This window comes from Heteronotia binoei, chromosome 9 (genome assembly GCF_032191835.1).
Source record: "Heteronotia binoei isolate CCM8104 ecotype False Entrance Well chromosome 9, APGP_CSIRO_Hbin_v1, whole genome shotgun sequence".
NCBI classification, from domain to species: Eukaryota; Metazoa; Chordata; class Lepidosauria; order Squamata; family Gekkonidae; genus Heteronotia; species Heteronotia binoei.
Window position 1 is genome coordinate 108,007,111 of NC_083231.1, and position 71,456 is coordinate 108,078,566.

A 71,456-nucleotide genomic window follows, 5' to 3' on the forward strand; every position below is an offset into this window, starting at 1 on the left:
ACTCTACGGTAAAACCAGCTTCAAACCATAGAGTTCTGTCTTCAACTAGAGCGTCACCATGCACTGCCCCTGACGTGATGACATCACTTCTGGTGATATCATTGCGTCAGAGGCATCACACAGTGATGTCACTGTTTGGGAACAGGCCCCCACTGGCCAGTGGCTGGGAGAAGCCCCCAAAACCAGGGGAACCCTTGCTGGGACCGGAGGACTTGCAACCTTTATTTGGACTTTGTGGCGCTGTACCGTGCTCAGGTCCCTCCCCATCCTCTCTAGGCTCCACCCCCAAAATCCAAGTATTCCCCAGCTCAGAGTCCCCAAGAGGTGCTATTGGAACCTGCTGGGAAAATGGATGTGCACACCAGGGAATACTTTGGTGTCCCCAGATGACAGCCGCAGGAGTGTTTTAGGCAAGGGAAATGATGCAGGGTGGAGGCTGAAGCTCCTTTTCCACATGTACCACGGACCTGACCCTAATCAGGCATTAGTCCTACCAAGCTCCCATTGGGGGTGGGGGATCCCCCAGTCTGGAGGGCTCCAACCCACTGGCAGGGAGAAGGCCACAAGGGGGATCCCCGCCCCCGAAGAGCCCCGTTGCTGTGCGCCATCCCCAGCGTGATGACATCACCTTGAAGTGACATCATCATGCCGGGGATGCTCTAGGACTTGTTGTAAAACTCTATGGTACCATATAGTTTATCTGTAGTCCTAGATCGTCCCCAGCACAACAGCCTGATGACGTCACCAAGAAGTGACATCACACGCACACAAGAGAACAGTTCCCCCCCACACACACAATAGCAGCAGAGGGACTTGGCAACCTTACCAGGACCCACAATTCATGTGTGATTGTGTAACATCTGGCCCAGGGTGAGGACTCAGTCCCAACTTGTGTATTCTGTAATGTGCGATCAGGTTTCCCATGTTACACCCAAGCAATTGCATGACAGCCAAGCAAGGCCCCCCCCCCCCCCGCCACCGCCATGGCATCAGTTTTGCAAAGACTGAGGTATATTTACCCAACTTCTGGATAAGAAATTGCTGACAGTGTGCACCCTCTGGCCCGTTGTTTCTGCCTGAGCAGCATTTGGCTCCAATGATCCCCATAAATCACTCAGATCAAATAGTTTTCTTTACAATTACCGAGTAAGTTCGGAGCAAAGGCTGTTGCTTCCCACTCTGTTCTGCCTGGAAACTCTGTAAAATAACAATTTGTGCAAAACGGATTGCCAGCCAGCCCACTGGGATTCCAAAGGGTACTAAAGGTCCATAGAGCTCAGAACCTCCACGTGGCACCTGGAGATCTCCCAGGTAATTGCAACCAGTTTCCAGACGACGAAGATCGGTCCCCCTGGAGAAAATGGCTGCTTCAGAAGGTGGATTCTGTGGCATTGTACTGTTCCCCAAACCCCACCTCAGACTCTACCCCCCGAATCCCCAGGCATTTCCCAACCCAGAACTGGTAGCCCCGGGTGCCAGAGATTGTTTGGTTTTCTCCAGGGGTGGAATTCTAGCAGGAGCTCCTCTGCATATTAGGCCACACCCCCTGATGTAGCCAATCCTCCAAGAGCTTACAAAGCTCTTTTTTGTAAGCTCTTGGAGGACTGGCTACATCAGAAGGGTGTGGCCTAATATGCAAAGGAGAGCCTGCTAGAATTCCACGCCTTATTTTTCTCCTGAGCTAGGTCTGATGCCATGGCATGAGTATAACCAGGGCTGTTTTTGATAAAGAAAGCACAGGAATGCAGTTCCAGCTGGCATAAGGGGGTATGACCTAATACGCAAATGAGTCTCTGTTGGGCTTTTTCTACAAAAAAGCCCTGTGCAAAACTGTAGTGGGATGCCAGTGGGTGTGGCCAAATATGCAAATGAGTTCCTGCTGGGCTTTGTCTACAAAGAAAGCCCTGAGTGTAAGTGCCGCATGCCAACAGAGTCTCAGTTAAAAATCTTAACTACCCACAATTAGGAAGGATACTATTGCTCATTTGTCTCCTATTTTGACATATTTATTGCTTCACTGTTTCCCCCCCACACCCCTTAATTAAATCCAAACAAATGTTGACCATGTAAACGTAACTTGTTATTCTTGTTTTGTCTTTGCATATCTTAAAACATGTTCATGATGTTGCATGCTAATTTGCTGGCCAGCCTTTGCATATGTTTGAATTGCGACCTTCCATTCCAATGCAGCTGAGGAAGTGTGCGTGCACATGAAAGCCCATACCTTGAATAAAACTTATTTTTTGCTTCTTATTTTTTTGGATTTTATGTACATGTGTGAGTGTGTGTGTGTGTGTGTGTGTGTGCACACCTGGAAGTCATGGCTGACCCCTGCTGGGGGCCTGGGGGATATTGGTGGCTGAATAAACATAATTCTGGTTTTGCTAAAAGCAAAAGATACCTTGCAATTTCTGGTCACACAAGACATTCTGGAGACTGGCCAGGCGATGTGTTTTTAAAAGAAAGTTGGAGCCCCGCGGCGCAGAGCGGTAAGACTGCAGTACTGCAGCCCGAGCTCTCTGCTCACGACCTGAGTTCGATCCCGATGGAAGCTGGGTTCACGTAGCCGGCTCAAGGTTGACTCAGCCTTCCATCATTTCCAGGTCGGTAAAAGGAGTCTCCAGCTTGCTGCGGGGAAAGTGTAGACGACTGGGGAAGGCAATGGCAAACCACCCCATTAAAAAGTCTGCCGTGAAAACGTCGTGATGCGACGTCATCCTAGAGTCGGAAACGACTGGTGCTCGTGCAGGGAACTACCTTTTTTTTTTTAACTGGCAACCAAAGTCTTCCTTTTCCGTCCACCAGTAACATTTAGCATTCATAATATGCGATATAAACAGGGCCGGCCCTGCCAGTAAGCGAAATAGACAATCGCCTAGGGTGCCAGCCTTTGGGGGGTGCCAAATTGGATGCACATTTCCCCCCACAATTCATCTGTTTTTGAAAACTGGTTATCAGTGCAGAGGGAGAGGAGCACCAGAAGTTAGCCTTGCCCTGGATGCCAGATAGTCTAGGACCGACCCTGGATATAAAACTGGTTGGTTGTGAGAGGCCACATGCTGATTACATGTGCTGGGATTGCTCCTCTGGAGAGCCAGTTTGGTGCAGTGGTTAAGTGTGGGGACTCTTATGTGGGAGAACCGGGTTTGATTCCCCACTCCTCCACTTGCACCTGCTGGAATGGCCTTGGGTCAGCCATAGATCTTGCAGAGTTGTCCTTGAAAGGGCAGCTGCTGTGAGAGCCCTCTCAGCCCCACCCACCTCACTGGGTGTCTGTTGTGGGGGAGGAAGGGAAAGGAGATTGTGAGCCGCTCTGAGACTCTTCGGAGTGAAGGGCGGGATATAAATCCAATATCTTCATCTACCTCACAGGGTGTCTGTTGTGGGGGAGGAAGGTAAAGGAGATTGTGAGCCGCTCTGAGACTCTTTGGAGTGAAGGGCGGGATATAAATCCAATATCTTCATCTACCTCACAGGGTGTCTGTTGTGGGGGAGGAAGGTAAAGGAGATTGTGAGCCACTCTGAGACTCTTTGGAGTGAAGGGCGGGATATAAATCCAATATCTTCATCTACCTCACAGGGTGCCTTTGGGGGGGGGGAAGGTAAAGGAGATTGTGAGCCGCTCTGAGACTCTTCGGAGTGGAGAGCGGGATATAAATCCAATATCATCATCTTCTTCTCCTGTGCTTCTGAAAGGCACGTACCCTGAAGGAGGGGTTTCCTGTCTTTCTCTTCTAGCTGGTGCCACCCGTCGAGAATTCTGCTCCTGAGCGCTGGGTGAAAAAAACTGCTGGGTTCTGGCCTTCAGGTTGTGATGCTAGAGGAATGCCGCCTACCTAGATTAATGCTGAGGGAGGCCCTGGTCTCAGAGCAAACATTCTATCCTGGGAATGGAGCAATAAAATGCCTCTAATTTCAGACTGAAAGATCAGTTTTCCTTTATGGAGACAAACAGGTGGGATAGCGATGTTGCCCATAGGCCCAGCTGTCAGAAAGTGGCAAGACTGATGGCTGTTTGGGTATCCTGAGTTGGGCCATAAAGGTTTTGAGACATTTGCCTTCACTGACTGGGTAAAAGATGCAAGGAAACACATGTGGGGACTCAAACCAGCTGGGATGGGAGGCACGCAAGCCAAGAACGGAGGGGAGAAATGGAGCGGGGCTTGCCTTTTTCTTTTCTAAAAGGAATTTTATGGTAATTTTTTTCTGTTGCATGTCATTAAAGAACACTTATTCAAACTACTGCAAATATTATAGTATAAATAATGAGATAACCAGAATATACACAAGGAAGTACAGCACCGATAACTAGTGAGATACATGGGCTCAGGGCTTTTTTGGTAGAAAAAGCCAAGCATGAACTTATTTGCATATTAGGCCACACCCCCTGGTGTCACCATTGTTCCGCATAGGGCTTTTTATAGAAAAGGCCAAGCAGGAATTCATTTGCATACTAGGCCACACCCCCTGACACCAAGCCAGCCGGAACTGCGTTCCTGTGCGTTCCTGCTCAAAACAAAACAAAACAAAACACCACCCTGCGTGGGCTGCACCTTAATGTAAGAGCCACATAGAATAAGCATCAGATGTTTAAAGCTGCAGGATGGATGGATGGATGGATGGATGGATGGATGGATGGATGGATGGATGGATGGATGCAGGGGGGTTTTTTAAAGAAAAAGCCCAGCAGGAATTCATTTGCATATTAGGTCACACCCCCTGATGGCACCATTGTTTGCACTGGGCTTTTTTGTAGGAAAAGCCCAGCAGGAGCTTATTTACATATTAGGCCACACCCCCTGACACCAAGCCAGCTGGAACTGTGTTCCTGTGCGTTCCTGCTCAAAAAAAGCCCTGGAAGGAAGATGAGGTGGAGAGGTGGAAAGAAAGCAACTTTAAATGCATTCTCCAAGCTGCCGGATGGCTTGGGTTGGAGGAGTGATTTCAAGAGACAAATGCCTTCTCCAAGCCAGCTTGGTGGGCAGTGGGGGCTTCAAGAGCCACACAATACGGGTGAAAGAGCCACACGCAGCTCCTAAGCTGCAGTTTGGCCACTCCTGGGCTATAGATAATGTAGCTGGATAAGTGTGACCAAAACAGGGTGGGATATCCAGAAAGATCAGCCTCTGCTTTCCAAGTTCCAGTAAACTTTTGTTCATTCCTCAGAGAGGGGAATGCCAAGGGAACACTGGTGACTGTACAAGTTAGACAGCCTCATTTTTTTGTTTCTTTTCTTAGTTCTCTAATGCCCTGTACTGTTTTGACATTGCGTTTGCAGTGGCCCTGTGCTCTAGTGAGCTGAGACTTTGGGTTGGGCAAAGAAAGTTCTTTTCCTTCGAAAGATCTCAGGCTGCAGTTAAAGATCTCGTTCAGGGTGCCTGATTGCTTATCCATGCACGGACTGTAAACTCTTGATGGGGCTACAGACGCTGAGTTGGCCAAGGAGGGAGGAGCGTGTGAAGTAGTTCCTATATGGACACAACACAGAGGGATTATCTCTGCAGAGAATGAAAGAGAGGACAGGGCCAAAGTGATGGTGGCTAAGAACATCAGAGAAGCCATGTTGGATCAGGCCAATGGCCCATCCAGTCCAGCACTCTGTGTCACAGAAGAACATAAGAGAAGCCATGTTGTATCAGGCCAATGGCCCATCCAGTCCAGCACTCTGTGTCACATAAGAACATAACAGAAGCCATGTTGGATCAGGCCAGTGGCCCATCCAGTCCATTACTCTGTGTCACATAAGAACATAACAGAAGCCATGTTGGAGCAGGCCAATGGCCCATCCAGTCCAACACTCTGTGTCACATAAGAACATAACAGAAGCCATGTTGGGTCAGGCCAATGGCCCCTCCAGTCAACACTCTGCGTCACGTAAGAACATAAGAGAAGCCATGTTGGGTCAGGCCAGTGGCCCATCCAGTCAACACTCTGCGTCACATAAGAACATAAGAGAAGCCATGTTGGAGCAGGCCAATGGCCCATCCAGTCCAACACTCTGTGTCACATAAGAACATAACAGAAGCCATGTTGGGTCAGGCCAATGGCCCCTCCAGTCAACACTCTGCGTCACGTAAGAACATAAGAGAAGCCATGTTGGGTCAGGCCAGTGGCCCATCCAGTCAACACTCTGCGTCACATAAGAACATAAGAGAAGCCATGTTGGGTCAGGCCAGTGGCCCATCCAGTCAACACTCTGCGTCACATAAGAACATAAGAGAAGCCATGTTGGATCAGGCCAATGGCCCATCCAGTCCAACACTCTGTGTCACATAAGAACATAAGAGAAGCCATGTTGGATCAGGCCAATGGCCCATCCAGTCCAACACTCTGTGTCACATAAGAACATAAGAGAAGCCATGTTGGGTCAGGCCAATGGCCCATCCAGTCCAACACCCTGTGTCACAGAAGAACATAAGAGAAGCCATGTTGGATCAGGCCAATGGCCCATCCAGTCCAACACTCTGTGTCACATAAGAACATAAGAGAAGCCCTGTTGGATCAGGCCAATGGCCCATCCAGTCCAACACTCTGTGTCACACAGTGGCCAAAGAAACCAGGCGCCATCAGGAGGTTCACCAAGGGGGCCAGGACTACTAGAAGCCCTCCCGCTGTTGCCCCTCCCAAACACCAAGAATACAGAGCATCACTTGCCCCAGACAGAGAGTTCCAACAATACCTTGTGGCTAACAGGTGGGGATGAGAAAGATCTGAAAGAACTGGTCTTGAGAGAACAACTCTGTGAGAACTGTGGCTGAGTCAAGGTCACACCAGCAGCTGCATGTGGAGAAGTGGGGAATCACTCAGTTCTCCCAGATCAGCAACCGCACTCTTAATGACTACACCAAACTGTTTAGCACAGGGATGTCAAATATGCAGCCCAAGGGCCAGAGCAGAGGGCTCCTATCAGGCCTGTGAGCAACTCAATCCCATCTGCTTCCTTCTCTCTCTCTCTCTTGCTTCCTTCTGCACCGCAGCTTGCTTTGCCAGGCTTGTTCAATCGCACAGGAGCTACAGAGCAAAGCCTCTACTTTCTCATTGGCTGACCAGCACATGAAGCAGCTTGTGTACAACAGCTCACCTGAACAGCCTACTCAAGATTGCTACAGCACAGACATTGTCTCCAGATTTTGATGCAATAATTCAGAGCAAGAGGTGTCCGTTATCAGAAACTGTTAAAAAAATATTGCAAGAGCGCTAATCTTTGAAGCATATTTTATTTTGATTTTTTTTTAAATCTTCAATTGTCTTTGTCTGCGTCCTTTATAAAGATTATATCTCTGCTACCTGGCATTACAGTTTATGATACGTATGGTCCGGCCATGTTGGAGCCACTCAATTATGTCATATCTGATCCTCATAACAAATGAGTTTGACATCCCTGTTTAGCATCTTAATACAACTAATATTTTCCCCATATTAGGCTTTCTTTGGAAGCAGTGCAATAGCCCACCCACCCTGTTCTGGCACACGTGCAGAAAGAAGCACCCCACACCAGTTTGGCATAGTGGTTAACTGCACAGACTCTTATCTGGGAGAACCAGTTTGATTCCCCGCTCAGCCACATGCAGCTGCTGGAATGGCCTTGGGTTAGCCATAGCTCTCGCAGAGTTGTCCTTGAAAAGGCAGCTTCTGTCAGAGCTCTCTCGCCCCCCCCCCCCCACCTCACAAGGTATCTGTTGTGGGGGTGGAAGATAAAGGAGATTGTGAGCCACTCTGACATTCAGAGTGGAGGGAGGAATATAAATCCAATGTCGTCGTCTTGTTCTAATTTGGAACCGTTAAAACGCAACGCATTCCAAACAAGCAAAAGCTCCCTTCGACACACACACTGAGCTGAGTAACATCTGCTTCCACACAGCTCAACGGTGCACAGGTGCGGTGTGTGCGAGTCCCGCTTGGGCGGCCTGACTTCCTTTGCATGCTGCAACACTGCTCTGCCTTCACAGCTCTGGGCCAGCTCTCCATCTGTTTTGGCTGGCAGAGATGCAGAGGATTTCATGCTGAGCTGTGTCACGGCAAAGGGATATAAGAGACGGTTCCAGCGCCAATACAAGCCCATAATCACAACCATGGAGCTGCCTTATGCTGAAGCCGATTGGATTTATATCCCACCCTATACTCTGCATCTCAGAGCGGTCACAATCTCCTTTACCTCCTCCCCCCCCCCAAACAACAGACTCCCTGTAAGATGGGTGGGGCGGAGAGAGCCCTCACAGGACCTGGCAGTAGGTGGTGTCCAAGACCTTTGCCAGAAACCCTGGAGAGCCACTGCCGCCCTCCTTACTCTCCTCCCCCACAAACTCAAGAGTTGTCCAAGAACCTTGTTCTTGGGTTAGAATGGATAAGAGGAAGTTCTTCTTCACCCAAAGGGTGATTATCTTGTGGAACTCACTGCCACAAGAGGTGGTGGTGGCTACAAGCATAGCCAGCTTCAAGAGGGTAATGGATAAGCAAATAATAATAATAATAATATGGAGCAGAGGTCCATCAGTGGCTATTAGCCACAGCTTATCGTTGGAACTCTCTGGGGCAGTGATACTCTGTATTTTGGTGCTTTGGGGGGGGGACACAGTGGAAGGGCTTCTAGCCCCACTGGTGGACCTCTTGATGGCACTTGGGTTTGGGGATTTTTGGCCACTGTGTGACACACAGTGTTGGACTGGATGGGCCACTGGCCTGATCCAACATGGCTTCTCTTATGTTCTTATGTTGTACTCTAGAGAAGAAAGATTGAGTCTGGGGGGCAAAATGACTACTCCGACACCAAAATATAGCCCTCTCCCTGCTCATAAGAGGCTGCCATAAATTAAAGCAGACCACAGAAGATGATGATGATATTGGATTTATATCCCACCCTATACTCTGAATCTCAGAGTCTCAGAGCGGTCACAATCTCCTTTACCTTCCCCCAACACACACACACAACAGGCAACCTGTGAAGTAGGTGGGGCTGAGAGAGCTCTTACAGCAGCTGCCCTTTCAAGGACAACTCCCGCGAGAGCTATGGCTAACCCAAGGACATTCCAGCAGCTGCAAGTGGAGGAGTGGAGAATCAAACCCGGTTCTCCCAGATAAGAGTCCCTGCACTTAACCACTACACCAAACTGGCTACTTGAAGAATCTTCTCCCAATACCACACCCTTAAACGTGTAGGGAAAAAAGCAAGATTTCAGATTTGTCCAGTGCAATACTCCATTTACTGGGACTCTCAGAACTGCCAGGGATTTCACGCAAGTGTAAGCCAGAGTCTTACAGCAAATGTATCTAATTGAGGGATTTCCGCCCCCCCCCCTCCAGTAGCAATGAGTGGGTGGAATTGCAAGCACAAAAGCAGAGTCTTCATCCAAGGCATGAAAAAGATTCTTTGTATGTTGCTCGCATCGGCTCGGGGGCTTTACCAGAGGAGGGTGGGGCGGATAGAAGAGGGTGTCATGATTCTAATCCTGTCCCCGCTTCCTATCCACCGTGAAAACCCTTTTGTTGCCTGAAGTGCCGGATTTCGTTTACCATAAGGGACCATCGGCTTTAAGGCCTACACACCACACGGTGGGTTCGGCGCTTGTCCTGTAAATGCCGGGATGGTCTATAGTAGCCCATTATGCGTTTCGCTGTGTAGCCCCTTTCTCTGCAGTGCTGGCAGGAGCCGGTTTTCAGATGGCCCTCGATGGCGGACGCCAGCGACAGGCTCACACGACACCAGGCGAGTCACAAAGAGGTTTGCTTTCCTTGGCAGGCCTCCGGATTCCAAGGCATTCAGGCCCTGCCAGAAGCTTTTGTCCTTGACAAGTGACTCTGTGCTGGCAACAGAGAAGTCTCTGTGGAAGCTTCGTTAGGAGCAGGCATCTTTGGGAGAATCTAGGGTTGCCAAGTCTGACTCAAGAAATATCTGGGGACTTTGGGGGCTTTGGGGGTGGAGCCAGGAGCAAGGCTGTGACCAGCAAGATGGAACTCCAAAAGGAGTTCTGGCCATCACATTTAAAGGGACCGTGCTCCTTTTAAATGCCTTCCTGCCATAGGAAATAATGGATAGGGGCACCTTCTTTGGGGGCTCATAGAATTGGACCCCCTGGTCCAATTTTTTTGAAACTTGGGGAGTGTTTTGAGGGGTGGCACTGGATGCTATGCTGAAATGTTGGTGTTTCTACCTCAAGATACAGACCCTATGGAGCCTACGGCTGCCAAGCCCGTGGGCTGGATGGGGGTTCTCCCACCCTGGAGGTTCACATTGGGCCTTTGGGGGGAACCTCCCTCGCCATCGCCAGCATGATGACATCACTTGCGGGTGATGTCATTGCGCTGGCGACATCAAGCGCCGGCTGCTGTAGGCGTTTCTGGGAAAATTCTATGGTACGTATTGTACCATAAAGTTTCCCCTCCCAAATTGCTACAGCGTCCGGAAAATCTATAGAGTTTTCCTGGAAATGCCTAGAGTGGCCGGCGAGCGACATTGCCGGCTTGATGACATCACTCACTGGAGACATCATCGTGTCACGTGTGGAAAAATGTCCTCCGCCAGAGGGCGCAGGGGACTTGGCAACCCGAACAGAGCCCCAGATACGCATGGATCAATTCTCTATTATACCCTATGAAAATTGGTTTCCATAGGGTATAGTGGAGTGCCCAGCAGACATTTCCCTCCTCCCCCCACTTTCTGATAACCCTAAAGCAGGGGGAGGGCCTCCAAACCGGGGGATCCCCTGCCCCGAACTGGGGATTGAAAAACTAGAGAAGTCACTCAAGATTGCAACCAATAAATAACCCAAAAGGGTTATAGTGACACAATTACTATGATGTAATTAGGGTTGCCAAGTCCAATTAAAGAAAAATCTGGGGACTTTGGGGGTGGAGCCAGGAGACACTGGGGGTGGAGCCAAGAACAAGGATGTGACAAGCATAATTGAACTCCAAGGGAGTTCTGGCCATCACATTTAAAGAGACAGCACACCTTTTAAAATGCCTTTCTTCCATAGGAAATAATGAAGGATAGGGGCACCATATTTTGGGGCTCATAGAATTGGACCCTCTGGTCCAATCGTTTTGAAACTTGGGGGGTATTTTGGGTAGAGGCACTAGATGCTATACTAAAAAATTGGTGCCTCTACCTCAAAAAATAGCCCCCCCCCAGAGCCTCCAATATCCACGGATCAATTTCCTATTATTCCCTATGGGAATCGTTCTCCATGGGGAATAATAGAGTGCCTAGTAGACATTTCCCTCCCCCCCACGCTTTCTAAAGGGGGGGAGGGCCTCCAAACTAGGGAATCCCCTGCCCCCTGCCCCCTCCCTCTCACACACACACACTTACCAGATCTTCCTCCGGACAACTCTACTTCCTGTGAAAACGAAAGCAAAAGAAAGGGAGGGGCCGTTCTCAGAAGCCCTTTCTGTTTCCTGCTTCCTGCCCAGCCTTAAAGGGGCAGACATTTTGCAAACGGCTCAGGAGCTCTACAACATGAAGCCTAAAGGTATGTTCTCCCCCCCTCCACCCCCCACCCCCGCTTCCAGAGTTTTGAAGAGCGGGAGATGAGGCTGCGAACCCAGAAGTCTCCCGCCAGAGTGGGAGGTTTGGGAAGCCTAGATGTAATGCACTACAGTAACAATTTTATAGGTAAAAACAATAATGTACATCTAAATAAGGAACACTCTCAGTACAGTATTAAGTCCATTCACATTATAAATACAATTCCAGTGGTAGAGTTCCAATGTACAGGAGGGTGACTTCATATCATAGTAATTGTGTCACTATAACCCTTTTGGGTTGTTTATTGGTTCCCAACTGGGGATTGACAACCCTGGGAGAATCTGGCACAGCTAGCAAAGCTATCCTAATATTGGTTGACATCTCCAACACCAGCGAGGAGGTCTTGAGACATTTTGGAAGCAGAGAGGAGGAAATCCAAACGCTTCCCCTTCCCACCCGGCACGATGAATGCCAAATAGTAAAACATTTTGCGGTCCACTTTCATAGCGACCCAAGAGCTTCCACAAGATTTCCATAAGTCAATTTACTTGGTGGAATGCAGTGGTCCTGCGTCTCTAGACCGCCGTCTTCAGAGATGACCTTGGTGACTGAAAGAGACAGGGCCTTCTTAGGAGTGGCACCTTTTTGTATCTGACCAAGAGAGCTTGGACCCTCAAAAGTTTATATCCTGGAACTCTTGTTGATTGTGAAGGTTCTACCAGATTCTAATCTTGCTCTCCTGCTGCACATCAGGCCTCTGGAACCTAAGATTGTCAAGTCCCCCGCAGTCTCGGGCAGTACCATAGAGTTTTCCTGGAAGCTTCTAGAGTGGCCGGCGCGTGACGTTGACGGCACAATGAAGTCACAGCGAGTGATGTCATCGCACTGGCAATGTCGGGGGAGGATCCCCCACTGGCCCAATGCAGGCCGGTGGGTTGGGAACCTCCCGGGCAGGGGAACTTGGCAGCCCTACTGGAACCTCTAAATTTTATCCTGCTCTTTCTGTCTTACCCCTCCATCCCCAAATCCTTGCTTCAGGGCTCCGTTGTTCAAACCACCTGTGAGAATTTTGCTGAACTCTTAAGATTTGACAAACTTTCTAATATTTTCCCCCACAAAAAATGGGGAAACCACCAAAACAGAACCAAAACGTATAAAGCAGACAAGTGGAAATCTTCCTCATGCCACTGTGGCCACGGAGAAGAAAGTAATTTCAAAAGTATGATGGGAGTAAGGTTTTATGATGACAATTCTAATTCAAGAAGCCTTTGAAGGTAGATGCTGAGCTGATATAATTTAGTACCCCTTTTAGTGATGTCATGGGTGTGTGGCATATGCAAATGAGTTGTGCTAATGAGCTCCCACACCTCTTTTTCTGTTAAAAGACTCCTGTGCATGCCTACACAGTTTCCCACCTGAAACTACCGTATCTTTGGAATCCCCTCTCCAGAGCTAGAGCCCAGCCTGGCTAGTTTTAGAGGCCAGGCGAAGACTTCTTTGAGCTCCCAGACCTTGCGCTGAGCTTGTTGTGTCTTCTGTTTTGCCTTGTGTGGGGTGTGTGACATTCCTTGCTGACGACTGACTTTTATTGGCTCGGGTATTTTTAGCCATTTTTAGCTGTCGGCTATTGTTCCTGCTTAACTGGCTGTTTTATTATCGATGACCTACAGATTGTTCTTAGTGACTCACTTAAGCCGCCTCAGAAGTTCTGAGGGGAGAGCGAGCGAGATACAGCTCGTCATTTCCAGGTCAGCAGTGTTTACTCTGACGGGCGGCAGCTCTCCGATATCTCAAGCAGCTGTCTTTCCCATCTCCTACTGCCTGGTCCTTTCAACTGGAGATGCTGGGGGTTGAGAGCCAGTGTGGCAGAGTGGTTAAGTGTGTGGACTCTTCTCTGAGAGAACCAGGTTTGATTCCCCACTTCTCCACAGGCACCTGCTGGAATGGCCTTGAGTCAGTCACAAGGTCTCACAGAATAATCAAACTGAGTAGGATGGGTTTATCGGCTTAGGGAAGAAATGAAGTTATTGGCAGGTTCTTTTTTTAAGTCTATCCTTTATTTTATACTAAATTTAGATGTTTTAAATGGCATTTTCTTTTATAATATAATTGTATTGCCCCCTACTTCCTATTATCTGGATTCCTATCAACAAATGCCTAATAAAGGTAGGACCAGATCTACATGTTTTTTGCAAGGGGGCAAAATTAAAAAATGACACTCCCTCATAGGCCATTCTATTATGGTCCCATAGAATACAATGGGCTCCATACCCAATTTGGGGGCTCCCATCTTCGTCAAGCACCCCCCTAGATCCAGCCCTGAATAAAGGTTCTCACGGAGCTGTTCCTCTTGAGAGCAGTTTCTGTCACTCTCTCAGGCTGTAAGCTGCTCTGTCTGAAGCTCCTTTGGGTAGTGAAGGGCGGGGTAATCATCATCTTCTTCCCTTCTGCATACCAAGATGCTTTTTTTTGTCTTTTGAGAGCCAGCTCGGTGCAGTGGTTAAGAGCAGTGGAGTCTAATCTGGAGAACCAGGTTTGATTTACCACTCCTCCACATGAAGCCAGCCAGGTGACCTTGGGTCAGTCACAGAGCTCTCTCAGGCCCACCTACCTTACAGGGTGTCTTTTGTGGAGAGACGATTATAAGGCACACCAAGACTCCTTCAGGTAGTGAGGGGCAGGTTATAAAATCAACTCCTCCTCTTCTACTGAGCCACAGCTCCTTCCTAAATTTTGATGAGATGGGTGGCTACCGGGGCAGGCAAATCCATAAGGCAAGATTGCATATTGTCAGAGCTCCGGCATCATTACAGCCTGCTAACATTAAATGCAGATTCCATACACACAAGATTCCATTTGGAATATCGTATGCATATCGTATTCAGGTGTGTACACCATGGCTTAGCCGCAGAGCATCTGCTTGGCACACTGAAAGTCCCAGGTTCAGTCCCCAGCATCTCCCAGTTAAAAGGAGCAGGTAGTAGGTGACGGGAAAGACCTCTGCCTGAGAACCTGGAGAGCCACTGCCAGTCTGAACAGAAAATAACCAAGCCAATGGACTAATTCAGTAAAAGGTAGCTTCATGTTTGAGGGGCTGGGGAGAGGAGATACTCTCCAAGGGATCATAAATTAGTGAATCGCTCACTGCAGAAACATTTCAGGGAAATTTCTTAGGGGAAGCGCTTTCCTGGAATGGGGGGGAATTTCTCTAAAAGGGAAATTCCAAATGGAGGGCAACAGCTAAGGATGTGGAAGATTTTTCCTTCACACAAGATCAGACCGACGATCCATGGCTTGAGTCCTATCAATGGGGCATGATGGCAAAGGAGCACTTCCATCATTGGGGGGTGGGGGAGAGGGGATTTCAACTTATTTCCCTCTCCCCCTATACTGTTCCTCCAAATCAGCTGCCCCCCACCCCAGAACAAAATTTCAGGGGGCTGCAATGTGAGAGGGCAAGTGAAGTCTGGTTCTGTGAATGGATATCACCCTGGTGTGGAAAGAGGGGGGTCAGCTAGGGTGGCCAATCTTCAGGTGATGGCTGGAGATCTCCTGGGATTATAATTTATCTCCGGGTGACAGAGATTGGTTCACCTGGAGAAAATGACCCCTTTGAAGAAGACTGCAGATTTATACCCCACCATTTTCTCTGAATCATAGAGGCTTACAATCTCCTATATCTTCTCCCCCACAATAGACACCCTGTGAGATGGGTGGGGCTGAGAGAGCTCTCACAGCAGCTGCCCTTTCAAGGACAACTCCTGCGATAGCTCTGGCTAACCCAAGGCCATTCCAGCAGGTGCAGGTGGAGGAGTGGGGAATCAAACCCAGTTCTCCCAGATAAGAGTCCGCACACTTAACCACTAGACCAAACTGGCTCTTTGGAAGGTGGACTGTACAGCATTATATATATTGAAGTCCTTCACCTCCCCAAACCCTTCCCCTCCTCAGCCTCCATCTCCAAACTCGCCAGGCTATTTTGCAACCCTAGGTTTCCCCCCTACATTTGGTTCACAATCAGTTCCCTCACTTCCAATTGCTATTTGCTCTGCGCTTAGATATTCTCCCAGGTGGAGCAAATAGCAATGGGGCATACAACCTTCCAGCTACCAAGATGCATCTTTCCACCCCTCCCCACAACTAAAATTTAGAACAGCAGGAAATCGTGTTTATGAATTTACCTCAGTAACGTCCAGTTCAGCCCTAAGGTTCAGTTAATGGAGTGAGGAGGATCAAATAGTAACGTTTAGGTTTAGTTCATGAAATGAGTAGCATTGAATAAAAAGGTTTTTCCCTCATCTTTTCCCACTTCAGGTAAGGTTGCTTGGTAAAATAGCTGCAAACTTGGTTTTCACATTCTGTATGGGGGGGTGGGGAACCAGAGACACATTCCTGGCAAACAGGGACATAATATCAGGAACCAAATGAGGACCAGCTCTTCTCCTTGACATACAGTATTTCTGAAGTGAGCGGTGACTCACGAAAGCTCTGCTACAAATTTAGTGAAGTCTTTCAGAAGCTACTGGACTCTTGTTACAGACATGGCTACCCATCTTGAAACACTTCTAAAGGCCAGGTGTTTTCAGTACCCATAAAAATACAGAATATTCCCCCTTCACTGCCAGTCTGGAGTAGTTCAAAAAGGTAAAGGTAGTTCCTCCATTCAAGCACCAAGTCATTACCGACCCATGGGGTGACGTCACATCATGACATTTTCTTGGCAGACTTTTTTACAGGGTAGTTTGCCATTGCCTTCCTCAGTCCTCTACACCAGTGGTCCCCAACGTTTTTGGCACCACGGACCGGTTTTGTGGAAGGCAATTTTTCCACGGGTGGTGGTGGTGGTGGGGGTGGCGCAATGGTTTCAGATACAATTGTGCACTTTATTTTGGTGTGGTAGCTAAGTGTGCAGACTCTTATCTGGGAGAACTGGATTTGATTCCCCACTCCTCCACTTGCACCTGCCGGAATGGCCTTGGGTCAGCCATAGATCAGAGCTGTCCTTGAAAGGGCAATTTCTGGGAGAGTTCTCTTAGCCCCACCTACCTCACAGGATGCCAGTTGTGGGGGAAGAAGATAAAGGAGACACTGTGCTGCTCTGAGATTCAGAGTGGAGGGCAGGGAATATATCCAGTGTTTTCTTCTTATAATTATTACTACATCATATATTACAATGAAATAATTATACAACTCATGGCCTGGTTGCTAACAGGCCACGGACCGGTACCAGTCCACGACCCAGAGGTTGGGGACCCCTGCTCTACACTTTAACCCCAAGCAAGATGGGTACTCAGTTTACTGACATCGGAAGGATGGAAGGCTGAGTCAACCTTGAGCCAGCTGTGTCAGGGACAAACTTTCCCCCTCAGTTCTGCTAAACTAGGCCTGCAAGCACACTGCCACCTGGTGACTGCTTGTGGACAAAGCATCTCTTCACATGAACCCAGAAGCCAGATGCCAACAGTAAAGGAGAAAGGGGTTTGTGGTTCCTCAGATCTGCTTGACTTCATTCAGCACGGAAGGGTGACTTTGGAGTGGGGGCAAGGGAAACGAGGCCAGGACTTCAGAACAAAAAAGGTGTGGAGGTTTTTAAAGAAATTGAGCTTTCAGGAACAGTGAGAAATCCCCCGCTGTAGTTCTCAACGTTGACAATTTGGATCTAACTAAACGTTCACACTGCCACAGCTGCATAGCGAGGAAGCAGGAAATGAAAAAAGAAACTTAACAGCTGCAAGTTCTGTTTCTCCCAGTTCCCACAGAGAAAAGGGAAGAGGAGAACTTGACCATGGGGCCTTTTCAACAACATATTAAATGTGTTTTCACATTTAGCCAGGGCCCAATCCTGCAAGGAAAACTATCCCACTATGCTCTTGTGTGGCCCCGGCTGGTTTCAGCGTAGCCACTGTTAGATCATGCCCACTGTTAGGTAATCTCTGGCCGCTCTGTTTTCATCAGAAAGATTTCTCCTCCAACTATGCCATGCTCAAAGAAGGGATTGTAGGATTCCCACCTGAGAATCACTGGCCTAGAGTCCGGGATTTTTCTTCTCAGGGGCTGCAAAAAAGCACTCTGTGCAAGCCCAGGAGGTTATTAGTGTCTGTGTTCTAGATCTGAGCCTTGGCATTGAAAACAAGTGGGGATGGAGATGTTAAACTCCATCTTATATTAAACCCACCCTCATTTTCATAGAATCAGAGTTGGAAGGGACACCCAGGGTCATCTAGTCCAACCCCCTGCACAACATAGAAAATTCACAAACACCTCCCCCCTAGATTCACTGGATCAGCATTGCTGTCAGATGGCCATCTAGTCCTTTTAGAAACCTCCAAGGAAGGAGAACCTACCACCTGAGGAAGCCTGTTCCACTGAGGAACTGTCAGGAAGTTCTTCCTAATGTTGAGCCGGAAACTCTTCTGTTTTAATTTCAACCCATTGGTTTGGTCCTACCTTCTGGGGCCACAGAGAACAATTCCGCACCATCCTAATATAGCTTTCTGTTTTCTGAAATAGGAGTCCAGTAGCACCTTTATGACCAACAAAGTTTTATTCAGAATGTAAGATTCCGTAAGCATGCATACTTCAGACAAAAAGCTGACACTGAATAAAACTTTGCCGGTCTTAAAGGTGTAACTGGACTCCTACTTCGTTCTACTGCTTCAGATAAACACGGATTTGTTTTCTGAAATGTCTGATACCAAGGTCAGGGAGGGGGGGCTGTGGCTCAGTGGAAGAGCCACGGTCCCCGGTTCAATCCCCGATGTCTTCAGTTAAAAAGGACCTGGCAGTAGGTGATGTCAAAGACCTTTGCTAGAGATCCTGGAGAGCCGCTGCCAATCTGAGTAGATTTTAAGACCCTCCTTACTCCCCTCCCCGCAAACTCCAGAGTTGTCCAAGAACCTTGTACTCCAGAGAAGACAGACTGAGTCTGGGGTGCAAAATATCTTCTCCAGCACCAAAATATAGCCCTCTCCCTGCTCAAAAGAGGCTGCCATAAATTAAAGCAGATCATAGAAAAAGAAATTGGATTTATATCTCGCCCTATGCTCTGAATCTCAGAGCGGTCACAATCGCCTTTACCTTCCCCCCAACACACACACCAGACACCCTGTGAAGTAGGTGGGCCTGAGAGGGCTCTTACAGCAGCTGCCCTTTCAAGGACAACTCTTGTGAGAGAGCTATGGCTGACCCAAGGCCATTCCAGCAGCTGCACATGGAGGAGTGGGGAATCAAACCCGGTTCTCCCAGGTAAGAGTCCGCGCACTTAACCACTACACCAAACTGGCTCTACTTTACCAACATGGCTTGGAAAACGTCAATGGCCCTGCACCAGTCAGAAAAACAGCATAGGCAGGAATACCGCAGAACGAACAAAAAACCAGAACAAGGATAGATTTTTTTTTTTTTACAAGCTTCATTCATTGAGAGATCCAGGATTCCATTTCTTTCTATTTTCTCACCCCTCCCAAACAGATGGCAACCTTGCAAACAACAGCAATCTCAGGCAGATTTTGGCCTCCAGCTCCTGGTGTGCGAAGAAATAAGCGTCATTGATTGCTGGGAGGTACGTGCCACAAGGAGAAGCATCTGCTGGTTATGAGCCAAATGAAGAAAGGAGTCCAAAGAGAGTGACAATTTTACACTTGCTTAGACGTTTTGGAGGACCATGACAACAGTGGTGAAGGGCAGGGTTGCGGCGGGCTTGGCCTTTCTCCTGAGGTTCGTCTGCCTTCAGTCATTTCCTCCACAAATCTTGAGCAATGCGGTCCTGTAATCCCCAGAGGTGTCAGACTACAAGGAAGAGAGAGGACAAAGATTTCACATTTTGCATTAGGAGAAGCCCTGTTGGATCAGGCCAGTGGCCCATCCACTCAAACACTCTGTCACACAGTGGCCTTAAAACCCAGGTGCCATCAGGAGGTCCACCAGCAGGGCCAGAACTCCAGAAGCCCTCCCACCATGGCCCCCCCAAGCACCAAGAATACAGAGCATCACTGCCCCAGACAGAGTGTTCCATCTATATACCTTGTGGCTAATAGCCGCTGCTGGATCTCTGCTCCGTATGTTTATATGCTTCGTGCATGAAGCTGTCCCGTGCAAAGTTACACCAAAGGTCTCTGTCTAGAGCGGTTCCTGGCTTCCGAAGGTTGAGCTCCCAAGCACAGAAGGGCCTTTCCCATCACTTGACCACCCTTTAACTGGAGATACCAGGGACTGAACCCCGGACCTTCTGCATGCCAAGCAGATGCTCCACCCCTGAGCTGCAGCCCCTTTCCCCTGAGAGAGATGCTTCTTCCAGGGGCTTCCTCCTTCTGCCAAACTCACTGGCTGCAACCCAAATGAACAGACAAGGTGGCTTCACCTTCTGTCTGCTCACTGGTCCCATCTAGCTCAATATCACAGCCTGGGTCTTCAAAAGAGATCTTCCCAAGGCCTGCGACTGAAGAGCCAGCATGGTGGGCAGAATATCAGACCAACCTATCAGAAATCCAGGTTTGAATCCCACTGTTCCAGGGAAACTCACTGGGAGATGCAGGCCAATGACTCAGTGTAATCTGGGAATCCCCAATGTGGTGTCCATGGGTACCAGATGGTCCACCCTGACACCTTTCCTAGCACCCACCAAGTGTTTTTAGAACATCAGTAGGGGCCAGGTGAAGCTCCCATCCAGCAGGAGCTCTACAGACCTGATGAGCTGGAGCAGACTGAAAAATGCTTTCAGTGGCTGCTGCCACCAGTCTTGGGCTGTGATCATGCGCGCACTTGTACACGCACAATATAATGCACTTTCCAACTGGATTTTACTGTGTGGACTGGTAAAATCCAGTTGGAACGTGCACCATAAAGTGGATTGAAAGTGCACTTCTTTAGTGTATGACTGATCACCCACGGTGGCCATTCTGCGGTTGCAACAAAAGGTGCCCAAAAGGCTCAAAAGTTTGGCAGCCCCTGATCTGACCTCTCTCACAGGGTAGTTTGGCCAGGGATCCTGGAGGGCTTTGCTATCTTCTGGGCATGGAGCAGGAGTCACTAGGGGTGTGGGGGGAGAGATACTTGTGAATTGCGTGCATTGTGCGGGGAGGTTGGACTAGATGATACTGGAGATCCCTTCCAACTCTAAGAATGGTAAAACCTGTGAATAGCACCAAATTAGCATACAGATAATAAAAGTTAAAAGATGCAAGAACTGAGTGAATTAGCATATATAGTGAGTTATGAACCTGTTATCTCTGTTAAGCCCTGGGACTCCATTGTCCTAACTTGTTGCTATTCATAGGTTTTACCAACTGCTTCAATTCAAGCTTAGCTGTACTTATCATTCATTTATGCATATTCATTGCAATTAACTCTTTGTGGTAACTTACCGCCCCCCCCCCCCCCCCACACACACACACACAGATATATATATGTAATGGTTGGTAAAATATTTTTCAATGTATCTGAAGAAACGTGCATGGACACAAAAAGCTTACACCCAGAATTAAACTTTAGTCTTAAAGATGCCACTGGACTCAAAACTTTCGTTCTTTTGCTTCAGACCAACACGGCTATACACCTGAAACTATTAACTTTCCCTTCACCCACAATATTCTAACACAGGGGTAGCCAAACTGCAGCTTGGGAACCAAAGGTGGCACTTTCACTCATATTGTGTGCCTCTTGGAAGTCCCCACCACCCTGTCGGATGGCTTGGAGAAGGTAGTTATATCTTTAAATCACTTCTTCCAAGCTTAGCAAGCTGGCAGCTTGGAGAATGCATTTAAAGTTGCTTTCTTTCCACCTCTCCCTCCCCCCACCGACTCTATTTGCCTTCCTTCGTGTCTTATGTGGCTCTCAAACATCTGACTTCATGTCTTGCAGCTCTCAAACATCCTACGCTTATTCTATGTGGCTCTTACATTAAGCAAGTTTGGCCACCCTAGTTTTAACAAGTATCCTTCCTGTCCAGATCTAGAGATAGACATTAGAGTTCATTAAAGCACTCACTTGAATAGCAGAATACAAGGAATGTCCGTACAGTTTCTTATATTCAGCTCGGATGTCCAAAAGGTCAAGTTCTGATCTGGACACCAAGATTCTGTTCAGTGTACGTTCGTCTGTCCCAGCCCCCTGTGAACATGGGAAGGGGGGGTAAATCATTTTCTGTATTTATAAACCATCTTTTCTGCTTTGAAAAACATGCAAGGTTCAAAGAATTTCAAAAAACAATCACTGTGTTAAACGCCAAACACAAAACCTCAAGTTTGAAAACAGCACAGAAGCAGACGACTTACCTTCAAAGCCCCACGTAGTTTTTCAGCAAAGAACGCAGGAATGCTTTTCACACATTTGACTTGCAAAGGAAGAGGGAAAAAAGAATTAGAGTAGGTTCCCTCGAGCCTTGTTATCTCTGCTGAAGAACCCCTTAAGCTCACCAGTTTTGCATGTGGGGAACTGGCAAAGATTCGACAGGTATTCCCCATTGCAAGCTACCAGTACCCACCAGCTTATGCAATACTTCAGTACTCAGTATGTTTTTCTTCCTACTGCCCTCTTGTGGGCAATCATATTAATTGTATTTGCGCTGCACAGTCCGTTAGAGGGAAGCAGCACACAGCAAAATGGTGTGCAAATACAATTAACCATTTTAAGACATTAAACAAAAACGTAGGTCTGCTCCCTTCCGAGACAGCAACACAATTCTATATAGCGAGATCAATACTTAAAAAAGAAAAAGACTATCAGCAGGAGGTTTTGAAATCCTCATTGCTCCATGTGTTAAAATCTGAGCAGGGAAGGTTCATTTCACTCAAAGCAAAAGGCACCCAAAAAAGTCACCCAAAAGGTCAAATTCCACTGCAGGCCTTACATCAGGGGGGTTTTTTTGAGCAGGAACACACAGGAATGTAGGTCCGGCTGCCTTGGGATCAGGGCGTGTGGCCTAATATGCAAATGAGTTCCTGCTGGGCTTTCTTCTACAGAAAAACCGCGCGAACAATGGCGCTGCCAGGGTGTGGCCTAATATGCAAATGAGTTCATGCTGGGTCTGTGTGAACCAGTGGTGCTCCCAGGGGTGTGGCCTAATATGCAAATGAGTTCCTGCTGGGCTTTTTCTACCAAAACCCCCTGCCTGACATATATTGTGAAACAGAAATCAAGGCACTGTTTCGAGTAAAACAGTTCATTATTCAGCAACATCAATAATCCTCCAAAAATAAACATCAAACATATTGCATCACATTTCCCATCTCCCTCCCCCCTTTTTATGAGTTCCCCGGTGCATTCAACTTAAAATACAAAGAATAAAAGGTAATATTAACCTATTAAGAACCTTCTAAAAACTTATAATAAAATAAAATACAAATAAGAACAGAATTACTTATTACTGTTATTTCCTATCTTAATTAATAGTCTTATAATATTACTATACTTAATTTTGTTGTTATCCATCTTAATTATTATCGATTAATCCCAATCCTCATATGCAAAAAACCACTGTATATTTCCCTAATTTTACTTGTAGTTGACATTTTACACTAAAAAAAGAAAGAAAAAAGTTAACTATTATTAAAAATCACCAAATGTTCTTTCACCTTCCACTACTTTTCAACATACTTTTGAAATTTCTCCCATTCCCTGCTATACTTATCTATATCATGTTCTTTTAAAGTTCTAGTAAGTTTATCCATTTCACTCCAATGCATAACTTTCATAATCCAGTCCCATTTTTCTGGTAATTTATTTTGCTTCCTAAGAGAGAAGCTGTGGGGGAGAGGCAGAGAGGTGCAGGCGTGGGGGAGAGGCAGAGAGGTGCAGGCGTGGGGGAGAGGCAGAGAGGTGCAGGCGTGGGGGAGAGGCAGAGAGAAGCTTTGGGGGAGAGGCAGAGAGCTGTAGACATGGGGGAGAGGCAAACGTGGGGGAGAGGCAGAGAGACACCAGCAGCAGCCGCCCCAGGCAAGTCAGGCAAAGAGCAGCTGAGTTGCTGGCTGCACCTGAAAGCTGGGAGGGCTGCAAGCAGGGGGGAAACCAGGAGGAGAACTCTGCCTGGGGCCCCTAAAGGAGTGGGGGCCCATAGGCCAGTGCCTACTTGGCCTATTTGTTAATCTGGCCCTGGCTGCAGCAGATCCATGACAGATTTTCTCCCCGCCTTCCTTACCAACAGCCAACCACCTCCTGTTCCTCCTTACCAATGGCCAAGAGCAGGTCTTCATAGTCCCCGGACATCTCCCTCCTTATGCTGTCCTCTATGGACTTCCCGGAGAGCTTTTGGTATTCAGTGAAGGCTGAGGAAGAACAAGAGGGAAAAAAAGAAAAGACCACCAAGACAGTCAGCGGAACATGCTGGAAAATATATGAGAATATTAATAGCGTTTGTTCATTCTACACTCTGGGCTATATGGAATTTGGTAAAAGAGAAAGCCAATTTCACGTGCACCCACTTAACACAAGAGCTAAGGCCTACCGAGTAATACTGAAGTTTGGTAGAATCCGGAGAGATTAAAGGACGTCCTTTCATACCCTGCATAATCAGCCACTGGAGTGTACATCATATTTATTTATATCTCAGCTTTCTCCGCAGTGGTGACCTATGGTGGCTTACGCTCTTCCCCTCCTGTCCTTACAACAACCCTGCGATGTAGGTTAGGCTGAGAGTCTGTTTACTGGCCCAAGGTCACATAGCATAAGCTCCCATGGCAGAGTGGGGATTCGAACCTTCCAAATCCTAGTCCAACACTCTTAACCACTACACCACACTCAATCTACAGGAAGAGGGAGAGGACCACAGCTTTAAAATAAGGATTTAGACCAGGGGTGGCCAAACTGCGGCTCAGGAGCCACACGTGGCTCTTCCACACATATTGTGCGGCTCTTGAAGTCCTCACTGCCCTGCCAGCTGGCTTGGAGAAGGCATTTTCTCTCTTTAAAAATCACTTCTCCAAGCCAAGCCAGCCGACAGCTTGGAGAATGCATTTAAAGTTAAAGTTGCTTCTTTTCTACCTCTTACCTCTCTCCCCCATCTATTTGCCTTTCCTTCTATGTCTTTCAGCTCTCAAACATCTGATGTTCATGACTTGTGTGTATGTGATGTTTTATGCGGCTCTTACGTTAATCTGGCCACCTCTGATTTAAACAAGAGCTCTGCTAACTACTCCTAACAGCTGAACCTGCCTCTTCTGGATTGGGCAGGGAGTCAGGGAGAGCAGGAAAGCTTCTGCCTTTGGATAGGACAGCTGTCTCTTCTGCCCATTCGACAACCCCTTTAGAGAGTGCCTCGATGTTATTAAAAACAACAGGCCTGGGTTCCAATCTCGAAATCCATGTTGGATCAGGCCAATGGCCCATCCAGTTCAACGCTCTGTGTCACAGAAGAACATAAGAGAAGCCATGTTGGATCAGGCCAATGGCCCATCCAGTCCAACACTCTGTGTCACAGAAGAACAGAGAAGCCATGTTAGATCAGGCCAATGGCCCACCCAGTCCAACACTCTGTGTCACAGAAGAACAGAGAAGCCATGTTAGATCAGGCCAATGGCCCACCCAGTCCAACACTGTCACACAGTAGCCAAAAAACCTCCAGGTGCCATCAGGAGGTCAATCAGTGAGGCCAGGATGCTAGAAGCCCTTCCACTGTTGCCCCTTCCAAGCACCAAGAATACAGAGCATCACTTGCCCCTGACAGAGTTCCGATAATACCTGATGATACCATGTGGCTAAGAGCCACTGATGGAGCTCTGCTCCATATGTTATCCAATCCCCTCTTGAAGCCATCTATGCTTGTAGCTGCCACCACTCCCATGGCAGTGAATTCCACACGTTAATCACCCTTTGGGTGAAGAACTACTTCCTTTTATCCACTCTAACCCAACTGCTCAGCAATTTCATTGAGTGCCCACGAGTTCTCGTATTGTGAGAAAGGGAAAAAAGGACTTTTTTGCCTACCTTCTCTATCCCACACATAATCTTGTAAACTTAACCAAGTCCAGGGGCACCTTTAAAAACAAACAAGTCTCCTTCGAAGCTTTCACTTACACCTTGAATAAAACCTAGTTGAACTCAAAGGGGCCACTGGGCTCAAATTTTTTTTCCCTGCTGCTGCTTCAGGCCAATACAGCTGCTGCCCAATTGGATCTATCTTGCCCACTTAAAACAATCATTATCTGAAGAAAGGTAACCCAATGGACCCGTTTCTTACTGTGTTTCAGCTGCGGCAGGCTGCTCAGGCACAGAATCTCAGTGAACTTGTCTTCGTCAGTGCCCCACTTCTTCTCACCTGCTTCGTAGAGGATCTAGAGAAAGGAAGGAAGTGAATGAACCACCTCATCTGAAACGCTTGAGCTCTTCTCTCCACACTCATAGGTCGGTTGGCTTGGGAAGACTGCCACTGAATCAAACCATTCACACCACTCTGACCGATGAGGCAAATTCAATATCCTGCTAAGCTTTCCCTCCCAGGATCATTGGGAGTACACTGGGGGTGGAAAGCGCCATCCAATCGCAGTTGAAACGTGCCTCTTTGCACAAACGTTTTTCCTTTGCAAGTAAAAATTTCTCTCTCTCGTTACCGCTGGAATCAGGTCATCTTTGTAATTCTTTTGGACAGCATTTTCTCCTTAACCAGGAAACGTGGAGGATCAGGGACACCGCGTCATTAACATTCCCCCAAAAGAGTCCTCAAGGGCAAGGAAGCCAGAATGGGCTTGAAAGCATAGAGGCATCTGCTGGGGAAACCTGAAAATCCCAAACTGCAGCTCGACACAATTACTGTAAGCCTTGGAGCTCGGCAAACTGGTCCGACCACAACGTTTTCACGGCAGACTTTTTACAGGATGGTTTGCCATGGTTTACACATGACTGGAACACATACTGGATGTCCCCTGCGATTCAAACATGTAAGAAACAGGCAGGAAGTGTCCCAAGATGGGACTCTCTGGCCTGCTCTTTTCTAAACTCTAGCGTACCTGCGCATCGCTCTTGCCAAGGTGTGCATCCACAATTGGGCTTTCATTTCTTTTGTTCTGCAATCACAGAAAAGTGAAATGGGTTAGAACAAAACACAAGGAAGCGCACGGAACATTTATCAGATGATTTATTAGTGCCCCAGATGTGAATTGAGGAGAGTGGCTCAGTGCAAAATATTTGCTTTTGTGCACAGCAGGTTCCAAGTTCAATCTCCACCAACTCTAGTTAGGAAGATCAGGTTGTATATGATACGAAAAATCTCCATCTGAGACCCTGAAGTGTTGCTGCCAGTTCGAGTAGGCAATACTGACTTGGCTAGACCAAAACTCTGACTCAACTGGAAGCTTCATGGCATTTCTTTGGAAGGAACACTGGTGACTTGTGATTTCCTGGGAAAGAACACTGACTTGTGATATTTGTGTCATATTCCATTTGCTAGAAAATGCACATTTCAAGATGGCTTTATCAGGTGAATACAAAATAAAGAACACACAAGAGCCAGGGAAAAAAAGGAAATAAGCCCATGTTCACTTTCTCACTGAGAGACCTGATCCAACATCCCTCCACTAAAGGCCTGCAGAAAGCACAAAAAAGTGCCTTCAGAGAGGCTGAGAAGGAAGACAGACCGGCTACATTCAGAACTGAGAGGAACACTCATCAAGAGCTTGGGCAGAAGCGGGCAGGCCTCATTTTGGGCAGGAGCTCACAGGAGTGGAGCTCTGGAACTTCTAAATTTTATTGCACTCTTTTAAAACTCCCTCTCACCAAATACTTGCTTCTGGGCTCCATTGTTCAAAATTCTCACAAGGAGTTTGCTGAACTCTTAAGATCTGACAAACTTTCTAATATTTCCCTCCACAAAAAAAGGGGAAGTAACCAAAAATGTATCAAGCAGACAGATGGAAATCTTCCTCATCCCACTGTTGCCACAGAGGAGAAAGTAATTTGAAAAGTATGACGGGAGCAAGATTTTATTATGACAATTTTAATTCAAGAAGCGTTTTAAGACCCCGGCCTTTCTGAGTCTCGGAGTGGCTTACAATCTCCTATATCTTCTCCCCCGGCCTTTCTGAGTCTCGGAGTGGCTTACAATCTCCTATATCTTCTCCCCCAACAACAGACACCCTGTGAGGTGGGTGGGGGTGAGGGGGCTCTCCCAGAAGCTGCCCTTTCAAGGACAACTCCTGCGACAACTATGGCTGACCCAAGGCCATTCCAGCAGCTGCAAGTGGAGGAGTGGGGAATGTTCCCTCTAAGCTGCAGTCTTGTGAGCAAAAATTCTACTTTGTGAGCTAGTGCATAAATTCAAGCGGTGAGCCGCTGCATAAATTAGTGCGCTCTGGGGTCATTTCTCCTGAGCTAAGACAAAAATGTGCGAGCCGGAGGCCAAAAATCTGTGAGCTAGCTCACTCGAACTCTGGTGAAGAATCAAACCCGGTCCTCCCAGATAAGAGTCCGCACACTTAACCACTAGACCAAACTGACAGATGCTGAGCTGATATAATCAAGTACACCCTCCAGTGATGCCGGGGTGTGTGGCATATGCAAATAAGTCATGCAATGAACTCCAGCACCTCTTTTTCTATGAAATGACCCCGAGAAGCAGGCATTTGCAAACACCGTTGCACAAGGTGAGACACACGAAGCTCTGAATGGTTTGCTGTGGCTGGAAACCCAGCCCAGATGAACGCAAGTGAAGCTGCCTTATACTGAATCAGACTTATCAGTCCATCCAAGTCAGTATTTGTCTTCTCATACTGGCAGGAGCTCTCCAGGGTCTCGGGCTGAGGTCTTTTCCCATCATACCTTTTAACTGGAGATCGAACTTGGGACCTTCCACATGCCAAGCAGAGGCTCCGCCAGTGAGCCACAACCCCTCCTCATGGGTGCATTTCCTTGAGGTAGATGTGCCATGAGAGAATAGTATGAGCCAATACAAAAAGCTTCCAATTCACAGGATAAGGGGAAGTGGAAGCTGAACGGTCGTGGAAACATAAGAGAAGCCATGTTGGATCAGGCCATCCAGTCCAACACTGTCACACAGTGGCCAAAAAACCAGGTACCATCAGGTGGTCCATCAGTGGGGCCAAGACACTAGAAGCCCTCCCACTGCCGCCCTCCCAAGCACCAAAAATACAGAGCATCACTGCTCCAGACAGAGTTCCATCTATACCTTGCGGCTAACAACCACTGATGGACCCTCTGATCCACATGTTCATCCAAGCCCCTTTTGAAGCTGTCTATGCTTGTAGCCGCTGCCACCTCCTGTAGCAGGAGGTGGTGGCGGCCACAAGTATAGCCACCTTCAAGAAGGGTTTAGATAAATATATGGAGCACAGGTCCATCAGTGGCTATTAGCCACAGTGTATGTGTGTATATAAAATTTTTTGCCACTGTGTGACACAGAGTGTTGGACTTGATGGGCCGTTGGCCTCATCCAACATGACTTCTCTTATGTTCTTATGAATCCCATGTGTGATTTAATCACCCTCTGGGTGAAGCAGTACTTCCTTTTATCCATTCTAACCTGACTGCTCAGCAGTTTCATGGAGTGTCCACGAGTTCTCGTATTGTGAGAAAGGGAGAAAAGGACTTCTTTCTCTACCTTCTCAATCCCACGCATAATCTTGTAAACCTCTATCATGTCACCCCTCCCGCCCCCGCCATTCAAAAGAGCTACCACAGGACAGTGGGAATGGTTTGTTGGGAGTGGCGTGTGCTCCGGCCAATCACCACAGAGGTTTCCAAAGGATTGCTTACATCTGCCAATACCAGCAGGGCTTTCTGGAAGTCGCCAGATGTGTCAGCGCTGATGTCACTCTCAAGGCTCTTGTTGTAAACTTAAGCGGAACAAAAAAAAAATTAGGGAGGGAAAAAGTAGTTATCAGCGACATTTGCCCTCAAAGAACGCAGTAACCAAGGAAAGTGAAGCACAGGTCCAGGCAGGCAGGCATGAACAAAAGGCCCTTATTTCTCTGGGCTTTTTCTCCTGCCCATTGGTCCTCTGAAGGCCATTCAGGTAGCAGCCTCATGCCATGACACCCAGCAGGAAAAGCAACAGAGAACCCGTCTGGTGTGGTTGCCAGTGTCGACTAGAATCTGAAAAACCAATGTTTCAATCTCCACTCTGCCATGGAACCTTCCTGGGCGACTTTGGGCCAGTGGCCTGCTCTCATCCTAAGCCACCTCCAAGGGTGGTTGTGGCAAGGATAAAATGGGGGAGAGGGGAACCATGAGGGCCACTCTGGGTCTCCGCTGGGGAGAAAGGTGGGGGCATAGATGGAGGGAAGGTTGTGTTGGGTACTCTGGCCCTGCATGCAAGAGGGCCTAAGAGGGAAAGGGTTAAGAGAACTCTCACTCAACTACACTCTCATTGGTTAAATACTGAGCCTCTCTGGCCGTCGCTTGCCTTCTGTGTTTCATCCTAATGATCCCTGGGCCAAAAGAAGCACGGCTGGCCACTACCAGAGCAAGGGCTTTTTCAGTGGCAGCCCCTGCTAGGTGGAATGCCCTCCCCGAAAATTATCAGGGCCCTGCGGGACTTGCCACAATTCCTCAGGGCCTGTAAGACACAATTGTTTAAACTGGCGTTTAACAAATAACGGGGAGGCAACCGCTATCCCACAGCATTGACACCTGAACCATCCCAGTACAAATCCAGAGTGCCAAATAACATGCTATAATATTATTATATGTGGCGCCCAATAAGAATAAAAACCCACCATCTGGATCCTGGCGAGAGAACTTGGAATCGTATTATATATTTTAAATGGTATGAACTGTTAAAATGTTTTAATGATTTTATTGTACTTTGATTTTAATACTCAGTTATTTTAACTGTTGTTAGCCGCCCTGAGCCCGTTATTGGAGGGTGGGATATAAATGCAATAAAATAAATCACATTTTGGAACTCTCTTCTTCCTTACCTGAGCTTCAAGCTGTAGCAAGTTAACTTCTGAAGTCAATCTGCTCATAAGTTAGATGTACGTACATGAATTTGTCATGTAAGATGCGCTTCTCTATTAGTAAGCAGGGCTTTTTTTGTATCAGGAACTCCTTTGCATATTAGGCCATACCCTCCTGATGTAGCCAATCCTCCAGGAGCTTACAGGGCTCTTATAAGACTTACCGTAAGCTCTTGGAGGATTGGCTACATCAGGGGTGTGTGGCCTAATATGCAAAGGAGTTCCTGCTACAAAAAAGCCCTGTTCTTAAGTAAAATTTCTTTCTCTTGTTACCGTTGGAATCAGATCATCTTTGTGACTGGTTTTTGAACACCATTTTTCCCTTAGCTGGGAAATTTGTAGAATCAGGGATTCTGCGAAAAGCTTCCGTGCTTCCAAACCAAATGTCATTTTAACATTTAACCCCAGCAGCTTACAGACAAGCTGACCCACATCTGAACACCTGCCCTGCAACACTTCAAACATGCTCACTTGCTTCCCTTCTTAGGTTACGTGGAACCAGTTGCGCTGCCAAGACTTACAAGAGACCTTATGAACATATGAAGCTGCCTTCTACTGAATCAGACCCTCGATCCATCAAAGTCAGTATTGTCCACTCAGACTGGCAGCGGCTCTCCAGGGTCTCAAGCTGAGGTTTTTCACACCTATTTGCCTGGAGCCTTTTTAGTTGGAGATGCCGGGGATTGAACCTGGGACCTTCTGCTTACCAAGCAGATGCTCTACCACTGAGCCACCATCCCTTGGCTCTCCAGGGTCTCAAGCTGAGGTTTTTCACACCTATTTGCCTGCACCCTTTTTAGTTGGAGATGCCAGGGACTGAACCTGGGACCTTCTGCTTACCAAGCAGATGCTCTACCACTGAGCCACCATCCCTTGGCTCTCCAGGGTCTCAAGCTGAGGTTTTTCACGCCTACTTGCCTGGACCCTTTTTAATCGGAGATGCTGGGGATTGAACTGGGGCCTTCTGCTTCCCAAGCAGACGCTCTACCACTGAGCCACCGTCCCTCCCTTCTGAAGGAAAAAGAGCCTACTGCTCTGTCCAACAAGGATTCAAGCAAGAAAAGCCGCATTTCAGTAATAAGGCAAAGACCTTCATCGTACAACTAATGCTGAATGCAGAGGCCTCATTTATGCTGTTACAGCTCTACAACGTTATTAGCCAATTGCTAATTCTGGTCTGGTTTGATCCATCTGGACCTTAGGTGTGATTTAAAAAAAAAAACATACCCAAAATTATGATTTGCAAAACAACCCAATGCTAAATTAAAGGCCTTCAAGCCAGCTATGTTATGTCTCCTTAGAATACCACCACGGGGGTTAATGGATGATCATTCACTCTCATGCACAGGGATGGCTTCGGGACAAGTCCGTTAATGGCTCAATAAGCTCGTTCCTGGCTCTCGTTTTCATTGGCACTATTCGGCTTGCCCAGCTTCTCATTAACGTGCCGCGCACTGGAGCTGGAAGCGAAATCTCCCCTCTGCTACCAGCTGGGCTTTATCCACCTTGCCAGGAAAGCAGCCATTAATCTTCCCCATCTTAATCAAAGCAACGCTGCCCTGTGCACCACTCTCCAAGTCTATACTTCTCCAGCTTGGCTGCATTAAACTTCCCAATCCATCTCGGTCAGCTCCTCTAGAGCGCCGAAATTTCATCGGCCTGAAAAGCACAAGACTCCCTTCCCAGTTAACGCTTGAAGCTAGAATCATAAAACCACAGAATCATAGAGTTGGAAGGGGACATACAGGTCCTCTAGACTTCAGGGCTTTTTTTGTAGCAGGAACTCCTTCGCATATTAAGCCACATACCCCTGACGCCCCTGTAAGAAGAGCTCTGTAAGCTCTTGTAGGATTGGCTCCGTTAGGGGTGTGTGGCCTAATAGGCAAAGGAGTTCCTGTTACAAAAAAAAAAGCTCTGAGAAGGTGTAAACTAGGCCTACTTCCAGGCCTAATGGAGGGTGCAGATGGCTGCTCTGAAACAAGAAAGCCGCAAGGTCAAGAAAAAACCTGACCAACGTACAAAAAATGCCAAGAAAAAAAAGACGACTATGATAGGGAAAACAAAACATCTTATTTTACATGTGAGCCCTGAGTCATGAAAGTTCACAACGAAATAAATGTTGGTAGCCATTAAGAGACCCTGACCTGGATAGCTCAGGCTTCCATCCTGCCTAGTATTCGGAATGGAGACCACCAAGGAATCCCAGGGTCGTGACAAGGAAAAAGGCACTGGCAAACCAGTTCTGAACATCTCTTGCCTTGAGTACCCCACTAGAGATCACCATAAATCAGCTGAGACATGAGAGCTAATTCTGCCACCTGTCATTACGGGGTCCCTGGACTTCCGTTTTGTGCTACAGCAAACTAACATGATTTACCCCATTGAAGTAACCAAACCAGTTACATTTCAAATTATAATATCAAATCTCAGTTCTGCCAATTCAGAAGTCAAATTTGGGGACCGACATCTGATAACGTGAAAGCTGGGCCCTCCGATTCTTGTCACGTTTCGGCCCTCAGATTCTTGTCACGTTTCAGCTTGGGTCTGTTGCATGTGTATATTGGTACAAGGGGAAGTTTTTAGTTCAGTGGCACCTTCAAGACCAACCAAGTTTAATGCCTGGGTATAAGCTTTCGTGTGCATTCCCGCTTACCAACATGACTGAATCTAGGTACAAGAAAAAGAAATTCCTCTCTGCCAGGTTGCGATTTATATAGCTCAAGGGGCACTGGAGAGAATCACACAATTAATTTTGCTGGCGTGACACAGGAGAAAGCATCTGAGATTTACATAGGGTCGGATATACAGCTCTTAAGCAGGCAGATTTAGGCTCGACTCTAGTACGTCACAGTCAGGATGCACAGACTTTGATAGACTCACTCCTGAAATCATTAGATGATCGACTGTTCCGCGTGCCAAAATGTGCACTCAAGAAGCATTGCGAATTAACATCCTCCACAAAATAAATTCATCTTGTTAAGCACCATCAGATCAATAGGGCTGTAACAGAGCCCAGATTTTAGGGTCAGTTAAATCTTTGTGCGGTATAAAACAATCTGAGGGCTCCCCTTTGAGACATGTAGAAATTGCACATTTTCAGGGGTGTCAAACTCATTTGTTATGAGGGCAGGAACTGACATCAATGAGACCTTGTTGGGCCGGGCCGCGTGTGTCACAAAATTTAATGCCAGGTAGTGGAGATATAAACTATAAAGGGCATAAAACAAGCACAATTAAAGATTTTTGTAAAAAAAAATAATGAACATATGAAGCTGCCTTATACCGAATCAGACCTTTGGTCCATCAAAGTCAGTATTGTCTTCTCAGACTGGCAGCGGCTCTCCAGGGTCTCAAGCTGAGGATTTTCACACCTACCTATTTGCCTGGACCCTTTTTTAGTGGAGATGCCAGGGATTGAACCTGGGACCTTCTGCTTCCCAAGCAGATGCTCTACCACTGAGCCACCAATAACCCTAAAATAAAACATGCTTCAAGTATTAGCACTCTTGCAATATTGTGGTCAATATCAAAGCAAGTTCTCCCTACTCCCCGCTTCCTTCCCAAGAGAGGAGCCTCAGCCAATGAGGAAAACAGAGGCTTTGCTCTGTAGTTTCTGTGCAATTGAGAAATCCTGGTAAAGCAAGCTGCGACACAGAAAGTAGCAAGAGAGAGAGGGAGAAGGAAGCAGACTTGCTCAGGGGCCTCATAGGAGCCCTCCAGGGGCCTGATCCGGCCCCCAGGCCACACGTTTGACACCCGTTTTAGACAAGAAAATGATCAGAAAATTTCTGAAAAGGGGACGTGAGTCCTGCCTGGAAAAAGCTAGAAGAATTGTTCCTAAGTTGCTAAAGGATGCTACATCACCTTTCTCCCCAACTGGAACCCAAAGCAGCTTACACCTTTCTTCTCTCCATTTTATCCTTACAACAAACCTGTTAGGAACGTTAGGCTGAGAATGTGTATGGCCCAATGTCAACCAGCAGGCTTCCATGGCAAAATGGGGATACAAACATGGTTCTCTCACATCCTAGCCCAAAACTAACTATCATGCCACTCCCACTATCTTAATTCAGGTCCCACAGAGCTTCGACTCCCCCGCCTATCTTACCTTCGTGGTAAAATCCAGGAAGGGCTGTGCCACAGACTATATCAGCTCATTTTAGTCATCAGAGCTTGCCCCCCCCCCCCAAAAAAAATAAAGCTGATACAGGACATGCTTTCATAAAGTGCTTTTTGCATACAACAAGACTTGAGGCAAGGTGACTGCGGATGCTATTATATTCTTGTGACATTTTCCAATTTCAAAGAGATTGCCTTAAAAACAGAGTCTCCCCGAGGTTGACCTAGCAAATTACTCGGCAAGCCACAGGCTTGATGAGCTATGAAGGCAGTCATATTCTAGAACAGGGGTGGCCAAACTGTGGCTCTTCCACACATATTCTTTGGGCTCTCAAAGCCCCCACCGCCCCATTGGCTGGCTTTGGGAAGGCATTTGTCATCAAGCCAAGCCAGCCGGCAGCTCTGGGAACAAATTTAGAGTTACTTTCTTTTCACCTCATCCTCCCTCTCCAATCTATTTGGCCTTCCTTCCTTCCCTGTGACTTTTAAATCTCTGACGTTTATTCTACATGGCTCTTATGTTAAGCAAGTCTGGCCACCCCTGACCTAGAACAAGGATGTAGCTTTCTCAAGGCACTCTAGACAATATTAAATATCCCTCCAGTTGATCCTTCTAGTCCTAGAGAAACCCCTTTTTTGCCCATCTCCATTTCAGCCTGGCCATCTCATGCCTGAGGGCAGGAAGGGAGTATGGATATGCCAGCTGCTTAGCTAAGATTTCACCTGGTCAGAAAAAAAAGTTCTTTACTTTTGTAATATGCCTGGGCAACTTCCCTCATCTGCTTGTTGTTTCTGGAAGCGAGGATTTCGATCAGCGTCTTCTCATCAGTCCCCGCACCCTTAAACACAAACAAGCAGAAAGGCCTTGCGCTAAAATCAATAAGTATTTTCCTGTCGTAAATGGATTAGAGAGGATCTCTGTGAGGATCCTGGATTTTATCAGAATTCAGGGGGAAAAAGCGGACACACCAATAAAATCGTTTTCGAAAACAGCATTTCAAAAGAGGGAATGACCAAAACAGTCGCTCTGACAGGAAAGGGGGAAATGCCCACACTCCTAGCCAAGCAAAGTAGGTTCTAAATTTCCATCAACTTGAACATGAGAGGTTTCAGCAAGTGCTTAAAAGTGTTTAACATCTGCTGGGTGGCAGAAATGTAAAAATTCAGACATTTTGAAGCCATGAGGAGGGGGGGGGAAATCTGGTTTCTCTTCTCAAAACCCCCCTCCCAAATTTCGAGGAAAAAATTGACTACATGCATTTACTTTTCTGTCAAACTAAACCCATTTTACTGCTTTACAATGTAAAATTTAGTTAGCACATAAAATTGTGTTAAAACTGGAATAGCTGTGGCATTTAAAAATAGAAATGCCTTTGTTTCCCACAAGCTAAAGCTGCAAGTATACCTCAATACTTGCTGTATGCTATTTTATCACATCTCACTTACTCCAAAAGCAGAAATACAGACATACAAGTTTCATAGGAAAGTTTTAGTGCTCTCTCAACACTCATTAAATACATATTTGAAACCTTGAAAACGAAGTCTCTTTAGACTGTCATGCTGTATTATTTTGCGTAAATAAAGTATTTTCTTAAAAAAGCGTGTCATCTATCTCAAAAGTTGGAAAAGGCATTTCTGCAGTAAGTAATGCAACTCATGGGGTAGCGAGGTGTCTTGTTGTTTTCTGTCTTGCCTAGCCCTGTTGAATCTCCCTCGAAGTCCAAAAAAAGCCCTGGAAAGTAGTCCTCCTCAAAGTCCAAAACAGCTTTCCCCTTCCCTTACCATTTACTGACAAAATCCATGGCTTCAGCTGGCAACACTGCTGTAAGTTGCCTAGCAACAGCCACAGAGGGCTTTTCTTAAAGGTACAGGCACTGCTTCAATTATTGGGGAGGCCAAACCTCTCACTATTAATTTTTCCCCAGATGCTTCTGCAAACCTGGGGTTTGTAGAAGATCTGTCTTGTCTGTTCATGGGCCCAAACTCTGGATTTAAGAATTCACTGATTTGGCTGCATCGAGAGTTAAATATATTGATCTCACATATTAATATGGTAAATCTTTTTCTTTAAAAAAAAATTGCCTCGTAGTACCGCCGGAAAGAGCAGGCTAAATCACCTCACAGAATACAGCAAGCGCAACACCCTCTTCGCAGACACTTACTTGCATGGCTTTATTCAGCTGTTCAGCGTCATAAACGGCTGGTGGAGTAACAAGAGCCACGATAATGTCTTCCAGATGGCCAGACAGCTCAGCCTTCAATGCCTCTCTCAGATCCTAAACAAAGCACAAGAGGAGGAGGAGAGTTAGATTCATATCCCACCCTTCACTCAGAGCGGCTTACAATCTCCTTTCCCTTTCTCTCCCCACAACAGACACCCCGGAAGGCAGATGGGGCTGAGAGAAAACAAAGAGCTGATCTTACCCCAACTGTGACTGTAGGCTTCCCAATCCCCAGGTCCCAGCGGGGGAACCCCTGGTTTTACAGGCTTCCCCCCCTCCCCCAGCCAGCTGGCCGGCGGGGGAAGCTCCACGCCCACAGCCATTATGCACCTCCAGGAACGATTCCCATAGGGAATGATGGGGAATTGATCCGCGGGTGTCAGGGGCTCTGGGAAGGCTGTTTTTTGAGGTAGAGGTGCCAAATTTTCCGTATAGCATCTAGTGCCTCTCCCCAAAATACCTCCCAAGTTTCAAAAGGATTGGACCAGGGGGTCCTATTCTATGAGCCCCAAAAGAAGGTGCCCCTATCCTTCATTATTTCCTATGGAAGGAAGGCATTCTAAAAGGTGTGCTGTCTCTTTAAATGTGATGGCCAGAACTCCCTTGGAGTTCAATTATGCTTGTCACACCCTTGCTCTTGGCTCCGCCCCCAATGTCTCCTGGCTCCACCCCCAAAGTCCCCAGATATTTCTTGAATTGGACTTGGCAACCCTATGTGACTGGCGTAATATGCAAGGGAGTTCCTGCCGCAAAAAAAGCCCTGATACATCTTCACACCTGATTTTGTTCTCAGTGAGATGTCTTTTCTGCTTACCATACCTTGGAGACTCATGGGCAGTGTTCTCTCTTGGCTGAGTTAGTGTGAGCTAGCTCACAGTTTCGCTTCTGGATCAGACATCTTTGTCTTAGCTCAGGAAAGATGGCCCCAGAGCAAACTAATTTATGCAGAAGCCAAATCGCCCGCTCACAACTTTAATGCCAGTAGCTCACAAACTAGAATTTTTGCTCAGAAGACTCTACAGCTTAGAAGGAGCATTGCACATAACCCCTGCCCATCGTGGGGGTTTTTTTTAAGCAGCTGCAGTTTCATTATCCCTATGGCCCCACACAGCAGAAATATGTCCATTCGGTTGTTGCATGGTTGGACTCCCTTTGTGCCCCAACAGTCCTTCCCAAACTTTACCTTTCCGGCAGCCATCTTGTACTGCCCGGCAATCACCTGCCGCTGAGCATTCGACCTGTTGGCAATGATGTCGATCAGAGTCTTTTCATCCGTTCCTAAAACAAAATGTACCACGTCATTCAGAAGCGGCTGAACTCCCAATCCCCCAAGTAACATAGTCCAATGATGAGTCGGTACTTGGCTGTTACCCAGAATTTGGTACCTGCCTGCACCACGGGATGCTAGTTTTTGGTATTCTGACTAGCCAGAAGAAGACGACCATAGATTTAAACCCCACCCTTCTCTCTGAGGTAGTCTCAGAGCAGCTTACAATCTCCTTTATCTTCTTCCCTCACAACAGACACCCTGAGAGGTGGGTGGAGCTGAGAGAGCTCTCCCAGAAGCTGCCCTTTCAGGCAGCTATTTCATTCCCCGCTCCTCCTCTTGCATCTGCTGGAATGGCCTTGGGTCAGCCAAGAGCTAGGGCTGACCCAAGGCCATTCCAGCAGGTGCAAGTGGAGGAGTGGGGAATTAAACCCCGTTCTCCCAGATAAGAGTCCGCACACTTAACTACTACACCAAACTGGCTCTCAAGGGCTCTTGAGGGAAGACTGTCTGAAAATATATCCATTCACAAACTGCTTGAAAGGTTGTGAAAAACTCATACCAGTTGACCTGCCAACCAGCTTCACACATGTGAACCACAAAATCGTCCAAAATTCGTCACAAACTTCAGTTCGTGAGCCAGTTCGTGGCAATCTCTAACCCTTAACCAAAAAGTGGGAGTCAACTGATCTAAGTGTTTGGGGGAAGGGGGGGGGGAGAGAGGCGATAAAAACTTTCCCCCAAATCTTCTACAGTGCCATACTTGACCGTAATGTGGAAAACATCCTGTGGTGTTTCACATATGTACACCCCAATATTTTTCTGTAAATTTCAGGGAGGTATTTTGGATCATTTTAACCCCCAGGGCACCAAAATGGAAAGGGAAACTAGCACCTGGGCATTTGACATTTACCACATTATATTTTCTTATATTTCACCAGAAGACCTTAAGTAGAAGCCTGCTGGATCAAACCAGTGGTCCATCTTCCAGTCCACCATCCTGTTTCCCACAGTGGCAACCAATTATGCCAGAGGGCCAACAACATGCCACAGGGGCTGAGGCCTTCCCCTCAGGTTGCCTCCAGGCACCGGGATTCAAGAGATTCACTGCCTCTTTATGTGGAAGTTCTCTCCAGTCAAAAGAACATAAGAGGAGCCCTGTAAAGTTTGGATTAGACTGGTGGCCCATCTAGTATAGCACTTTGTCTCGCACAGTTTCCAGAAACAGGGCATAGAAAAGATATTTATATCCTGCCCTCCACTCCGAATCTCAGAGTGGCTCGCAATGTCCTTTATCTTCCTCCCCAACAACAGAAACCGTGTGAGGTGGGTGGGGCTGAGAGGACTGTTACAGCAGCTGCCCTTTCAAGGACAACTCCTGCGATAGCTATGGCTGACCCAAGGCCATTCCAGCAGATGCAACAGAAGGAGCGGGGAATCAAACCCGGTTCTCCCAGGTAAGACTACGTGCTCTTAACCACTGCAGCAAACTCACAATCGTCGCTATTTCTACTGGCAGTGAATCCCAGTTTAATTATTCATTGGGTTAAGTATTTCCTTTGGTCCGTTCCAAATCCCTTTCCAAGGACACCTATAAACTTTGTGCTAGATTTGGATGAAGTCTGTTCTGCTCTTTTACTACCTTAATATAGCAACTGGTGGTATATTCAATACAACCCCCCCAAAGGCTTTATTTTAAACATCGGTGGCTTATTTGGGATCTATTAGATACCATCTGGACCCCAGCCAGCTTGGTAAAGCACAAGTTTTGTTTGGCTAAGGGTTAAATGGCTTTTTGGAAAAAAAGGACAGACAAATCCATCGATCAGCATTAGCCCAGACAGTAAGATACAGCCTTCCTGCCCATGCCTCTAACAAATATGGTGCACAAGCAACAAGAAATGGCTATCTCTGTATTTTTAAATATGCGCACAGTGCTATTGATTTTTAAACAGTCACAATGGCGGCCCCAGAGCCAACTCACAGAGGTCTTTATTTAAAAAAGATAAATGACAAGAAAAAGGGAGAGGAAGAACCATGGGGGGGGGAGGAAGAGACACCTCAGCAAGAGGAATGTTCGTTCTAATTTCTTCCCCCCTACTGAGCAGAGCTTGCTGGGGGGGGCGGGGGGAGTAAAGTGTAGATTGGGATCCCCAACCCACGATCCATAGCCAGTTAGCAACCAGCCTTGAGTTATATAATTATTTCATTATATATTACAATGTAAGAAGACAACAATGACATTGGATTTATATCCTGCCCTCCACTCCAAATCTCAGAGTGGCCTACAATCTCCTATATCTTCTCCCCCCACAACAGGCACCCTGTGAGGTAGGTGGGGCTGAGAGAGCTCTCCCAGAAGCTGCCCTTTCAAGGACAACTCCTATGAGAGCTATGGCTGACCCAAGGCCACTCCCACAGCTGCAGGTGCAGGAGTGGGAAATCAAACCTAGTTCTCCCAGGTAAGAGTCCACACACTTAACCACTACACCAAACTAAAAGAAATAAAGTGCTCAATGGTATCATCCAAAAACTGTCGTGCTCCCCTCCCTCCCGTCCGTAGAAAAATTGTCTTCCACAAAACCGGTCCCTGGTGCCAAAAAGGTTGGGGACTGCTGGCGTAGAGGACTGGGGAAGGCAATGCCAAACCACCCTGTTAAAAGTCTGCCAAGGAAACATCGTGATGTGATGTCACCCCATGGGTTGGTAACGACCCGGTGCTTGCACGGGGGATTACCTTTACCTTTTTACTGAGCAGAGCAGTTCACGTCCTGAGCAGAATGCAATACTGCAATCATAAAATGGGCAACGGACAGCACAAGACCCTGTGTGGCTCCAGATGGCTGCTGAGCCCTGGAGGGGGGGCGGCTTCCTGTGTTAATGAGCGGCCACACACCCACACAGTTTAGAGGGAACACTGCAACGGCTCCAACTAAACAATCTAGCATGTTTGTAGGTACAGCCTCTGTAGGGGTTGTTTTGTAGAAAAACAGGCGATGGAGTTCATTAGCATATGCTCCCCCACCAGCCAAAAGCAAACCGACACAAGAAAGGAGAGCCCCGGGTGAGCGAGGCCTGCTTGGGCTGACTAGAGATCCAGCCAGCCCAAGCAGGCCTCGCTCACCTGGGGCTCTGCTTGGCCAGACACCCACCCAGTCAAAAGGCCAGCAAGCCGCTTACCACCCAAAATCACATAAGAAGTGGAGAAAGGGTGGTGCGGGCTTCTCCAGGAGTTAATGAGGGCTGCTGGGGGTGTGGCAAAGCCCCTGGTGGCTGGCTGGCTACCCACTCTCCTAATCCAGGGATTGTTATGCAGCTGCACTTCCTATTCAATGGACAAGGTAGGTGGGGAGGAGGAGGGGAACCCTCAGAAAGGTTCAGGAGCTGCACTCCTGTGAGCTACTGCTGAATTCAAGACCTGGGCCTCTGAAGCTAAGCACTGTCTGTTTTACAGATTAATTTTGTTCCAATTAATTCGCCTTCACCCTGCTTCCTTGCCTGCTACCCGAGGGTGCTTTCTCCTTCTCCCAAAATACTGAAACTAGAGAGCTGATAGGCAGTAGATTCAGGATAGACACAGTGAGTGGTTAATGTGGAATCTGTTGCCAGAGGATGTAGCGCAATGGCCGCAGGCATAGGCAGTTTTGAAAGGGCATTAGACAAATTCATGGAGGACAGGTCTATCTGGGGCTACTGGCCATGGTGACTAAAGGGGACCTCCACATGCAGAAGCAGTCAACCTCTGAATTCCAGAGCCAGGAGGCAACAGCGGAAGAAGGCCTTGGCCTCTATGCCGTGCTGTTGGCCCTCCAGAGGAACTGGTCGGCCACTGTGTGAGACAGGATGCTGGACTAGATGGACCACTGGTCTGATCCAGCAAGGCTCTTCTGATGTTTTTATGAGGAAAAGGCCTCAGCCTCTATGCCCTATTGTTGGCCCTCCAGAGGAACTGGCTGGCCACTGTGGGAGACAGGATGCTGGACTAGATGGACCACTGGTCTGATCCAGCAAGGCTCTTCTGATGTTCTCATGAAGGCCTTGGCCTCTATGCCCTGTTGTTGGCCCTCCAGAGGAACTGGTTGGCCACTGTGTGAGACAGGATACTAGACTAGATGGACCCCTGGTCTGATCCAGCAGGGCTCTTCTGATGTTCTCATCAAGGCCTTGGCCTCTATGCCCTGTTGTTGGCCCTCCAGAGGAACTGGTTGGCCACTGTGTGAGACAGGATACTAGACTAGATGGACCCCTGGTCTGATCCAGCAGGGCTCTTCTGATGTTCTCATCAAGGCCTTGGCCTCTATGCCCTGTTGTTGGCCCTCCAGAGGAACTGGCTGGCCACTGTGTGAGACAGGATACTAGACTAGATGGACCCCTGGTCTGATCCAGCAGGGCTCTTCTGATGTTCTCATCAAGGCCTTGGCCTCTATGCCCTGTTGTTGGCCCTCCAGAGGAACTGGTTGGCCACTGTGTGAGACAGGATACTAGACTAGATGGACCCCTGGTCTGATCCAGCAGGGCTCTTCTGATGTTCTCATCAAGGCCTTGGCCTCTATGCCCTGTTGTTGGCCCTCCAGAGGAACTGGCTGGCCACTGTGTGAGACAGGATACTAGACTAGATGGACCCCTGGTCTGATCCAGCAGGGCTCTTCTGATGTTCTCATGAAGGCCTTGGCCTCTATGCCCTGTTGTTGGCCCTCCAGAGGAACTGGCTGGCCACTGTGTGAGACAGGATGCTGGACTAGATGGGCCACTGGTCTGATCCAGCAGGGCTCTTCTTAGGTTCTTATGGTTGGCTCTCACTCAAGACAGACCCTCAATCTGACCCTGCAAGGTCATTAACATGAAACAAAGCCCCTCTTGTCCACCCACAAGGACTTTGGATCACACATGCGCTGGCAGTTCTGTGCTTCCCAGGCCCAATTCAGATCAGGATAACAATACACAGGGCCCAATTCAGATCAGGATAACAATACGCAGGGCCCAATTCAGATCAGGATAACAATACACAGGGCCCAATTCAGATCAGGATAACAATACGCAGGGCCCAATTCAGATCAGGATAACAATACACAGGGCCCAATTCAGATCAGGATAACAATACACAGGGCCCAATTCAGATCAGGATAACAATACACACAGTTTTCCCAACCTAAAATGGCCGCTATTTACTCCATTTCAAACGTACGTATTGCAGTTCCCAGGAAGCTCTTCAGTTAAAGAAAACAGTGGGAGGAGTGTCTCTGCCGCCCCTTACATCACTATCCTGCCCTGAATCAGGTCCCTGAGCACCAACTCCCAACTCATGCCTGAGTCTATGTCCTTGTGAATTGTGGAAACTTGCTCCTCCATTCATCGTGGATGGGAAGGGAGTGGTTCTAGGGGCTTCACACCATATCCAGCAGGCCAGGGCTTTTCTTGTAGAAAATGCCCAGCAGGAACTTATCTGAATATCAGGCCACACCCCCTGACACCGAGCCAGTCGGAACTGCGTTCCCGCGTGTTCCTGCTAAAAATAAATAAATAAAAGTCCTGAGGCAGACTGCTTTGACCCATTAAAGCCACAATGTTTGGTCCAACATGGAGAAGCAGGTCCAGAGTCTGATGCCAAACTCTTACGTTCGCACAGCAATCCAGTGAAGACATGTCATGTCAACGGCTCTGCTGGTCTTCCTCCTAGCCCAGGGGTGGCCAAACTTGCAGGAAGGAAGGAAGGAAGGAAGGAAGGAAGGAAGGAAGGAAGGAAGGAAGGAAGGAAGGAAGGAAGGAAGGAAGGAAGGAAGGAAGGAAGGAAGGAAGGAAGGAAGGAAGGAAGGAAGGAAGGAGAGAGGTGGAAAGAAAACAACTTTAACTTTAAATGCATTCTCCAAGCCGCCAGCTAGCTTGGAATGGAGAAGTGATTTAAAGAGACAAGCTGGCCAACAGGGCAATGGGGGCTTTGAGAGCCACACAATATGTGTGAAAGAGTCACATGTGGCTCCCAAGCCACAGTTTGGCCACCCCTGTCCTAGGCCTGTAGTTAAGAAGGGATCACAGCGCAAGCTTACCAATCCCTTTCATGGCTTTCTGAATGAGGGCAGCATCATTCGCCGGATCGAAACATGAAGCACAAGGGATCGTTCCTCGATTGCCAACCTAGAAGAAAAAAAAAAAGGAATCCAAATTTACACAGACACTCTTCGGATTTTAGACGGAATTCACACATGCAAATTAAAACAGGAGTGGTCATTTCCCAACCTCCGAGCACCTGCTTCACACTGCTAAAAGTCTCAGATTGTTCCTGGACTCTCCAGTAAAAAGGACAGGCAACAATCGGCCTTTTCTTAAATGGAACGAAAGGGTAAAACGGGAAAACTGAAGTCCTGAACAACCTCCGCAAAATGATGTTGTCTTGAAACAGCACTCCGGTTGCCATGAAAGGGAACTTACAGCGCAATCCAAAAGAGTGTTACTCCAGTCTAAATCCATTGAAAAGAATGGGCTAAGAGTAGAGTAACTCTTTAGGATTGTGCACTTAGCCACCTGGAGCCAATCGGAAAGATGGGGTATACATCTTTTAGAAACGTTTCAATATTTGCAGAAATAAATCATGATTATACAATTAAACTGCTGGTTTGCAAGGAGAACTGGAGAAGGTGCTGATCTCACTGCCAACCAATGTTCCTTCTAAGTAGAGTTAGTGTGAGCTAGCTCAGTTTTTTAGCCTCCTGCTCACACATTTTTGTCTTCGCTCAGGAAAAACAGCCCCAGAGCAAGCAAATTTCTGCAGGAGCTCACAACTTTAAAGCCAGCAGCTCACAAAATAGAATATTTGCTCACAAGACTCCACAGCTTAGAGGGGGGCATTGCTGCCAACTCTGCCATGATTTTTTTTAAACTTTCATGAAACTGCAAGCCCTATCTGTATTGGTACACGACTCTTTTTACTGACATATATGGAAATTAGTCAGTTTCTCCCAACCAGAACAATGAGGTCTAGAACCATAACCTACTCAAAAAGATGACAGCTGTCCATGTGAACCCGCCCCCCTCCCATACTGAATGCAACAATCTAAGCCAGGGGTCCCCAACCCTGGGGTCTGTGGGCTGGTCCCGGTCCATGGCTTGTTAGCAACCGGGCCGTTGAGTTGTATAATTATATTATATATTACAATGTAATAAGATGACATTGGATTTATATCCTGCCCTCCACTCCAAATCTCAGAGAGGCTCACAATCTCCTTTATCTTCCTTCCCCACAACAGATGTCCTGTGAGGTGGGTGAGCTCTCCCAGAAGCTGCCCTTTCAAGGCCATCCCAGCAGCTGCAAGTGGAAGAGTGGGGAATCAAACCCAATTCTCCCAGATAAGAGTCTGCACACGTAACCACCACACCAAAATAAAGTGCACAATTGTATCATCCCAAAACCATCCCCGCACCCCACCCCCCTGCCGATCCGTAGAAAAATTGTCTTCCACAAAACGGGTCCCTGGTGCCAAAAGGGTTGAGGACCACTGGCCACATCCCTTCAGTTATGGCTCGACAGGAATGTAAATTTGACCATACCTTGAAAAAGGAAACAAAAAATTACTGCCCCATTAAGTACTAGTTGCTTTTTGTTGATAACATCCAATCTGGCTAAAATGGGGCAGAGGGCAACTCACTTGGGTGTGTAGGAAGAAAAAAAAACCCACCGCCCAAGAGTTTATGATCTCAGTCTTTGAGGAATGTTGACTTAGTTCTTCTGTTTTAACAGAGAGACAAGAAAAGGGGAGGAATTGCTCAGGACCAGAATCCAGCCAGCAGGATAATGCTTTTGTTCCAAGCCTGGCCAAATCCAGACCGCTCTACGAGAACAACAAAATTGACACATGGACAGCACATTCCTAAAATTGTCCCCCAAATAACACGCACTGGCGGTACAACAGGGAGTGAAACGCTAGCTAAAGCGCTCATCAATGGCAACACTGCACAAAACCCCTCTCTTCATCCCCGAGAAATGCCATTTAAGCCAGGGAGACAATGGGTCAGGGAAATTCACTGGCACCAGTGGGGCATGGGTGTAAATCCACAGAAGAGCGTTGGTTGGCTTCAGTGCCAAGTGTGCCCTAACAAAAATGATCAGCCGGGGCTTTTTTTGGAGCAGGAGCTCCTTTGCATATTCGGCCACACCCCTGATGTAGCCAATCCTCCAAGAGCTTACAGCAGGCCCTGTAAGAAGAGCCCTGTAAAGCTCTTGGAGGACTGGCTACATCAGGGGGTTGTAGCCCAATATACAAAAGAGTTCCTGTTACCAAAAAAGCACTGTGATCAGCTGAGAGTCTTCCTTCCCCTTCTGAAGGTGGAAGCTGTTATCAGCCTCTCTGGTTCCCCAAGCATTAAGAAGTTCATGGCAACTTTACAGCATTAGCTTCCTTGTAGCTGCACCATGAAATGTATTTTAATTGTTATTTTATTGTTTTAAATTGTAACCTTAAATTGTTTTTTAAATTGACTGTCAGCTGAGTCGACAGACAGCTCCCTGCACCCTGTTACTATCTCTTTTCATATCAACAGTTCACATTTAGGATTGTCAACTTCCAGGCAGGGACTAGAGACTTAGGCTCCACCACCAAACCTCCAGAAATTTCCACACCTGGGGTTGGCAACCCGGAAACAGCTGGGGAAGAAGCAGGCATTGTCAATCAGGCAAATGGGAGGGCAAGTGTTAACCCCTCCTCCCCAGCACGAGGACCCTGATCCATGCTGCCCCCCCCAGCTCCATTTTGCTGCTCAATTTCACATTGACCTCAGATCAACTAATCCCAAATGAATAGCATGCACCAAAACTCAAGGTGAAAATCCCTTCTTTGCCTAATCAAAAACGCCAGCCAAAGCAACCCTGCATTCTAATTTCAAAAAGGAAGGCTTTCCCTGCTTAACTGTTATTGCATGGTAGAAGACAGAAATCTGGACCCCGCTGGCCAATCATAGAATTGGAAGGGACCTCCAGGGTCATCTAGTCCAATCCCCAGCACGATGCAGGAAATTCACAAATCCCTCCCCCTAAGTTCACAGGATCAGCATTGCTGTCAGATGGCCATCTAGCCTCTGTTTAAAAACCTCCAAGGCAGGAGAGCCCACCACCTCCTGAAGAAGCCTGTCTGCTAACCCTTCCCCACCTCGTTCCATGCAGTCTTGTAAGGATCCCACTATTAGCCCTGTCTGGCCAGCCACCTTATCATTTTGTACAAATTGCAACACACAGCTTTGCCTCTCCCTTCCAAAAGAGCATTTTCTTTTACTGCCTACAAAACAGTCACCACTGCGTCATCTCTCACTCCAGAGACAGTTTCTAAACTGTTTATTTACTGTCTTCTGCCACACCAATATTGACCCAGCAAGAAGTAGGATGTGGGAGGCCACTGATTCAAAACGAGGAGCAAAGCACCCGGAACCGGGCCTTCTCTATAGCTCCGAGCCTATGGAATCAACTTCCAGAGGAAATGCGGGCCCTGCGGGACCTTGAACAGTTCCGCAGGGCGTGCAAGACCATCCTCTTCCGATCGGCTTTCGGTGAAGAAGGAAACTGTTAAGAAAAACCGCCATCATAAAAGCAAACATAGCATTAGCACTTTGACTAATTTAATTTTAAAAACTTAATCAGAATTTTAATTAAACTGTTTAAATGTAATTTTATTCATCTTTGTATAATTAAGGTTTGAATTATTCTGTTAGCCGCCCTGAGCCTGCTCCGGCGGGGAGGGCGGGATACAAATAAAATTTTGTTGTTGTTGTTGAAGTCCCGCCCATGGGAGAAATCTATCTTTCAAACTGGTGGCAGTTAACAGCGTTGGCCAAGTCCCTTCTGGCAACTTCCGGGCAACCAGCAGTGGCTGGGGGGACTTACTGGCAGTGAGGAGAGGCCTAGGCCGGGGACACAGCCACGTCACTTGCGTAGTGCAGTGACTAAAGAGTGTCAGAGTAGAATCTAGAGAACCTCCACAGAAAGCCTGCCAGGTTACCTTGGGCCACTCACAGTTGCCTCAGAGCTCTCTCAGCTCTACCTGCCTCACAAGATGGTTGCGGGGACAGGAAAGGAAAGGAGATTGTAAGTCACTTTGACACACACAAGGCCTGCTGGGTGACCTTGGGCCAGTCACAGTTCTCCCAGAGCTCTCTCAGCCCCACCTGCCTCATGAGGTGCCTGTTGTGGGGACAGGAAGGGAAAAGAGACTGTAAGCTGCTTTGAGACACATGAGGCCTGCTGGGTGACCTGGGGACAGTCCCAGTTGCCTCAGAGCTCTCTCACCCCCACCTGCCTCACAAGGTGCCTCTTGTGGGGACAGGAACAGAAAGGAAATTGTAAGCTGCTTTGAGACACATGAGGCCTGCTGGGCAACACTGGGTGAGTCACAGTTCCCTCAGAACTCTCTCAGCCTCCACCTGCCTCACAAGGTGCCTGATGTGGGGAGGCGGGGAAAGGAAGGAGACTGTAGAGAAAAGCAGGGTATTAAAACCAATTCCTCATCTGATGAAAGGACTCTGGACTCTTGAAAGCTTATCCCTCCAAAATCTTGTTGGGTCTCTGAGGTGCTACTGGACTTGAATCTAGAACCATGGCTGTACTCACCCCAGTGCTTTGACCCTTCATTACCTTCCTGGGCCCTGTTGCTCTTTGAATGTTTATGGCCTAAACGGGCAACTGAAATGCAGGAATTATCTGTGAGGAAGCTCAAAACATGACTGGTTTCCTTGCCAGTAAATTCTTGGGGGTGTAGGTGCTCCCCTCAGCTACCTAACTGGGCTGATATTTATGTACAAAAGATCTGCTCGCAATTCACACACACACCCCCCCCGCGCGCGCCAAATTCAACCCCCAGCCTGCAATCCAGCTCTGCCATTATGGCAGCCAGCAAAACAATCTTGTCAGAACTCAGAAGCTAAGCAGGGTCAGCCCCGGTTAATACTTGAATGGACGACCACCAAGTCCACAACTACTATACTGAGGTGGCCAAACTTGCTTTAATGGAAGAGCCACATAGGATAAACATCAGGAGTTTGAGAGTCACAAGACATGACCATCAGGTGTTTGAGGGAAGGGGAAAGGGGAGAGGGGAAAGAAAGCAACTTTATATGCCTTCAAGCTGGCCAACAGGGCAGAGGGGGCTTCAATAATAAGAAGATAGAAGATATTGGATTTATATCCCGCCCTCCACTCCGAAGAGTCTCAGAGTGGCTCACAATCTCCCTTACCTTCCTCCCCCACAACAGACACCCTGTGAGGTAGATGAAGATATTGGATTTATATCCCGCCCTCCACTCCGAAGAGTCTCAGAGCGGCTCACGATCTCCTTTACCTTCCTCCCCCACAACAGACACCCTATGAGGGGGGTGGGGCTGAGAGAGCTCTGACAGAAGCAGCCCTTTCAAGGACAACCTCTGCCAGAGCTATGGCTGACTCAAGGCCATTCCAGCAGGTACAAGTGGAGGAGTGGGGAATCAAACCCGGTTCTCCCAGATAAGAGAGCTATGGCTGACCCAAGGCCATGCCAGCAGGTGCAAGTGGAGGAGTGGGGAATCAAACCTGGTTCTCCCTGATAAGAGTCCACACACTTAACCACTACACCAAACTGGCTCTGAAAGCCAAGCCACAGTTTGGCCACCCCTGTGCTACACAGAACAATGGCAAACCACCTCTGTTCCTCTCTTGCTCAAAACCCCTACGGCGGCACTGTCAGCCGCAACTCAGCAGTGCTTTCACCCACCACCACACGAGCCAAGCTGCACAAGTAAAACTTATTGTGGCCTTTTTGTTTTACTCACCCAAGCTGATGTGGCCATGATTTATCTTCTGTTAGGAGGATGCTGAAGAAAAAAAACAGATATTAATATGATATTAATACACTGTACATGTGCAATTTTGAGAACATGAGTTCCAGCAACTGGTGCAACTGTTGAAGGAATGTATTGGACAATTCTAGGAACGTCATGCAATATTTCCAAGTCTCCCTGGCCATAACCATTCCCTGCTCTTCCCAAGCTCCATGCCTGGATAGGGGAGAGGGGGGAAGAATGAAGATTTGCCAGTCTGCTAAAATACCCTCCAGTCACGGAATTTGGAAAGCACGTGGCCAGAAAACCAGATGGACTAGCGTAACTGGTGCCCTTATACTTGACTTCAATGTGGTGCTGGTGAGGCAAAAAACCTCAGCCATGGCATTTTATTATTTACTTACTTGATTTATAATCCCTTCCCCCCCCCCCGCATGGGGACCCAAGAAGGATTCTCCATTGTCCCCCTCTCTTCTATTTAATCCTCACAACACCCTTGCAAAGTCGGTTAAGCTGAGATATGTGACTGGTCCAAGGTCACCCAGAGAGTTCCCATGGCAGAGTGGTGATTTAAACCTAGATCCCCCAGATCCTAGTCTGACACTCTTAACCACTACCCACCCTCTCCACGCTCGCAAGGTGTCATATGGAAACTGGGCTGCCTCCCCACATCCCCATGCTACCCAAAAGCCCCATAGTGCCGAGTCCTCAGAAGTGTGCACTTTTGATTTGTCAGCACCGCACTGAAACTGAGCAGCAAAGGAACAGAGAGCTTCCCTTTTGGAGCCGACACCTCCCACCCAAGAGTCTCTTCACCCCGGGTCAGGAGCACTTTGGCTGAACACTGCCAGAGAGAAAATACCCAAGACCAGAAAGGAATCCTGGCTCACATCTCCAGGAAGAATTTTCTCTCCCCCCCCTCCCTCTCACACACCCTCAGAGTAGAAGTGAACACAGCTAACTTCAGTGATTTTGTCGGTGAGAAAACTCTCCCCACCCACCCCGAAGCAATGGAAACAGGGAAGTTACAAGTACATTAATAGCAGGGAAAGACTTCCTTGGATTTTTTTTCCATCCTACTTAGAAGAAAAAGCTACAAGCACATGGGGTAGCTTTTTTGAGGGGGTACACTTTTATGCCCTGTTTTTCTCTGCCCGAAGGAGTTTCGAAGTGGCTTCAATCACCTTCCTCTCCCCACAAGAGGCATCTTGTGAGGTAGATGTGTCTGAGAGTTCTGAGAGAACTGACTAGCCCAAGATCACCCAGCTGGGTGCATGGGGAGTGGGGAATCAGACCTGGCTCTCCAGCTTAGAGTCCACCACTCTTAATCACTCTACCACACTGGCTCACAGAGAGGCTCCTTGGCTTCTTGGTCAGGCATAGAGGACAGCGTCCAGATTAGAAGGGATGGCCATTTGTCGGATTCATGTACAGAATCAAAACCTGTGCCATTTGCAAAGCCAATGGCCAAGAGATACAATCCGGAGCCAAATTCCAGGTCTGACTATTGCAGGCCAGAAAATCAGTCAGAGTAAAATACGTCTGTTTGCCCCTATAACTGATGGTGCTAGAAGGATACCACCCACCCAGAGAAGGGTGTTCCAAAGAAGAAGGTGATATTAGATTTATATCCCGCCCTATACTCTGAATCTCAGAGTGGTCACAATCGCCCTTACCTCCCCCACCCCACAACAGACACCCTGTGAGGTGGGTGGGGCTGAGAGGGCTCTCACAGCAGCTGCCCTTTCATGGACAACTCTTGCGAGAGCTATGGCTGACCCAAGGCCATCCCACATGTGGCTCCCAAGCTGCAGTTTGGCCACTCCTGGTCTTAAAGGTGCCACTGGACTCAAACGTTGTTTTATAAAAACATAAAAAGAGCCCTGCTGGATCAGAGCAGTGAGGGTCCATCTAGTCCAGCATCCTGTCTCACACAGCCGCCAGCCAGTTCCTCTGGAGGGCCAACAACAGGGCACCGAGGCTGAGGCCTTCCCCTGATGTTGCCTCCTGGCTCTGGGATTCAGAAGTCTTACTGCTTCTAAATTCAAGCGGCTCCCCACAGTTAGAATGGCTAGTAGCCACTGACTGACTTATCCCCTTCTCCCTGAATTCTAATCTAAACCTATTTGTAAGCAGTTTATTCCTGCAGCCATCACTACATCCTCTGGCAGCAAATCCCACATTTAATCACTTTGTGTATAAAGAAGTATTTCTTTTTGTCTGTCCTGAACCTACTGTCCATCAACTTCATCGGATCCCCCCAGTCCTAGCCATTTTGGGAGAGGGAGAGGAATTTTCCCTTGGTCAGCTCTCTCCCCACCCCATGCATGGTTTTATAAAACTATCATGTCGCCCCTCCGTCTTTTCTAAACAGAAAAGCCCCTGAGACTCTTCAGCCCTTTCCTCATAGCGTGCTCCAACCCCCTCATCAATTTTGTTGCCCTCTTCTGTGGTTAGGCCTATCTCCGGGTGGGGGCCGGGGATCCCCCCGTTTGGAGGCCCTCCCTGCACTTCAGGGTCATCAGAAGGCGGGGGGGGGAATGTTTCCTGGGCACTCCATTATTCCCTATGGAGACCAATTCCCATGGGGTATAATGGAGAATTGATCCACAGGAATCGGGGGGGGGCTTTTTTTTTTTTAGATAGAGGCCCCAAATTTACAGCCTCTCCTCAAAAATCTAGTGCCTCTCCTCGAAACACCCTCCAGCTTTCAAAACGATTGCGCCAGGTGGTCCAATTCCAGAAGCCCCCAAAGAAGGTGCCCCCATCCTTCATTATTTCCAATGGAAGGAAGGTATTTAAAAGGTGCGCAGTCCCTTTAAATGTGATGGCCAGCACTCCCTTTGGAGTTCAAATACTCTTGTCGCAACCTTGCTCCTAGCTCCACCCCCAAAGTCTCCTGGCTCCACCTCCAAAGTCCTCAGCTATTTCTTGACTTGGACTTGACAACCCTATCTGCGGTGCGCAACAGGTCTGTGGCTCGCTGGAAACTTTCTCTATAACGCCCCCCCCCCCCAATAGTGATCGATTCCTGCCTTCTCTGACCGCCCCCCACCCCCGCTCCGCCGGCCAGCGCCCGTTCCAGCTCCGGAACGAGCCGATGAGGCTTCGCCAACCCCGGCTTGCGCACGGCTGCCGCGGCCAAAGCAAAGCCGCGTGGCTCAGTAGCCTGCGGAGAAGAGCAGCCCGGCGGGGTGGGGGCCAAGGGGGAGAAGCCCCTGCACCGACTTACCCGCCAGCAGCAGCCCAGGCGCGCCTCCAGCAGCCGCGGCGTTGCCCAGCCAGCCCTGGAGCGGCAGGGGGAGAAGCAGAAATCGCGCCTCGCCCTTTGGTGGCTCCACCTGCCCAGCCGCGGAGGAGGAGCGCCCGGGTCCCACTCCAGCCCCTCCGGGCGGGAAGGCCCGGCTGCCGCCGCCGAGCCCTCTCTCCAGCTCCAGGCCCTGCTCGGGTAGGGTTGCCAATCCCCTGGTGGGGGCAGGGGATCCCCCGGTTTGGAGGCCCTCCTCCCGCTTCAGGGTAATCAGAAAGTGGAGGGAGGGAAAATGTCTGCTGTGGGCGCTTGGAGACCAATTCCCATAGGATATAATAGAGAATTGGTCCTCTGGGCAGGACCTGTTTTTGAGGTAGGGGCACCAAATTTTCAGCATAGCAACCCGTGCCTCTCCCCAAAATATTGCCCAAGTATAAAAAAGATTGGACCAGGGGGTCCAGTTCTGTGAGCCCCAAAAGAAGGTGCCCTATCCATTATTTCCAGTGGAGGAAAGGCATGTAAAAGGTGTGCGGTCCCTTTATATGTGATGGCCAGAACTCCCTTTGGAGTTCAATTATGCTTTCCACAGCCTGGCTCCACCCCCCAAAGTCTCCTGGTTCCACCCCCAAAGTCCTCAGATATTTCTTGAATTGGGACTTGGCAACCCTATGCCCTGGCCGCCCCTCCTTAAACGGGGCTCGGCCTCCCCACAACAAAAGGGGCGTTCCCTCTCTGCGCCTGGCCGGAGCTTTGCGCCTTGCAATTGCGCCTCCGCACCACTTCCAAAAGGGGGCAGAGGGAAACCCGCGGGAAGCCTGGGGGTCGCTGAGCGTGTGCAGAGTGCGCCAGTCTGGGTTCTGGGGTTGCCAACCAGCCTGGAGGAAAATGCCCCCCCCCCGCTCCTTTAACAGAAACGGGCCGCCAAAGCTTTCCAATGGCACAGAGCTAACCAGCATCTCCTAGTAAATCAGGCCCCGTTGAGGCTCTATTACAGTAGGAGTGGCCAAACTGTGGCTCAGGAGCTTCATGTGGCTCTTCCACACATATTGTGTGGCTCTCAAAGCCCCCGCTGCCCTGTTGGCAAGCTTGGAGAATGCATTTAAAGTTGCTTTCTTTCCACCTCTCCTTCCCTCCCCCATCTATTTGCCTCTCTTCCTTCCCTTAGGGCTCTCAAACATATGATGTTTATTCTATGTGGCTCAAGTGTGGCCACCCCTGGATTACAGGGACCTGGGGGTGGAGAGGGCAGGCAGGCAGCCCTCTTTCTTGCCCTCGCCCTGTCTTGCAAGAGGAGGCCCCCTGGGGCTGGCAAACTGCCACAATTCCTTCCACGGCTCTGGCTGCAGATCTGGGCAAGGCTCAGGCAGGACTCCTTTGGAGAGAAGGGCGGGGCCTTCTGAAGCGGCAACAGGTGAAAGTTGGCTGGGGCTGCAGCCTACGACTGAGAAAAGGAAGTTAATCTTCCACTCCTTTCCCCCACCCCTTGCTTCGGCAGTCTTGCATGCGCTGGCCGCCTTTGCAGATACACACTACTGGTGAAGGAGGTTGCCGCCTGTGGGTCAGGAAATTCCTGGAAGAGGAGGGAGGGTGGGTGTCCAGGAAAGGAGGATTTGGGGAGGGAAGGTATCGTGGTGCTTCAGAGTCCATCTTCCAGAGCAGCTGGTTTCTCCACGAGAACTGGTCTCTATCCTCTAGAGTAGACATCAGTTCAGATTGGAAGCGAGGCTTGGCCTAAAGCAAAGTTTGAGTCTAGTGGAACCTTTGAGACTAACAAAGCTTAATTTTAAGCATAATAATTATTATTGTTAATTTATATTCCACCCATCCCCCCAAGGGGGCTCAGAGCAAAGCGCATTGTAAAGCTTAAAGGCTCACATGTTGCCCATTTGGCAAAAGCTTCATTTTTAAAAAAGGGGTTTTTAAAAAATGCAAAAACCACCCCTGATGGAAAGAAAAACAGCTATTAAAATCATAAAACAAAGAATGGCAAGAGGAGTATACCCACATCCCTGAAAATACCGGCAGCAAGTCAATTCTGGTCCAAACGCTCCTCTGCACCGACCTGGTCTGAACTGAAGTTTCTTCTCTCTTTGGACTTCTTATTTCCCCCCAGCCGGAGAACCTTCCTCATTTATAGTGAAACGATTAAGCCCAGCTGGGATTCATTCCTAAGGCAAAACATCTCCCCCCTTCCAACACCAGGTGCTGTTACTTAACAGGAGGAACCCAACATCATCAACACATTAACACCTTCCTGCCTGCTGCTGTCATCTAAGCAGAAAGAGAAACTAGATCACCACTCCCTCCTCCAATTAACAAAGAGCCTCCGTTGCCGCCGCAATATTCTACTATATTCCACAATATTCCAGCATGCAGACTTTTCAGATCCCAGTTGTGATTCTGGGAGATCACCAGCCACCACCTGGAGGTTGGCAACTCAAGTCCATGTTGCAGCCCTGTAGCTAGGAGTCACGTCAGGCGGGAGTTGCAGGGGGCCACTGGGGAGGGGCTCATGAGAGATGAGTGCAGAAAGCTGGAAAGGCTGAGGGCCATCCGTCTCCCACCAGTTTGGTGTAGTGGTTAAGTGTGCGGACTCTTATCTGGGAGACCCGGGTTTGATTCCCCACTCCTCCACTTACAGCTGCTGGAATGGCCTTGGGTTGGCCATAGCTCTGGCAGAGCTTGAAAGGGCAGCTGCTGTGAGAGCCCTCTCAGCCCCACCCACCTCACAGGGTGTCTGTTGTGGGGGAGGAAGGTAAAGGAGATTGCAAACCACTCTGAGACTCTGTGTTTTGGAGTGGAAGGCGGGATATAAATCCAGTATCATCATCTTCTGGATTAACAGGGGCAGTTACTTTCCTGGTAGTTACTTGCAGGATTTGGGTTTGGCTCCTGTAGTTACTTGCAGGATTTGGGTTCTGGCTCCTGTAGTTACCTGCAGGATTTGGGTTTGCCTCCTGTTGTTACTTGCAGGATTTGGGTTCTGGCTCCTGTAGTTACTTGCAGGATTTGGGTTTGGCTCTTGTAGTTACTTGCAGGATTTGGGTTTGGCTCCAGGTTCCTGAACCCTAGACTCCACTTTACCAGCTGAATCACATAATTCCTGACAAAGCAGATTCTACTCCAGGAAGATTTATGCTTCAGTGGAACTGTTAAGAAAAGCCATGTTGGATCAGGCCAATGGCCCATCCAGTCCAACACTCTGTGTCACACAGTGGCAAAAAATTTTATATATTCACACACACTGTGGCTAATAGCCACTGATGGACCTCTGCTCCATATTTTTATCTAAACCCCTCTTGAAGGTGGCTATGCTTGTGGCCGCCACCACCTCCTGTGGCAGTGAATTCCACATGTTAATCACCCTTTGGGTGAAGATGCCAGGAGAGCAGGTATCTGGAGAGGTAGAAATCGAAATGTTGGTTGAGTGGTAGAACATCAGCTTGGCATGCAGTGGGCCCCAGATTCAATCCCCAGGACCTCCAGTTTAAAACAAGGATCCGGTGATTTGAAAGACCCCTTCCTAAGAACCTAGAGAGCTGCTGTCAACCTGAGTAGACAATACTGACCTTGATAGGCCAATGGTGTGATTCAGGATAAGGCAGCTTCATGTGAATCCTTCCTTGGAGGTTTTTAAACAGAGGCTGGATGGCCATCTGACAGCAGCGAAGATCCTGTGAATCTAGGGGGAGGTGTTTGTGAGTTTCCTGCATTGTGCAGGGGGTTGGACTAGATGACCCTGGAGGTCCTTTCCAACTCTATGATTCTATGAATGAGATGCCTAAAAATATGATACATTCAGGGGGGTGGATGGTAGAGATGCCAGCCTCCAAGTGGGACTTGGGAATCCCCCAGAATTGCAGCTCATCCCCAGACTACAGAGATCAGTTCCTTGGGAGAAAATGGATGCTTGGGAGGGTGGACTCTAAAGCATCGTACCCCACTGAGGTCTCTGTCCTCCCGGGCTTCACTCCTCAATCTACAGGAGTTTCCCCAGCCCCCACCAGTGGCAAGGGTGGTCCCTAGTCAGGCAACGCTAGCGAATGAACTTTTCCTTGGAGGTTTTTAAACAGTTTGGTGTGGTGGTTTAGTGTGCAGACTCTTATCTGGGAGAACTGGGTTTGATTCCCCACTCCTCCACTTGCAGCTGTGGGAATGGCCTTGGGTCAGCCATAGCTATTGCAAGAGTTGTCCTTGAAAGGGCAGCCCCACCCACCTCACAGGGTGTCTGTTGTGTTGTGTGTGTGTGTGTGGGGGGAAGGTAAAGGAAATTGTAGCCGCTCTGAGATTCAGAGTATAGGGCGGGATATAAATCTGCAGACGTCATCTTTTTTGGGGAGAGGTGGCATATAAAACTAGGGTTGACAGGTCCAATTCAAGAAATATCTGGGGACTTTGGGGGTGGGGCCAGGAGCAAGGTTGTGACAAGCATAATTGAACTCCAAAGGGACATTTAAGGGACCGCACACCTTTTAAATGCCTTCCCTCCATTGGAAATAATGAAGGATAGGGGCACCTTCTTTTGGGGCTCATAGAATTCGACCCCCTGGCCCAATCTTTTTGAAACTTGGAGGGTATTTTGGGGGGAGGCACTGGATGCTATGCTACAAATGTGGTGCCTCTACTTCGAAAAACAGCATCCCCCAGAGTCCCAGATACCTGCAGAACAATTCTCCATTATACCCTATGGAAATTGGCCTCCATAGGGAATAATGGAGTGCCTAGAAGAAAAAGACGACAAAGACTGCAGATTTATACCTCACCCTTCTCTCTGAATCAGAGACTCAGAGCGGCTTACAATCACCTATATCTTCTCCCCCACAACAGACACCCTGTGAGGTGGGTGGGGCTGAGAGGACTCTCACAGCAGCTGCCCTTTCAAGGACAACTCCTGCCATTCCAGCAGCTGCAAGTGGAGGAGTGGGGAATCAAACCTGGTTATCCCAGATAGGAGTCCGCGCACTTAACCACTACACCAAAGTGGCTTTCAAACTAGCAGACATTCCCCTCCCCCCCCCTCGCTTTTTGATGACCCTGAAGTGGGGGGAGGGCCTCCAAACCGGAGGAATTCCTGGGGATTGGAAACCCTATATGAAACTTCTAGATTCCTTTTTCTTTGGGCTGCCACAAATGAACAAGGGTGACCCATTGGCATCCAGGCAGCCAGCTTTTGATGATGCTCTCTGGAGTAATGTGGCCCTGGTCCCCTACATAAGAGAAACCATGCTGGATCAAGCCAATGGCCCATCCAGTCCAACACTCTGTGTCACACAGCGGCCAAAAAACCGCCCCAGGTGCCATCAGGAGGTCCATCAGTGGGGCCAGGACACTAGAAGCCCTACCACTGTGCCCCCCAAGCACCAAGAGTACAGAGCATCAGAGCCCCAGACAGAGAGTTCCAATAATACACTGTGGCTAATAGCCACTGATGGACCTCTGCTCCATATGTTTATCCAATCCTCTCTTGAAGCTGGCTATGCTTGTAGCCGCCACCACCTCCTGTGGCAGTGAATCCCACATGTTAATCACCCTTTAGGTGACGAAGGACTTCCTTTTATCTGTTCTAACCCGACTGCTCAGCAATTTAATTGAGTGCCCACAATTTCTCATATTGTGAGAAAGGGAGAAAAGGACTTCTTTCTCTATCCCATGCATAAAATTGTGAACCTCTATCATGTCACCCCTCCGTTGACGTTTCTCCAAGCCAAAGAGTCCAAAGCATTTCAAAAGCCAGCTTTTGATGATGCTCGCTGGAGTAATGTGACCCTGGTCCCTTACATAAGAGAAACCATGTTAGATCAGGCCAATGGCCCATCCAGTCCAACACGCTGTGTCACATAAGAACATAAGAGAAGCCATGTTGGATCAGGCCAATGGCCCATCCAGTCCAACACGCTGTGTCACACAGTGGCCAATATATATATATGTGTGTGTGTGTGTATATACACACACACACACACACATATATATATATACTGTGGCTAATAGCCACTGATGGACCTCTGCTCCATATTTTTATCCGATCCCCTCTTAAAGCTGGCTATGCAGTGAATTCCACATGTTAATCACCCTTTGGGTGAAGAAGTACCTCCTTTTACCCATTCTAACCCGACTGCTCAGCAATTTCATTGAATGCCCACGAGTTCTTGTATTGTGAGAAAGGGAGAAAAGTACTTCTTTCTCTGCTTTCTCCATCCCATGCATAATCTTGTACATAGTACTCCAAAGGAGTTTGCACCATCGATTTATACAGGGGCATTATGATACTGGCTGATTTATTTCCAATTCCCTTCCTAATAATTCCCAGCATAGCATTGGGCTTTTTAAAATCGCAATCGCACACTGTCTCGACATTCTCAGTGAGTTATCTACCACGACCCCAAGATCTCTCTCTTGGTCAGTCTCTGCCAGTTCACACCCCATCAACTTGTATTTATAGTTAGGATTTGTAGTTATCCTTAGAATATGGCAGTTCTTCTGCGCGACATCAGGAAGCTCTGAAACATCTCAGCACATCACCTGTCTTGAAGATTCACATAAGTGCAGAGAAGGCCTGACAAGCTCTTATCTTTCCCATTTAAGCGTTCTGCTGCTTTAAAGTGGCAGGGTAGAAAGAGCAGCTTGCTCTGCAGCTTTTTGGGGCTTCTGCAAGAACTCTCTCTCTGTTTCTGGTTGCTGCTAGGGCACCTTTGCGTCCACCCCAAAATGCCCCAAAGGACAGGTTCCAGTGGGACATGATGTGGGCTGTACATCCACATATTCCACAGAGCATCACTGCAAGCTGCTCTTTAGACACAAGTATCAGGGTGTGTCCTTTGCCATCACCAAAATACCAGCTGCCTCTATATCTGATCTTATAAATCCTGAAAGCAAAGGGCTATGCTGCTGGCTGCCAGCTGGATTTTGAGAGAGATGCCCTCCCCAGTGTGGAATAACCCAGTTAGTATGTTTGGTGGGAAGCCTTTCATGGGAGGGAGCTGTTCTTTGAGTGGCTGAATCGGCTGTGGGTGCTCCAACAGGCCATGGCTCAGTGGAAGAGCCTTAGCTTGGCATACAGAAGGTCCCATGTTCAATCCCTGGAATCTCCAGTTAAAAGGACTAGGAAGTAGGTGATGGGAAAGACCACAGCCTGAGACCCTGGAGAGCCACTGCCAGCCTCAGCAGGCAATACTGACCTTGATGGACCAAGGGTCTGATTCAGTTTCATGCAGGGGTCGTTTTGTAGAAAAATAGGTGGTGGAGCTCATTAGCATAACTCATTCGCATATGCTGCCCCCCCCCCACCAGCCAAAAGCAACCCAATGCAAGAAAAGAGAGCCCTGGGTGAGTGAGGTCTGCTTGGACTGGCTAGAGGTCCATGTGTGGGTCAAAAGGCCAGCAAGCCACCCGCTGCCCAAAATCACATAAAAAGTGGTGAAAGGGTGGTGTGGGCTTCTCCGGGAGGCTAATGAGGGCTGCTGGGGGCATGGCAAAGCCCCTGGTATCTGGTTGGCTGCTCGCTCCTAATTCAGGGATTGTTATGCAGCTGCACCTACTATTCAATGGACAAAGTAGGTGGGGAGGAAGAGGGGGAACCCTCAGAAAGTTTCTGCTGAATCTGAGGCCTGGTTTCATGTGAATTGGTTGTCCAAGCATACGGTGGATCGGTCATATTAATCTGTCACAGTAAAGAGCAGGGGTCCTCAAACTACAGCCCGTGGGCCAGATGCGGCCCGCTGAGGACGTTTATGCGGCCCGCCGGGTTATGGCAAAATCAGACCGGAAGTGACGTTCGACCTAAACTCGCGTTAGCAATGCACACTTCCGGCACTGGGCTGAGGCGGCAGAGACAGAGTGTGAGGCGATACCGAGGTGAGGTGAGTTCCCAGGCTGGGGTGTGTGGTGTGGGGAAGGGAGAGAGATGCAGAAGACGGAGAACTGACGGCCCGCGGCCTTGTACAGTAACGGCAGCCACCACAACAGTCCGGCCCTCCAACAGTCTGAGGGACAGTGAACTGGCCCCCTATTTTAAAAGTTTGAGGACCCCTGGTAAAGAGCCTCATGACACTGTAAAGGCTAGCAGAGGTATTGTGGCAGAGGTTAGAATTCGGGGGCATCCAATGAAGCCAATGGGCAGTAGGTTCAGGATGGACAAAAGGAATTGCCCCAAAGAGCGATTGCAGTGTGGAATACAGTGTGGATTACACAAAGAGTGGTTGCAGTGTGGAATCTGTTGCCAGAGGATGTAAGGATGGCCACAGGAAGAAACAACTTTCAAAGGGGATGAAATAGATTGATGGAGAAAAAGACTGCAGATTTATATCCCGCCCTTCAGAGACTCAGAGTGGCTCACAATCTCCTATGTCTTCTCCCCCCCACAACAAGCACCCTGTGAGGTAGGTGGGGCTGAGAGGGCTCTCTCACAAGCTGCCCTTTCAAGGACCTCCTGTGATAGTTATGGCTGACTCAAGGCCATTCCAGCAGCTGCAAGTGGAGGAGTGGGGAATCAAACCCAGTTCTCCCGGATAAGAGTCCACACATTTAACCACTACACCAAACTGGCTCTCAGCCTATCAGTGGCTACCAGCCATGGTGACTAAGGGGGACCTCCACATTTAGAGGCACGAAGCCTCTGAATCCCAGAGCCAGGAAGCAACATCAGGGGAAGGCCTCAGCCTGTATGTAGAGAGCCAGTTTGGTGCAGTGGTTGAGTGCATGGACTCTTATCTGAGATTCCCACTCTTCCACATGCAGCTGCTGGGGTGACCTTGGGTCAGTCATAACTCTCTCAGACCTGTTCTGCTCAAGAGCAGTTTCTCTCACAGCTCTGTGGTGAGGAGAGGAAGGAGACTGTAAGCCACTCTGAGACTCCAAGTGAAGGGAGATATAAATCCAATCTCCTCTTCTTTTCTTCTTCCTCCTCCTGTTGTTGGCTTTTCAGAGGAACTGGCTGGCCACGTGAGACGGGATGCTGGACTTGATGGACCTCTGGTCTCATCCAGCAGGGCTCTTATGTTCCCGGAGCCTTCTCCATCAGATGTATTGAGGGTCTAACTTCAGACAGTAGTTCTGTGATCCCAGTAGTTTTTAACAAGAGAAGAGCAACTGTGCATGACCTTGGTTTGAAACAGGGCCATAAGAGAAAGGGGGGGGGGGTATTAACTATTTAAGTTGGAGTCATGTGCACTTGTCAGTTGCCTTTAAAAAAAAATGCTGGGAATGCATTTCCAGCAATCTCGTTGAGTTAGGTTGTGTGCAGTAAAATCAAGCGGATGGGCCCAGCTATTTCACTTTCTGAAAATATCTTACGTGTGCTGTGTTCTTTTTATACTTTGCTGCTGCCTACTCAGGGCAAATCAGTGGGGCCTTTTTTGAGCAGGAACGCAGTCCCGGCTGGCTTGGTGTCAGGGGGTGTGGCCTAATATGCAAATGAGTTTCTGCTGCACTTTTTCTACAAAAAAGTCCGGCATGAAACAACGGTGATGTTAGGGGGTGTGGCCTAATATGCAAATGAGTTCCTGCTAGGCTTTTTTCTACCTCCCCCCAAAGCCCTGCAAATTAGTATTTCATTCCAGTTTGTCTTGTGTGACACTGCTTTATGCTAAATCTGTCCCTTGGTCCATCAAGGTCAGTATTGTCTACCCAAACTGGCAGCGGCTCTCCAGAGTCTCAGATAAAGGTCCTTTTCATCATATACTGCCTGGTCTTTTTAACTGGAGATGCCAGGGGTTGAATCTGGGACTTTCTGCATGCAAAAAAGAAGAGTTGGTTTTATAACCTGCCCTTCACGCTCTGGAGTCTCAGAGGGGCTTACAATCACCTTTCCCTCCCTCTCCCCACAACACACACTCTGGAAGGCAGGTGGGGCTGAGAGAGCTGTGACTGACCCAAGGTCACCCAGCTGGCTTCATGTGGAGAAGTGAGGAATCGAACCCAGTTCTCCAGATCAGAACCACCGTTCTTAACTCCTGCACCAAACTGGGTCTCAAAGTAGAAACTCTTCCACTGAACCACATCCCATGTTCTTTAATTATTCTGGGTTGGATCCTGCAGGTCTGTTCTGCTAATGGTAGCAACTTCCTCTGCCCTCTGGTGTCTTTCCGTGACACAAAAGGCTGCACAAGGAGAATACTCCCTGTGCCGGAGGAAGATGCTACTGTGCACAAAATGGAACTGGAGGATTTGTTGTCCTCCATAATGTAAAACATCCCACTAAAAAAACTTGATTTTTTTTTTACAGAAAGGAAGACTTATAGGCAGATTGCTAGCAAATCCTGCTTTGGAAGTTGGTGCAGAACAGGTTATATCATAATGTGTGGTCTGTGAAGAGCCTTTTGTGATATTTAAGAGCCAGTTTGGTGTAGAGCCAGTTTGGTGTAATGGTTAAGTGTGTGGCCCCTTCTCTGGGAGAAACAGGTTTGATTCCTCACTCCTCCACTTGCAGCTGTTGGAATGGCCTTGGGTCAGCCATAGCTTTCGTAGGAGTTGTCCTTGAAAGGGCAGCTTCTGTGAGAGCCCTCTCCAGCCCCACCCACCTCACAGGGTGTCTGTTGTTGGGGGGGGGGGAGAAAAAGGAGATTGTGCCCACTCTGAGATTCAGAGAATAGGGTGGGGTATAAATCCAATGTCTTCTTCTCCTCCTCCTCCTTCTTCTTGAAAGGAGATGCTCAGGTCTGATCTGAAAAAAAAAAGGATGTAATGCACATACAAGAACGTTGGCTCTTTTCATTTGTGAAATGTGGCAGGGATATGCGATCGTTGCCCTTGGATAACAGTTCCTCTTGTCAAAACCCTTGGCAAAAATCGGGACACCTCTGTGCAATTGATTGAGATTGAAAAGGCAACGTAAGTTAAAAGTAACCAACCGTTTTATTGGGGGGGGGGAGGGGGCACTGTGGAAATAAAAAAAAACCCATTGTAACGAATTGATCGGCTGATGTTCCAAAGCACACAAACAGTGAGATTCAAGAAAACAGGCTTGATAGCACCAAAAGATATTTACGGAGAGCAAACTGAACGCATTCTCTGCAAATGGAAACGGGGCAGCAAGGAAGTGGAAGCCTGGGTATAATGCACAACTAAAAGGCAACTCTGCCTGCCCACCTGTCTCAGCATTAGCACTTGTGCAACGTACAGACGCAGAAAATACCCATTTGCCAGCAGTTTGGAGAAAGCAGGTAAGTTCTTTGTCTCTTAGCTTCTATGACATCACAACTATTTTTTAAAAAATAAACCACCGCCAGTGGATTTGAAGTTCTGTACCAGTTGGGGTGACCCAGGCTGGCCTGATCTTCGAAGCTAAGCAGGGTCGGTTAGTACTTGGATGGAAGACCACCGAGGAGTGCCAAGATCGTAATGTGGAGCCAGCAGGACTTTTTTTGTAGCAGGAACTCCTTTGCATATTAGGCCACACCCATTAATGTAGCCAATCATCCTGGAGCTTACAGTAGGCCCTGTACTAAGAGCCCTGTAAGCTCCTGGAGGACTGGCTACATCAGGGGGCATGGCCTAATATGCAAAGGAGTTCCTGCTACAAAAAAAGCCCTGCGGGTCAGGCAGGGGCTAACCACCTCTCAATGTCTTTTGCCTTGAAAACTCTGCAGGGTCACAGTAAGTCGGCTCAGTTGTGTCTTAACAGCTTTCAACTACCGCCAATGAGATGGAGTTTTGTGCTTATACTAACAGTGGCACACCAGGATTAACCACTGATTGCATTTTCCTTTTACCTTTCTTTAGGTTGTCACAAACGAATTTAGAAGAAGAAGAAGATGATATTGGATTTATATCCCACCCTCCACTCCAAAGAGTCTCAGAGCGGCTCACAATCTCCTTTACCTTCCTCCCCCACAACAGTCACCCTGTGAGGTGGGTGGGGCTGGAGATGGCTCTCACAGCAGCTGCCCTTTCAAGGACAACCTCTGCCAGAGCTATGGCTGACCCAAGGCCATGCCAGCAGGTGCAAGTGCAGGAGTGGGGAATCAAACCCGGTTCTCTGAGATAAGAGTCCGCATACTTAACCACTACACCAAACCAGCTCATGTTATGTTCCCAACAGGGGGGGTTTTTGTAGCAGGAACTCCTTTGCATATTAGGCCACACACCCCTGATGTAGCCAATCCTCCAAGAGCTTACAGGGCTCTTCTTTCAGGGCCTACTGTGAGCTCCAGGAGGATTGGCTACATCAGGGGTGTGTGGCCTAATATGCAAAGGAGTGCCTGTTTCAAAAAAAAGCCCTGGTCCCTAATAACTCTTGTATGGTAGAGCTAGAATAAGACAATTTGATTTTCCTAGCTGCCCAGTGAGGTTTATGATTGACTAGGGATTCAAACCTAGGCCTCTCTGCTCAAAGTATAATAATATATCTGCTGATTTCCACCCACTTCAGCTCAGGAACTTGCTATGCGCACAGGGACTCTAATTCATATACTGAGTTCTACTACTCAGTAAAGATGCTTCCTATAAATGTACTTGAATGTGGGACACAATTCCATCAAAATTTTCCACTCGTTCAACTGAACGGGGGCAGCCAGCAGAAAGAGCTGCATGAGTGTACTGGAGTTTGATATGGCAGGGGAGGCCAAACGTGCTTAATGTAAAAGCCACATAGAATAAATGTCAGGTGTTTGAGAGCAGCAAGACATGAACATCAGATGTTTGAGAACAGGAAGGGAGGAAGGAAGGCAAATAGATGGAGGGGAAGGAGGGAGAAGTGGGAAGAAAGCAACTTTAACTTTTGAATGCATTCTCCAAGCCGTTGGCTGGCTTGGAGACGTGATTGAAAGAGAGAAATGCCTTCTCCAAGCTGGCCAATGGGATGGTGGGAGCTTTGAGAGTCACACAAATATGTTGAAGAGCCGCATGTGGAACCCAAGCTGCAGTTTGGCCACCCCTGGTATATGGAGCTCTGGCCTGAGCATTGGCTTATTCTTATTGAGGAAGTATGCCATTGAGTTGCAACATTGGCTTATTCTTATAAAGTATGCCATTGAGCTGCAACTATTCATGGCGATCCCATGAAGTTCCACTGCATGGGTTTTGCAAGGCAAGAGAGGGGCAGGGGTGGTGTGCTGTCCTCTTCCTCGGTGATCTCCCATCTCACCTGTCTTAGCTTCTAAGGCCTAACAATGTCAGATCTAGGCCATCAGGGGCTGCTGTGGTATTCTCACATGCAGTCCTCGACATTTCTTTGCTGCAAAACAAAGTTTGAGTGCAGCGGCGCATTTAGGACTAACGAAGTTGTATACAAGGTATGAGCTCCGGTGTCTGCTTGCGCACGAAAGCTTCTACCGTGAATAAAACCTTTATTGATCTTAAAAATGCCACTGGACTCAAATTTTGTTTTGCTGCTCGAGGCCAACACGGCTGCCCACTTGAATTTCTTTGCCGGTACAACACAGCTTAGGTGTGGTTTTTTTTGCGGTGAGGTTGACAGAAGTTGTCTTTTTCACCGGGTTTCTTCTCTGCGTTGACCCAGTTGCGTGACTAGTCCCACAAATGCCCAGCTGGCAAATCCTAAGGTGGGGGAAACCTTAAACAGGCAGTCTTGATCCAAGGCACAATCTGAATGCAAATCTCAAAACATTCCCAGGGCTTCCCTCCACGTCACCCAAGTTCACTGAAGGTGCATAAGTGTACACTGAAGAATACTGATGAAACGGGATAAACAGGCGCCAAACGCGGCCTGCAGTCATCGCTGGGTCTAAATCAAAATGTATAAAAAGTGATTTTGCAAATCAAATTGTTTTAAGTACGAATGATTTCAGTTCTTTGACACTCGCGCGTGTACGTCAGGAAATAAGTTATTATCCACCCCGGGAGGATTTTAATATCTTCTAATAAGCTTCATAATTGTCTGGAAAGCAGTCGCTGCGGTGAGGTTGTCGTTGACAAAATCTGCAGCAAGTTCCCACGTGAGCCAGAAGATTAATTTACAACAGATTTATGCCTAATTTTTTTTTTTTTTAAAGTTAGGTGAGTCTCTACATCGATACGTACAGCTCATCTCTTCTTAAGAGCCTTCAGACTTGTGCGACGTAACCCTGGGTGTGCTTCCTGACAGGGTGTGCTTGAGAACCGCTGCCCTTCGGCTAAGTTTGTAGGCACTAACGCTGGAATTTGGTCATTCCGGTCGAGCTGTCTGTTCCAGGCAAATGGCTCCAAAGTGTGCATGAAGCCGCCACCGTCACGTGACTTCCCTGTTCGCTTCAGCGAAGGAAGCTTCAATGCACACCTTTGTGTGCAGATTGCTTTGTCCCTTTGTGTGCAGATTGGTTTGTCCCTTTGTGTGCAGATTGGTTTGTCCTGCCAAAATGGAACGGGGAAGCCCACACTTCTCAGAGTCCCACGGGTGCATGGAAGTATATGCAGAGCTTTGAACTGGGCGTGTCGGGCAGACTGGATAATTAGCCGCTAAAAAAAAGGGAAGGTAGTCAGTCCCCTGTGCAAGCACCGAGTTGTTACCGACCCCTGGGTAACGTCACGTCACAACATTTCCTGGGCAGACTTTTCATGGGGTGGTTTGCCATGGCCTTCCCCAGTCATCTACACTTCCCGCCCAGTTAGCTGGGGACCTCGGAAGGATGGAAGGCTGAGTTAACCTTGAGCCAGATAGCTGAACCCAGCTTCCGTCGGGATTGAACTCAGGTCATAAGCAGAACGTGGACCGCAGTACTGCAGCTGACCGCTCTCTACTACGGGGCTACTATGAACTAAAATTGCTGGGACTTAGCTTTTTTCCAAACAGGGCACAATCGCAAATGTAATTCTTGTAACGACTGGTAATGCAGCTGTATTGGGAAGAATCTATATCCCACTTGAAAAATTATTCTCCGTTAATCCCGCATGAACAATAACGTCCTGCTACAAAAAAGCCCTGCTCCTTAGGATTCCACTGCAAATCACACGGACTAAAAGTAAAAGTTCCCAGTATTGTCACACGATAAGAGTTAAGCAAAAAGTTTGGCACAGAATGTTTTGTTTGTTTGTTTCTAAAATGCATGGCAGTTTTATAAAGGAATTCCAGCAGGAAATCTTTTTTTTTTTTAAATCTTTCTAAGTTAGCATTTCAGGGGTAGGTGTAGGGTTACCAACCTCCAGATGGAACCTGGAGATCTCCTGCTATTACTATTAATCTCCAGATGGCCGAGATCAGTTACCCTGAAGAAAATGGCTGCTCTGGAGGGTGTCTGAAGAAAGGGGGCCGCACCAAGCTGAACGGGAGAAAAAGAGAAAACGACGCAAAGGAAGAAGACTGTAACAGTTCAAGTGTGTGCATAGGAACGACACTAAAAAGGATCTGGAAGATTCCACCTGCTGAAACTGCACACAAAATGCATAGGGGTGGTATAATTATTAAAGGTTCTTTTTCCTTTGCACCATTTAATCGTTTTCTTCTTCGTTTGCTCTGGAGGGTGGAGTCTATGGCATTCTACCCTGCTGAGGCCCCTCCCCTTCCTAAACCACGCCCTCTCCAGGCTCCACCTACAAAATATCCTGGTATTTCCCAACCCGGAGCCGGCAACCCTAGATGGGCGGGAATGCTCTTGCTTTAGCACCTCTTGGCCGGTTTTTCAAAATGGCGAAGCACTTACAATAGGCCGCCAGAAGAATCCATATACCCAGGGCTTTTTTTTTTGAGCAGGAGCACACAGGAACGCAGTTCTGGCTGGCTTGGCAGCAAGGGGTGTGGCCTAACAGACAAATAAGTTCCTGCTGAAACAATGGTGACATCAGGGGGTGTGGCATAATATGCTGGCTTTTTCTACCAAAAAAAAGAGGCCTGCATATACCCTTTCTCTTTGGGCCACTTGATGCAATCGCTCGAGGGGACCGCAACCAAGGCATCAACACGATCAGTGGCTTCCCTCTGTTGATAAAAGCTCTGCACTTGGAAAGCGATTTCCAAACAATCGTTCCCCACAGCCGAGCAAGCGACTGCCCGTTGGCTGGAATGCGCAACCCGAGTGCGGCTGTCGGTTGCACCTCTGTGTGGACACAGTCTGGCAGCGGCAGCTTGCGTGTCGGAGGTCTCTCGCACGAACCGGCCCAAGCCGAATAACCGAATAACGTTTTGTGACCTGTATTCGGTTCCGTTTAGGACCTGGATAACTAGATGCTTCGACAGCAGGGCTGGCCCTAGACTGCCTGGCACCCTAGACAAGGCTAACTTCTGATGCTCCCTCTGCACTGATAAAGTCACTGAGTCACACGGGGGGGGGTGCCCAATTTGGCGTCCCCAGAAGCCCAGCACCCTAGGCAATTCCCTAGTTTGCCTAGTGGTAGGCCTGGCCCGATCCGGTAGGACTAAGTCCAGAACATGATCAAATCCAGAGTCATAGCAACCTCCGGCTGAAACAAAAATCCCAGCAATGGTCAAATCTGGTGCAGAAACTTCTTGGGGCAAAGGTCGTTGTCGGCTGCCCAAAAGTATAGGACTGTGCTTCTTCGATCTCCAGTTAGGCCTCATGAGGGTGTCAGACCCTGTCCCTTCCCCCCTAAAAAAACAGAACAACACTTTCTGCAATGAGAGCCCAACGAACAGAAGGGGAGAGATTCGGGAGCCCTCCAGGGTGGGTGACCGGAATGCTGTTATGACCCAAGAGATACCGTTTAGCACAACCCGCCTCAGGAGCGTCGCACGGATCTGCTTTCAATGAGGTAGCTCCGTTGCAGAGTTAGAAGCGTGCGGGGGGCGGGGCATGCAGCTTGTTCACTGCTCAAGCAAACAAAAAAAAAAATACCCAGAAAGTGTAATTTTCTTCCCTTTTCCCACGATTATTTATAAAAATACCCGGATGGGTTTTTCTTTTCTTTTTTAAAAAAAACGTATATACCTTTTCTTTCCTTTTTTACAATTTATAAAAAGATGTTACAAAAAAGAAATCTGTGTGCCGTTAAACTTCCGTCCCGTCGTGTAAATTGTTGTGAACTTTCACCTCCAAGTTCACCTGCTTGACCTTTGCCCCTCTGACCTTGTAGGTCCCTTCATTTTCACAGAGTATATTCAAGTTCTTCACGGTGCAATACTGTCTGTTCACGTTCTTTTCCCCCCTCTCCGTGCTTCTCCGGGCCACCTCCACTTTGGTATTGAGGGGATACTCCTCCGCGCCGTCCATCGCGGACTTTTTCTTCTTCCTGTGTTTTCGGCACTTCCGGGTCACGAAGCAAACGACCAAGAGCACGAGGAACAGGAGCATCATGGCCGCAAAGGCGCTCCCGATGGATGCCCCCGTCTGGGACAGAGAGGCTGCGGACACGGCCTCTTGGCGCTCCAGATTGAGCGACTTCATGTTGGTGCCGTTCTTGACTTGGTCTCCTTCGTTGTCGTAGATCAAGGAGTCGTCTAGAGCCGGACCACCCAGATCTCGGCGGTGGCGTTGCAGCCGGTGGATGAGGGAACGCGGGACTCGAGGCCCGGTGATGGTCTCGGGGCCGATGATGTAGATCACTTGGAGATACCACTGGTGCCCAGCTTCCACCTGTACAGAAAAAGGAAAAAAAAAAATCCAGAGACTTTACTTGTGCATTTATAGCTCGTCTTCCCTTCATCATTATTATTTATTTCAAGTTCCTGTCTGGGAATTAAGATCACCGAGGCTCTCTAGACCAGTGTTCTCTCTAAGCTGAGTGAGTGGGAGCTAGCTCACAGTTTTTTAGCCTCCAGCTCACACATTTTTGTCTAGGGAGGATATTTTTGTCATAGGGAGGACATTTTTGTCAGGAAGGATAAGAACATAAGAAAAGCCATGTTGGATCAAGCCAAAGGCCCATCCAGTCCAACATTCTGTGTCACACAGTGGCCAAATATATATATACACACACTGTGGCTAATAGCCACTGATGGACCTCTGCTCCATATTTTTATCTAACCCCCTCTTGAAGCTGTCTATGCTTGTAGCCGCCACCACCTCCTGTGGCAGTGAATTCCAAATGTTAATCACCCTTTGGGTGAAGTACCTCCTTTTATCCGTTCTAACCTGACTGCTCAGCAATTTCATTGAATGCGCACAAGTTCTTGTATTGCGAGAAAGGGAGAAAAGTACTTCTTTCTCTTTTTTCTCCATCCCATGCATAATCTTGTCAACCTATCATGTCACCCCGGGGTCGAAGTTTCTCCAAGCTACAGAGCCCCAAGCGTTTTAACATTTCTTCATAGAGAAAGTGTTCCAAACCTTGAATCATTCTAGTTGCCCTTTTCTGGATGACCCCAGAGCACACTAATTTATGGAACAGCTCACCACCTTAAGGCCAGGAGCTCCCCACTTGAATGCCAGGAGCTCACAAAGTAGAATTTTTGCTCACAAGACTCTGCAGCTGAGAGGGAACATTGCTCTTGACTATCCCACCAATCAAAGGAACTCACCTGGTGGGAGGGTTGTCGGCCCCCACGTGGCAGTGGGGGACCCCCTGATTTTGCGGGCTCCTGCCTGCTGCCAGCCAGCAAGGATAGGCCCTGCCCCTAGCA

At 48.2% G+C, this 71,456-nt stretch overlaps 1 protein-coding gene across 3 annotated transcripts; it reads right to left on the reverse strand.

The window, feature by feature from the left end:
• Window positions 1-19,015: 19,015 nt before the first annotated feature.
• ANXA3 (annexin A3) lies at window positions 19,016-55,204 on the reverse strand. Of its 3 annotated transcripts, none has more exons than XM_060247148.1 (13): window positions 55,077-55,204; window positions 49,756-49,797; window positions 44,019-44,106; window positions 37,891-37,985; window positions 36,648-36,761; window positions 35,234-35,324; window positions 29,162-29,241; window positions 26,401-26,457; window positions 25,635-25,728; window positions 23,629-23,724; window positions 21,736-21,794; window positions 21,449-21,571; window positions 19,016-19,252 (listed from the first exon to the last, which is right to left on the reverse strand). In XM_060247148.1, the coding sequence occupies exons 2-13, from the start codon at window positions 49,771-49,773 to the stop codon at window positions 19,193-19,195; spliced, it is 975 nt and encodes a 324-aa protein (XP_060103131.1). In that variant the 5' UTR covers window positions 49,774-49,797; window positions 55,077-55,204; the 3' UTR covers window positions 19,016-19,192. The 3 variants fall into 3 exon arrangements, with proteins under 3 accessions (XP_060103131.1, XP_060103130.1, XP_060103129.1); XM_060247147.1 differs by having other exon boundaries at window positions 55,034-55,204; XM_060247146.1 differs by having other exon boundaries at window positions 55,020-55,204.
• Between the last annotated feature and the right edge of the window lie 16,252 nt (window positions 55,205-71,456).

Excerpts from the sequence above, each read along its gene's own strand:
- ANXA3 (XM_060247148.1), bottom strand. Across the intron at positions 37,986-44,018 it reads GAAAGCCATGAAAGGGATTG|GAACGGATGAAAAGACTCTG; the intron begins GTAAGCTTGCGC and ends ATTTTGTTTTAG. Across the intron at positions 25,729-26,400 it reads TTGGCAAGAGCGATGCGCAG|ATCCTCTACGAAGCAGGTGA; the intron begins GTACGCTAGAGT and ends TCCTTTCTCTAG.